Source organism: Sus scrofa, chromosome 14 (genome assembly GCF_000003025.6).
Source record: "Sus scrofa isolate TJ Tabasco breed Duroc chromosome 14, Sscrofa11.1, whole genome shotgun sequence".
In the NCBI taxonomy this organism is placed as follows: Eukaryota; Metazoa; Chordata; class Mammalia; order Artiodactyla; family Suidae; genus Sus; species Sus scrofa.
Genome location: NC_010456.5, coordinates 91,512,276 through 91,584,071, shown reverse-complemented (window position 1 = coordinate 91,584,071; position 71,796 = coordinate 91,512,276). Strand labels below are relative to the sequence as shown.

The 71,796-nt window shown below is 46.7% G+C and overlaps 1 protein-coding gene across 4 annotated transcripts; it reads right to left on the bottom strand.

The window, feature by feature from the left end:
- Positions 40,215–67,689, bottom strand: CXCL12 (C-X-C motif chemokine ligand 12). 4 transcript variants are annotated; one of them, NM_001009580.1, is given in 4 exon segments: positions 40,215–40,344; positions 60,929–61,015; positions 63,176–63,293; positions 67,510–67,620. In NM_001009580.1, coding segments are annotated over 4 exon segments (351 nt in total). In that variant the 5' UTR covers positions 67,571–67,620; the 3' UTR covers positions 40,215–40,259.

The window sequence follows — 71,796 nt, the reverse complement described above, 5'->3', positions numbered from 1 at the left end:
GAAATATGAGAAATGCAGGGACTGTTGTCTAGAAAGAACTGTTGACATGGTGGACAGAGAAAGGGGAAGAGTGGGTGGCCTGGAGTTGAGTGGCTGCTGTCCCCTTCAGAGGGGCTCTGAGCTCTCCCCTTGTCCCTCCTGGTCCACTTTACTCATTGATCGCAGCTGCCTGTGGCCTGCAGGCCTTTGCATTTGTGTCAGTGGTAGGAACTCATGGTCTCCTAGCTCAGGTGAACAAATTTCTTCTCCCTGGGCCCTGCCTACTTTATCGACTTATCTCTGGACCTGGTGACCAGCACCCTGACATGTGTTTTCACTCCAAATCCCACCACTTTAAAAAAAAATTTTTTTATTAAGGTATAATTGATTTACAATGTTGTGTCAATTTCTGCTGTCCAGCCAAGTGACTCAGTTATACATATATACACATTCTTTGTCAATACCAGCCAGTAGTCCAGGCAGCCGGCCCTCTGATCACCAGTAGGAGCGCCCTCTGCTGGCAGTGGCTTCTTGTGTCTGGGCCAGCAAGGTGGCTGCCTTCCTCTACAGGAACCTTGGGGAGGACACAAACCAATCTGATCATCCACCCCCTGCATGAATCCGAATTGCCTTGTACCAAACACGGAAAGTAACAGTTCAACCTCTTACTAAACACTTGCAGTGCTAGGGAGCACAGAGGAGTACATCTCACTGTTGTCAACTGCAACCAGCGGAAATATCTTCCTTATGTTAAGACACTATCCACCCTTTGTCATTTGGTCCACTAGCCATGACTCTGTCCTTTCAAGTCACCCTAAGCAAGGAGAGTCCTGTTTCTCAGGACAACCCTTCAGGAATTTGAGTCCAAACATCACCTAACCCCAGTTCTCTTCCTCTCTCTAAACCTTCCTCGGTCCTTCAGCCACTAAGCTGTGATGTAACTTTATTTGGATCCCTCTTTTCTGGACACAGTCCATTTCTCAAATCCCTCTCGCACTGTGGTGCCCAGAAGCCCACCTGACCCTGGAGGCAGGGTCTTACCAGGCACAAGATGATACATCACCTCCTGGGTCTGCTGACTGAAATTGGGAACATAGTGGAGGTCGCAGCAGTTAATGTGATGTAACCTTTGCACTTCTGATACACTTAATGTTTATGTTCAATTTTAATTCATTTTTAATATCTGCTATTAATTAATTCCATCCATTAATCTAACGAGCAAACATTTCATTCCTACTATGGGCCAGGGAGTTGCTATTACTGTTGTTTAATCTTGGTATCCTCACAATTTCTGTATCATCATTTGGGACGTGATTTGTGATTTTTTTAATATCCAATATATCTATAATGGCTTCCAAATCAATTTAGTGAGTTTGTCAGGCAACCTTTCTACCCTGGTGCCTCTGAACATCGCAATCCATCTTAATATTTATTTAAGGAGGCCACACAGCTCCTAGAGAGCTCCCTTGGGTCCACATCCCTCACTCTCCTTTGTGAAGTATTGTTCAATCCACTATCAAGGCTTTTATAATGGGCCCATGAGGATCTTGCCCTGTCATCTTCAGATTGATCAAAAAGCTTCTATATGTCACCTTGTCACACGCCTCAGAAACCCAGAGACACTGAGCACACCACATATCCCACCGTGCAGCAAGTAATTGCACTCGTGCTCCCCGCCCTGCTGTGGGTTCTGACATAACATCTCTTAAGGTGCCCCTCATAGTTTCCAAGCCTGTGGCTCAGCTCATCAGGCTGGGTGCCGAGGTGCGGCTGCTGCACACAGATGCATGCTCTGTTCTGGTTTAAGCACTGTTCTACACTATAGACTCAACTTGAGAGGGGGCACTTGGTTTCTCTCTGTGCTTAGCAGTGCCTTGTCCTGGCCGAAATGTCTCATAGGGCCTCCTCTGTGTCCCTAGGGAGGCTATTTTAGTCTATCAATAGATGATACGCTTAACAAAGGCTTCCTGATGTTACTCATGCATTGTCCTGCACTGATTTCACGCTATGATTCCTTCTTACACCTTTTGTTTTTACTACAAATAGCATCCGTCTCCTCAGGGTATTCCTGAATATGTTTGTTACGTATGTGGAATGTATGAGAAGGCTCTTATACAGATAGCTATTGTTTTATATTCATTTTATAATATATAGTATATATCTACTACACTATACTATGTTTTATACTATATACCAGACTATACTTATATTATGAGAATTATTTCTATGTTATATACTAATAGTACAATATATACATAAAAAGGAAGAACTTTCATTTCACTTTAAATAATAATAACTATATACAGAGTGTAAAATTCACAATTTGAAAATTGTGAATCACCAGATTGTACATCTGTAATTTATATACTATTGTACATCAACTATACTTCAATTAAAAAAATAGGCAAAAGTGATGTCTGAGGCATAGCACATGTCCTCAGGAGGTGGAGGAGTGTGTGTGGACCTGTGACTGGATGTCGGGGCTCCCCTCTAATGTGGCTCATGGTGTTGGGGATAACTTCCTCTCTCTGGGCCTCGGCTTTCTTGCTGATGTAATGAATGGCTGGGACTGGATGTTCTTAAACATCCCTCCCAACTCTTCTGCCATGTCCTGAGATGAGCACGCACAGTGTGGGCCTGTCATCTCCCAGATCTCTAACTTGATGCTGTGACTGCTATTACTGAGAATGATCACTGACACTCATTGATGAGGCATTTGGGACTTTGGAGCCAGCAATTTTCTTAATTCTTATAATAGACTTATGAGATAGCGACGCTGTTCTCATTCATAGATGAGAAAGACCGAAGTCGGGTATGCTAGAGTCATTTGCTCAAAGTGACTCACAATCCTGTGGCAGCTGGTGGGCCAGGTCAGCTTGAATCCATCATACCCTCCTGCCAGGGGCCATAGCATGTGGTTCTAACTGAGGGGACCCAGAATCTAGAACAGTGCAGCCCAATGTTCGGTATGGAAGCCACTAGCCACATGCGGCTACAGAGCACTGGAAATGTGGCCAGTTGAAATTCAGATGTGCTGTAAGTGTTGAGATGCACACTCACTAGCTTTTGTGTCAATATAAATATCACAATGATTTTTATATTGATTATATGTTGAAATAATATTTTGGATATATTGAGTTAAATTAGGTATGTTAGGAACATTAATTTCACTGGCTCCTTTTTTCACTGTTCTGGAGGTGGCTACTAGAAAACTGAAAGTAGCAAAAGTGGCTCACATATTTCTGTTGAACTGTGCTGATGGAGAACATGCTGCTAGAATCTGATCTCCATTTTCTTGTTTGGCTTTTTAAGACAAGGCAGGCAAAGAGGAAGAAATTCCCAGAGAAATATTTCCAAAAACAGAAAGGAGCATTATTCGTATCACTTAGTTTCTTCTATCCTTGGGCAGGGTTATTTCACAGGCTACATTTAAGAAACTTCTAGGAAAAAATACGCTGTTTTGTTAAGAACAAGAGGGAGAGGGAGGATGAAAGTCTTGAGTGAATGCTAGCAAAAATAAAAACTTTGATCCTTGGCCTTGCTCAGAGGGTTAAAGGACCTGGCATTGCCATGAGCTTCAGTGTAAGTTGCAGATGCAGCTTGGATCTGGTGTTGCTGTGGCTGTGGCTTAGGCCAGCTGCTGCAGCTCAGATTTGACCCCTAGCCTGGGAACTTCCATATGCCATAAGTGCAGCCCTAAAAAGATACCTACATGTATACATACAGTGAATAGTTTTAAAAAGCCACAGGCCTGTCTTCACAGTTATTTTGTGAACATGCATTGCTCTCAGTGAGGGAACATCATCAAACCTCTTCATAGAAGATGCTACATTTGGGTCCCCTCATGGATGATCAACCCAAAGAAAGTGTTTCATTCCAGAAAAGATGGAGCTCAAGAAAGATCTTGGTGAACTAATGGCTTGTGAATTCAACCCATTGGTGGGCTAAGTGGCATCTAGTCACCCTAAGACAACCTGGCTGGGAGGGAAGGATGAGGCAATGAACCCTGAGTCAGGTGCCCTGCATCATCTAGTGACAAAGACGAAGGGCTTCCACCTGCCTTTCCTTACAGCACATGGCCTCACTGCACACTGCAGTGGAAGCTGGGAGGTAAAGGGGCCATGGGCCCTTAAGGGTTGTAGTGAATGTTTCTTTCCTCCCTGGAGGTGTGCAGGGAAACAAGCCTCCATCCTTTCTTACTATGCTCTCCACAGTCCCAAAGAACATTGCCTGTTTTAGGGATCCTTCTTCTTACTTGATGTCCTATTGTTCATGGAAACATTTGTCACACGCACATTTCACCCAGAATATGAGAATCATAGATTGAGAGCACACCTTTAGCTTGTTTGGCCACTTGGCAGAGGGGAAATCTGACATACCTCTCTATTTTCTACCTGATTGCTCTTCATCATCAACATCATCACCTTCTGATGTGCACAGCACTCTAAAGTTACCATCCCTTCTTATCATCGGATAGTTACGTACTTGGTTAGAAAGTAAAAGTAGAGGCAATTTCCCCTCATGTTATTGAGAGGAAAATAAATGCTAAGGTGGACAAGGTGACTTTGTCAAACAAGAAATTGCTAAGTTTTCTGATATCTTTTCTAAACTATTTCAGCTTTACCAGGATGGATTATATTTGCCTGTTAGTCTGTTAAAAGCTAGGACATCATTATGCAGGTGTAAACATGTTATATAGACATAAAACAAAGCATTGTTATCTAGAACTTTGATGACTCCAGCATAGCTTCAAACAACTCCTGACGTATGTGGGGATTAGCAAATGAAACCAACTGGTAGTGGTTATCACATTTAAAAGACAATTGCAGAATTTAATAAAGGGCATCTATGAAAATCTCACAGTAACTTCATGCCTAATGGTAAAAAATAATGTTTTCCCTTTAAGAGCAGGAACAAGGCAAGGATGTTTGCACTTACTACTTCAATTGGACATTGTACTAGAAATTCTAGCAGGGGAGTAATTAGGTAAGAAGAGTCAATAAAAGTGATCCAAATGGGAATAATAAGAAAGCTGTCTCTGTTTGAAGATGCCATGACCTAGAATATAGAAAGTCCTAGGGATGCACTAAAAAGTCAATTAAGACTGCTAGAAATGAGTTTAGCAAAGTTTTGAGATACAAAATCAATAAACAAAAATCAATCATATCTCAATGTACCAGTAATGCAAAATCTGAAAATGAAATTAAATGATTCTATTTACAACAGAATCAAAAAATAACATATTTATGTATCAGTTTAACCAAAGAAATGCAAGGCTTTTAAGTTGAAAACTATGAGATATCATTGAAATAAATTAAGGAAGACCTAAATACCTGGAAAGACTTCCCATAGTCATGCACTGCAAGGTTAACATTGTTAGATGGAAATACTCCCTGTAATCTACAGATTAATGTCATTCCTATCAGAATCACAACTTCTGTTTTTTTGAAGAAGTGGACAAGATGATCCTCAAATTTATATGGAATTGCAGGAAGCTCTGAGTAGTTGAAAAAAATATTTAAAAAGTCAAACAAAAGTTGGAAGAATCACACTTCCTCATTTTATTTTATTATTTTATTTTTTTTAGGGCCACACCTGTGGTATATGGAAGTTCCTGGGCTAAGGGTCGAATTGAAGATGCAGATGCCAGCCTATTTCATGGCCATAGCAACGCAGGATCTGAACTGCATCCTCAAGCTGTGCTGCAGCTTGTGGCAATGCTGGATCTTAACCCACTGAGAGAGGCCAGGGATTGAACCCACATCCTCACAGATGGATACCATGTTGGGTTCTTAACCCACTGAGCAACAAAGGGAACCCCAACAATTCCCCATTTTAAAACTTAACGACAAAGCTATAGTATTCAAGACAGTGTGATACTGGCATAAGAACAGACAAAGAGATCAATGGACTAGAATTGAGAGTCTGTAAGTAAACCTTTACATTTACGGTCTGTTGGTGGCTCTCAAGGCCATTCAGTGGGGGAAAGCATGATCTTCTCAACAAATGGTGCTGGGACAACTGGATGTCCTCTTGCAAAAGAATAAAGTTGAACCCCTACCTCATACCATACAGAAAAATTAACTCAAATCCGTAGAGCCAGAAAATAGATTATCCTTTCCAAGGGTAAATGTGGTTGAGGCTAGGGATGGGAGTAACTGTTAATGGGTATGGGTTTTCTTTTGAGGGTGATGAAACGTTATGAAATTAGATAGTGATGATGGTTGCACAACCTTGTGAATATACTAAAAACCACTCAATTGTACACTTTAAAAGGGTGATTTTAAATCATTTTCTTGACTCTCATAGGTGTAGTTCTAGTTTCTCCCTAGGTTTTGGAAAATCTAAAGCAAAAGTATGAGTGACAATTGTGGATTGATCCCAAACCAGGCGCAACTTGAGGTCATCACTCCTATTCAAGCAGCCATTCTTTTTAGGATGGAAGTTTTGGGGCATCTGGCTGGCTGTATACAGTGGCTCTGCATGGCAGTGGTCACAGTTTCAGTTGTGCACCCAGGTGATTGTTAGCCAGCACCATCCTGCCTCCTGGCTGCTCCTGAAATTTGTACTAAATCCTGAGCATTTACATCAGCCTAGAAACATGAACTCCAGGTACTGTCCTGGCCTCCTGACTTCTGAGCATCTCTTCCAAATATCCTGGAATATAAAGTCAAGGACTTCCAGTGCTGGATGGATGGAGAATGGGAGGAGAAACAATAGGAATTAGAAAGGGCATGGGCTTCAGAATCAGAATCTCTTGGGATCCAGTCCTAGCTTCCCCAGCAGCCTACTGGGATGTTGGGTGAGCCAGTGAGTTCACTTGCCTATAAAATTGGAATAATATTACTATTGGTAGTACGTACCTTGGAAGAGTGTTGTGAGGATTTAAAAAAGAAAAAACATGTAGAAAGAGACTAGAACTGTACCCAGAACAAGACATTAATGTTGATAAGATTTTTAAAAAATGCTTACTTCTCCGAATGCTCAAAATCCTTGTGAAAAGAACAGTGTATAGAGGGATTGTGAACAGCTGTTTGCTTCTAGGAAATGTGTTGAGGGAAAAATAAGACATTGTTCCCATTTTTATGAACAGTTTTATTAATAGCAGGGGCAATCCCACCAAACCAATCCCTTTCATATCTCCTGACACTACCCAGATTTTATTATTAAATATTTATGAAGATTTACCATATTTGTTGATATGCTCATTTTAGAGATCAAATACATGAGATCTAATTCTATGTTTAGCAATTTAAAAGAATTTGACACGGTTTTACAGTAAAAGCCACTTTTACAATTCTAATTAATGATACAGTGAGACTGGACTTTTTACATGGCATTAACATTTTTTTAAAGCACATGGGGTTCTCTCTTATATGACTAATACACATTGTGCATTCATAATTAACACTTTAGTGAGCTGCAGTGTGAGAAATATTTTCCTGCAAGGCAGTATACTAGACCTAGTTTGCTCTGTGCCTTTAAGTAGCTGTGTGACTTCAGGCAAGCCTTAATGTACAGAACTTCAATTCCATCATTGTGAACCTAAGCATCTGAAAGAGTTCTGTGATGCCAATTATGGCTCCCAAATATTATAAGAATAAAAGCCACTAGTTCACACTATTGCAAGGATTTCAAATTACTGTGTTCTCATTGTCCTGAGACATGTTATTTTTCATCTCTATGATATACTTGTGTGTGTGTGTGTAATTTTATGAAAGAATTTGATCAGGAATATAATTCCAGAGTACCCTCATGCACAGATCTCTGGATTTGCTATCAAAAAGTCTTATTCTTCATTACTGGCTTCATGACATTTAGCAAATGATTTAGCCTTCCTGAGCGCATAATGCAAATGCTCTGTCTCCATCCTTTTGCATATCTCTGCTCCATTCCAGACTTCCTGTTTCTCCAAGACCAGGGAACCAAAGATTGTTCATCTTGACCTTTGCCACAACTGGAAAAGGCCAGCAAAACACATACTTGTTCTTTGGCGAAATAAAATTTCTCTTTCCTTTTTTTTTTTTTTTTTTGTCAAGTGCTTTTATTTTTTAACCAATCGATGTGCTCATATGGCTTTTCTTCTTCAACCTGCTGATATGCAGATGAGATTGACGACTTTTAAATGTTAAACCAGTCTTGCATACCTGGAATAAATCCAATTAATTGGTGGTTTATAACCCATTTTATGTGTTGCCAGAATTGCTTTGCTAATAGTTTGTTGAGGGTTTTTGCATCAAGATTCATGAGAGATATTAGTTTCCCAATTTTTTTGTACTGTCTTTCATCTCATAACTGTGTAATACTAACCTTGTAAAATGAGTGTTTTTTTAATGGAAGAGATTGTATAAAATTGATGTTAATTGCTTTAAATGTTTGGTAGAATTCTCCAGAGAATCTTTTTGAGCATGATGATGTCTTTGTTGGGAGCTTTTAAGTTGTGAATTCAATTTCTTCCACAAGTTATAGAACTATTTAGGTTGTGTGTTTTATCCTCATTGAGTTTTGCTAGCTTGTGGTTTTTGAAGACTAAGGTCAATTTCTTCTAAGTTATTGAATTTATGAGAGTAAAATTGTTCAAAGCATTTCCTTTTTATCCTTTTTAAAAAAGTTTCATTGAAATATAGTTAATTTACAAGGTGGCGATAATTTCTGCTGCACAAAAAAGTAACCCAGTCATACATATACACATATCCATTTTTTTTCAGATTCTTTTCCCACATAGATTATCACAGAATACTGGGTAGAGATCTCTGTTCTATATAGCAGGTACCCATTGGCTAATCATTCCACATACCTCAGTGTGCATATATGAATCCCAAATCCCCTGTCCACCCCTCCCACCCCCTCTTATCTTTTTTTTAATTTTTATTTTAAAAATTTTGTTAGAGTATAGTTGACCTGCAATGTTGAGCCAATTTCTGCTGTGCAGAAAAGTGATCCAATCTTACACATATATACATTCTTTTATTTATTTATTTTTATATACATTCTTTTAATATTATCATCTATAATGTTCTATCCCTAGAGATTGGGTATAGCTCCCTGTGCTATACAGTAGAACCTCATTGCTTATCCATTCTAAATGTATTAGTTTGCATCTACTAACCCCAAACTTCAAGTCCATCCCGTTCCCTCCTTTCCCCCTTGGCAACCAAAAGTCTGTTCTCTGTGTCTGTGAGTCTGTTTCTGTTTTGCAGATAAGTTCATTTGCCACATATATCATATGGTATTTGTCTTACTCTGACTTACTTTACTTAGTATGAGTTGCATCCATATGCATCCATATTGCTGCAAATGGCATTATTTCATTCTTTTTAATGGCTGGGTAGTATTCTATTGTAATATGTACCATATCTTCTTAATCCATTCATCTGGTGATGGACATTTAGATTGTTTCCATGTCCTGGCTATTGTGAATAGTGCTTCAATGAACATAGTATGGCGTTTCCTCAGAAATCTAAATACAGAATGATCATATGATCCAGCAATACCATTCCTGGGCATATAACCAGACACAGCTGTAATTCAAAAAGATACATGCCTCTCTGCTGCTTGTTTTGAGTTATTTGCTCTTTTTTTCCAGTTACCTGAGGTAGGGGCTTAAATTATTGACTTGAGACCTTTATACTTTTATAAACTAATAACTTAGAACTGTAAGTCTTCCTCTAAGCATAGTATTAACTGCATCATATACAGTTGGATGTGTTGTATTTTCATTTTGATTCAGTTGTGTATATTTTTTCTTTTGTGATTTATCTTTGCCCCATGGGTTATTTATAGCTGTTATTTAATTTCTAAGTTGTTGGAAATTTTCCTGTTGTATTTCTATTTTTAATTTCTAGTTTAATTTACATTATGGCCAGAAAACATGTTTGATATGATTCTAATTCTTTTCTAGTTCTTTTAAATTTATTGAGGTTTGTTTATCACTCAGGACATAATTCTATCTTAAATACTATAAAACTAGATTGTGATGATCATTGTACAACTATAAATGTAATAAATTCATTGAGTAATAATAAAAAAAGGATATAATTCTATCTTGGTGAATGGCCCATGGCTCCTTGAAAGGAATGTGCATTCTGCTGTTATTGAGCAGAATACTTATAAATGTCAGTGAAATACTGTTTGTTGACAGTCGTTTGGTTCTTATATGTCTTTTCTGATTTTCTGTCTTGTAATTCTATCAAGACAGAAAGGTGTTGAAGTCTCCAACTGTAATTGTGGGCTTGCCTATTCACCCCAAATCAGTTTTTACTTAATGTATTTTGGGGCTTGATGTTTGGTGCAAGCACATTTAAGATTATTGTGTCTTCTTAGTGGTGTATTTTTCTGTCATTATGTAATGTCCATTCTGTCTCCATTCTTTCCTCTGAAGTCTACTTTATCTGAATTTTAATACAGCTGTTCCTGCTTTCTTTTTTAATTCATGTTTTTATGGTATATCTCTAGACATCTTTTCAACCTACCTAGGTCATTGTATTTGTATATGTCTTGCAGAAAGTGAATTTTAGACCATATTATTAAATCTACTCTGTAAATTTCTTTTTATTGGTATTTAGATCATTTACATTTAATATTAAAAGCAATTATTATTATGACAGGACTTATGGCTGACATTTTGTTGTTTTCTTCTATTTCTTATTCCTTTATTTCTCTCTTCTTGCCTTCTTTTGGGTTACTTGAAGAATATTTTAGGATCCTGTCTTGATTTATTTGTAGTGACTTTCTTTTTTTAATTGAGTAGCTGCTATCAAAATGTCATGATTTTTTTTTCTTTTTCTGCTGCAGGAAAACCCTCATTTCAGGCACTTTGTGTGACCAAAGCAAAGCCACAGCACTCATGGCCCAGATTTCTTTGGGGTGGAGCACCCACAAAAGTACAGGACTTTTTCCCCTCTTCACTATGAGGAATCTATGATAGAACTTAGTATCTGCAGCAGTGGAGCCTCTGGATGAGAGTAATCACCAGGGCTAATCTTCCAGGGGCTGAGAAAGGGTTTCTCAAATTTATCATGAGAGGGAGACGTCAGAGGGGGAAGATAGAATTTCCCACAGCTTGCAGGATGGGGGCTCCAAATTTAATCCTATAAAGCTGTATACACTTCAGTTTGTATGTACCCCAAGCTAGTGAAAAATATTCAGAAATGCCAGTTCTGTCTCCTTCTTAGCCAGAAATAGCATCTAATTGAAACCTTCCCTGCATTGACATTTTGAATCCAGATTACCTGCCTTAGATGGTAGAGAAGAATGGAATGGAGACAACTTCTGCCACCCTACATACCACATGAGACGAGAGTGCATGGTCATAGTTCTGTGGTGAGCATTTTCCCTCAAGATGCTCGGGAGCTTACACACACTCAACCTCATTAGTCCTTGAGTTAAAGATCAAAGCCTTTACCTCTCTTGCAGGAGTGGGAAGATTAAAGAATGACATATGCTTGCTCAAAGTCACATGCTAAGCTAGTAGTAGAATTAGGAGTTAACTCCTTCCTTGGATATATGAGATATAGATAATTGACTATACCAGCTGATGTCTGCAATGATAATTATTTCTGACATTTAATTTATAACCAAACTGAGAATTCTGTGCTTTCAGAAGGGGCATGCAGTCTGATTCAGGAAGACCTGACTCAGTCATGGTTTATTTAGCATGGTATGTAATGATGTGTGTGATGTATAATGATTATAGCTCACCTCATCCTGAACCTTTGGAGACTTTCACTGAGAGCTTTATCCATTCACTGCTTCCTTCGTTCATTAAGCAATCCTTGTCAAATGCCACTAGAGACCAGGAATAGTCTCAAACCAGGAGCTACAAAGGTGAAAGGTGAAGACAGCAGCCAGGTAAACAAATAATTAGGTGCAGGGATATGTGCTATTGAGAAGGGAGCTATGAAAAAGCAAGAGATAAAAAAAAGTGAACTGAAGAAAACTTAGTGGCTGCCCTTTATTCAGAAATATGGCAGGTAGCCAAGAGGGCCAAAGCTATTTAATCAGAGAGTGTTCCAGAAGGAAGGGACAGCAAGTACAATGACATTGACTTGAGTGCTGATGCGTGTCCATGAAAGGCGAGGAATTCAGCATGGCTGGAGACCAGGAGGGCAAGTGTAGATTTACAGGAAACTAGACCCAGGGAGAAGCTGAGGCAAGATTATAAAAGGCCTTAAGTATCTGCCACTTCCCAAGCAGTGCACTGTGGTGGAAAAGGTACAGGCACTGGAGTCAGCCTCTAGCCTTGATAAGCTGCCTTGCTTATAGAATTCCTTGCTTCCCCTGCTCCCATGCATGCACACAGTTGTCCGAGGTGTCTGAGGCATTAGACAAAGAACCGATTTACAAAGCTATAAAAATACCAATGCAATGTCATCTAACAGATTGTTTATGTGTCTGGATTTAAAATCAGCCAAGTGGGGCTTGAAGCCACTTTGCTATAGTTATAGGATCTGGTGAAGCTTAAGAAATTGGCTAGGAACCAGGCCGTGCAGACTAATTGTTTGCCAGCATCTACTTCCAAGGTACCTGGAGCCATTGTCTTCAGCAGTCCGACTTTCCCCTGCTCCCTCACAGACATCTTGGGGGTGTTCGCTGGGGCACAGCTTGTGTTAGGAACACCGACACACAGATCCCAGGACAGGGTAACTGTGTCCACTGATGGCACAGGCTTTCACACACTTTTCCTAAACTCCTCCCTGGGAGAGAAGCACCTGGATCATTATCAGTCAAGATGCCTTTTCTCTTCTCCCTCTTCCTTTTCATTCCTTTTTATTTCCTCCAGAGGAGAAGATTTATTGAGTACAGTAGCCCAAAGTGGAAAATATCTAATCCTGTGTCTGTTAAACCAAAACCAATGGACTTACCACTCCGTTTAGAAAGCTGTCTACACCTACGCTGGGTAACCATGGTGTTGACAGTCCTGGGATGAACGAGGAAAATGTTACAGAGATTTAAAATGTGTGACTAAGTGACTCAATTCTTTGATGCTCCACTCTCAGAGGAGGGCTACTTGGAAAACTTGGATTTTTCTAGAGCTGAAGCCAGCAACTGCCAAGGGTGATCACAGTTTTCAGGTTTGTTTAAGGATAGCGATTCGATGTGCACACACAACTTTGTACACACCTCACACCTAAGAATACAGACATCATACAGACACACACACACACCGCACAATGTGTGCACTTAACTTCCAATGTCAAGGGGTCAGTACAAGTATTATCACTGGGTGCCTCCGACTTGAGAAGAGGAGCAAGAGGATCAACATCATAGCTGTTATGACCGTGTTTACTTATATGTTAAGTCAGGCACTCAGATAACTCATCCCCTCAGTAACCCTTTGAGGCAGACATTGTCCTCTTCATTCACAGGTAAGGAAACAAAAGCTCAGTGAGGTTAAGTTCCTGGCTCAAAGTCACACAGCAAATGACTGTTGGATTATCAAGTCCGTTCTCTATCACTTCAGCAGAGCAGACCATCCCCTACAGATACAGAGCACTGAATCAAAGAAAAATATGATGAAGCCCGATTTCCACAAAAAAGGCATAATTATCTTTTCTAGCTCCCATACCCATTAATTTATAAATCAATCCATCCATAAATTTACTGCTGCCTGCCGACACTGCTCATTTTGAGATGCCCATCCCAGCCAGAACCAAAGTTCTAAGAAGCAACTTCAGACCTAAGATTTTGTCTCATTTACATATCACATGCCAAAAAGGCAGAGGTAATTTTCCAAGTCAGGTAATCAAAAGAATAAGAAATCAGAGTTGTCTGGAAATGGCACCTCAGCTGTTTCAGAAGGGAAATCTCTTCTCACTTCTGAGTAGGCATATTAGTTTCCTAGGGCTGTTGTAACAAATTACCACAAACTGAGTGGCTTAATGCACAGAAAATTATACAGTTCGGGAAGATAGGGTCAGAGAGCAAAGTGTCAGCAGAGCCACATTGTCGCCAAAGCCTCCAGGAGAAGAGCCTTTCTTGCCTCTTTCAGCTCTGGAGTTGCAGTCAACCCCTAGTGAACCTTGGCTTTGTGGCAACATAATTTCTGCCTCTGTTTCCAGTGGCCTCCTTCTCTGTGTGGATTTCTGCATGTCTACTCCTTTTCTTATAAGGAACTCGTCATATTTAGAGCCCACTCTAAGCCAGGATAACTTCATCTTAACTGATTACACCTGCAAGGTTCTCATTTCTAAATAAGGTCATATCCTGAGCTTCCAGGTACACATGAATCTGGATACAGGGGGACACTAATCAACCCACTGTGGCAGAAAATAAATCAGAGAAAACTTACCTTGGCCTCTCATCTCCCCACTGGTTACCAACATAACTATCTACGAGTTTCCCAAATTTGTGCCTTGATGCCCACTTTTCTTACCCTGGACCTCTTGACCTAAGAAAAGTCTTGGTTGGAAAGTCCTCGGAATCACTCTAATGCCCCCCAATCTAAGCCCTTGGGCAAGTAATCTCCCTTCAGACCTGGACACCCAGGACAATGGACCCTTGCTTAGCTAGGGGAGGATATAAAGCAGCAGACAAGATGAGATCTGGAGCAGACTAATGTGGGGCTAATTTTCAGCTCTACTACTAGGTAATAAGATCTTAGGAAATAAATCTCAATTTCCTTATCTCTTGAATGGAGAATGCATAACACACAGGGTTATTGAGTAGATTAAATTAGGTAATAACTTAATGTCATTAATAATAGCTAGGGAGTTTCCGTCGTGGTGAAGTGGTTAACGAGTCTGACTAGGAACCATGAGGTTGCAGGTTGGATCCTTGGCCTTGCTCAGTCGGTTAAGGATCCGGCGTTGCCGTGAGGTGTGGTGTAGGTCGCAGACGCGGCTCGGATCTCGCGTTGCTGTGGCTCTGGCGTAGGCCGGTGGCTACAGCTCCGATTAGACCCCTAGCCTGGGAACCTCCATATGCCACGGGAGCGGCCCTAGAAAAGGCAAAAAGACAACAACAACAACGACAATAATAATAATAATAATAATAGTAGTAGTAGCAGTAAAGGGAAAGAACCACGAGACCCATGGAAGGCTACAGTGAGCTCTACTCCTTGGTCCACTGGGAGGAGTATGACTGGGATGACAGGAAATAGGAGTGCCCTCCCACATTCAAACTGCTCTAGAAATGGTAGGGTCTTCTACCCATGGGCCTAGAGACCTATTTTACCTGAATCGAGAGCTTGAATGTGTCACCCTCCATAAAAAAATATCATGCAGTAAAACCCTAAACCCTCAGCATTTCAGAATGTGAATTGAATTTGGAGATCGAGCCTTTAAATAGATAATTTATGATGAGCTGTCAGGGTAGTGTCCTTACAAGAAAAGTGATCTGACTACTGTCCTTATAAGGAGAAAATTTGGATACACACACTAAAATCACACCGTGGATGTGTGCGCACGGCAAGTAGGTGGCCATAACAAGCCAAGGAAAGAGGACACAGGAGAAACCAAACCTGCTGACACCTTGCTCTTGGACTTCTAGCCTCCAGAACAGTGAGAAAATAAATCTCTGTAGTTTAAGTGGCCTAGTTTGCAGTATTTCATTAGGGCAACCCTAGTAAACTAATAGAGTGGTGTTGCCTTAATAAAAAATAAATAGGTAAGATGAAAATTTCCTTTTTTTTTTTTTTTTTTTTGGCTGTGCCTGTGGCATATGGAAATTCCTGGGCCAGGCATCGAACCTGTGCCATGGCAGTGACCTCCTGAGCCACAGCAGCAACAATGCTGGATCATTAACCCGCTGAGCCACCAGGGAACTTTTTGTATTTCTATGTGTAACAAAAAACAAAGTCAGAAAATTAAAGTTAGACATACCATTTAGAGTAGTGCCAATACATGCCACATACAGATCTAGTAATAAATCCAATAAAAGATGTATAAGACCTCTATATGGAAATCTCTAAAACATAATTGACAGAAATTCATATAACATATAAATGAAGAGGTCAACTGTGTTCATGGATTAAAAAAAACCTCCACAGTATACAAAATTTTCTTTCTATTTTAAATTGACCTATAGATTTAAGACAATCCCTATAAAAATCCAGTAGGTTTTTTGGTGGAAATACACAAGCCAGAATGAAAGTTTATATGAAAATGAAAAAGGGCCAAGACTCACCTAAGTGGGAGGAATTACTCTGCTAAGCATCAAGTCTTACAAAGCTTCAGTAATTAAGAGTTTGTTATATCAGGAAAGAATAGACAGATAAATAGAAAAAGGGCTAAGATACAGACCCAATTAAATATGGGAAAATAATTTTTAAAATTTATTTTATTTTATTATATTGTCTTTTTAGGGCTGCGCCCACAGCATATGGAGATTCCCAGGCAAGGGGTTGAATCAGAGCTACAGCTGCCAGCCTATACCACAGCAACGCCAGATCCAAGCCACATCTGCAATCTACACCGTAGCTCACAGCAATGCTGGATCCTTAACCTACTGAGCGAGGCCAGGGATCAAACCTGCATCCTCATGGATGCTTGTCAGATTCGCTTCTGCAGAGCTGTAAAGGGAACTCCTAAATTTATTTTTTATTGAAATATAGTTGATTTACAATGTTATATTAGTTTCAGGTGTACAGCAAAGTGATTCAGCATATGTAATATTTATGTATTTATTGTATTAAATTTACATATTATTTTATTAAATATATAAAATAATTATAAAATAATATTATTGAATATTTATGTTATATGTTATAAAATATTCTGTTTCAGATTATTTTACATTATAGGTTATTATAAGATATTGAGTAATTCCTTGTGCTATAGAGTAGATCCTTGTTGGTTATCTATTTTATATATAGTGGTGCATATATTTTAATTCCAAAGTCCTGATTTATTCCCCCTTTCCTCTTTGGTAACCGTAAGTTTGTTCTCTGTCTGTGAGTCTCTTTCTGTTTTGTAAATAAGTTCATTTGTATCATTTTTTTTAAAGATTCCACATATGTGATATCATGATATTTGATATATAATTTATGATAAAGTGGAATTATAGAGTGATAGCAAAGAAGGCTTTTCCATGAAATGGTGCTAGCTCTGCCTCTCCTCTCACTAGATGAGGAGTCAGATGTAAGACCTTTTGTTGCTCTCCTATCCATCCATTCTTGACATGGCAGAGGCCTCAGTTCACACTTTTAAAACCAGACTTTTGAGTAAATACCAGGTTTTAGAAATCAGGAATTTTTTAAGAGGTGAGAGGAAGGAGCCTTCTAGGAGCAAAGATCTGGCCTAGCCACAGTCAGGAAAGAGAAGTTTGACAGAGTGGTGATGGGCCTTGTTGGATCACAGAGAGATTTCTCTCTTAGCCGGAATCTAAAATTCGTACACATAAATGAGTAGAAAATAAGGCCTGAAAGATAAGCAGGGTCCTTTTTTGGAGGTCTGAGAATTGATACTTCTGTCTGTTGAGAACACAAACCATGATCATTTTCAGAGCAAAGTAGAGGAAACACTGGGATTTATTTTACTATCAACGCTTATTGAGCTACCCAGGCTCCAGGATATAGGCATTGTCCTACTGCCTTACAGAGTCACTTGATCATAGGAAAGTGACAATGCCTGCCTCTACGGGTGCCATCTGCTTGCTATGCTTGGGGAGACCTAGATGCTGACAAAGTGTCCGCTGTCCCTAAGCCAAACTCCTGATGAATGTGCTTTGCTCTCTGCTCTCTCCCATCCCATTTTTGTTTTACCTTCTTTTATTTACTTTATATTTTTAGTGACTCACAGGCACAGGTTGCTAAGTACCCTCACAGCTTGATACTCCTAAGTGTTGTCAAGGTCCAGAGCAGTGAGTGGGTCACACAGACCCGCCCACACCATCCTCGGGACAGTCTGGGCTGTAGTGTGCACAGGGCCCTAAAGCCACTCACTCACTTTCTAGGGATGACCCTACAGAACCCCCCTGAGGACACAAGATAGCTCAATGCACAATGAAGTTCATAGCAGCCGTGTTTATAGGAAGCGATGGCTTAGATAAACTATGGCCCATCATTTGATGAAATGGTAAGCACGCTCTAAGATGCATTTTTTTTTCCTAAGGAACTTGAATAACGTAGAGAAAATGCTTCGTTGAAATAAGTGAGAAATCAACTATATTTACAACTCTATATAAATTATGACTCCAGCTTTGCTAACTATATGTGTAAATATATGCATCTATAAAAGACTGGAAGATGTATTTGCATGTTAATATGCTATGTGTCCAAGCTGTAGAAATTTAGAGAGTTTGTATTTTCCCCTTTATACTTATTTATATTTTCAAGGGTTCCTACAGTTTAACTCACATTCATTCCATAACCAAACACAACAGGTGTTGTTTAAGAAGAATAAAGTACTATATATAACAGCCATTTCTAGCATACTTTTTACTGTGCCTGGCACTCATCTGTTTTAAGTGAAGAACCAGAGAAAGAGAAAGGGGGAATAAAGGAAAACAAACAAACAAAGCCTGATGTTCTTCAGAAAGGAAAAGAACGTTTTCTCACGTGCTACACTGCGCGGGCGGATCACAGGCTGGGCTAGAGAGAAAGACATGCCTCCTGCTGCAGAAGCTGTGCAAAGATGCTCAGGGCCAAGTCAGTCCACACCCGGGAAGCGTTTCAAAGCTAGGGGCCATTTTGGTTTTCAGGGACCTGGTAGACACCCGGCTGGGACGCAAGCCTCTGGTTCCAGGTCCAGCCCCATGCCTGCATTTGGGTATCAGGGAGCCTTTCCTTAATCCTCCAACTCCCCTCTGTCCCTCCCACTCCCCACAAATGAAGACATCAAGACACTCTCTTGCTGTCTTGCAGCTGTGAGATTCTCCTGGATAACAGAGGTTCACATCCTTCCTTTATGCATGTGTGCCTTTCTCCAGACCCAGCTGTCCAAGACAGATGTTCTCATAGCCCAGGGTACAGTGCAGGTCCTCATGTCGTGGAGGCAAGAAAGCCAAAGATTAGAAAGGGTTAATCTGCTTTCTTCTTCTTGCTCTGCTATAAACAAACAACACTATTTGGAATAATAAACTGGGATAATTACTTTCAAGCCCCCTTCGATCTCCCAGCATCACCACCTGCTTGATCTCTTGGGGTGTAAGGTGATCCCCTAAGGCTCCAATCACTTTCACGTGCCCTCTGAGGAGTGCTGTCTCTCTTCTGAGCTTTGTTTTGTCTTTTCCTTCTCTGTTGCTTCATGGATTCTTTTGCAGAGACTATGTTCTGTACCTTTTGCAGTAATGTGTTTTAGGAGCAAAACATCTGTCCCATCTGGTCTATGTGGTCTCTGAAAGTGCACACAGTGTCAGCAGCAGTACCCAGATTCCACGGGCTCCACCCCACACCGAAGCCGTCATCAGGTTTCAGGCACAGGACAGAGGAGCTACCTCCTCTGTCCCTTTGCTGTCCATTTGGATTACTTAGAAGACAAGATTCAGCAATCCATCTGCTTTCCACTTTCCTGATAAGATGATGAGGAGATCAATGGAACTTCCCTGGGTAAGGGAGCTCTGAGATTTGCAGAGTCTTGTGCAGGGGTTAGCCAAGGTTATTATTAGCTAGAAGATGGTCATGACTCATAGGATGCAATTAGAGGCTGATTCCCTGCGAAACCTGGGGGCTCTGACCACAGCTGTGGTGAAATGAGGCAGCGGTGAGGCCAGTGGGACCGTGGAATAAAAGGACGGTGGGGGAGGCGAAGAGGGAAGAACTGGAGGGCAGGGCCCGGGTGAGGGATGAAGGTGACTGTGTGCAGGTGCACCTGATCTGCGCAGCACATTCCACCTTCCTGAGCTCCTGGCCTGGCACACACAGCGCCTGCCAGCCCTGGACAGGCTGAGGGGGGCCGTCCTGTAGGTGTGTGTGTTTGTAAACTCTTAGTTTCAGGGTTTCCATTTAAACTGTTTAGAGTAGAACATAAACTTTAGGAGGTAAACTGTAGCTGCAAGAGTGCTGCTGGGTATGAATTTCAGTGGGTCACGCCTAGCCTATGTCCTTGAGAAGGTCTTCTATTTCCCATGCCTCAGTTTCCTCATCTTTGTTGTCTTAGGGGCACCAGCATCACTGGGTTCTGGTCTGTTCAAATGTGTCAGTGCATGGGAGCCCTGTCACAGAGGGTCTGGCAGAGAAAACGTGCTAGCAATGCCTAGAATTTTAATTTAGATCTGTCCATGATCTGCAGCTATGGTCTGAGAGGCTTCAGTTCTCACATTTCTAAAATGAGTGCAGCCGCCTTCCCCTCACAGATGGGCACAGAGCAGGTGATCAAAAATCAGCCAGGAAATGCTAGAGACATTTCGTAGGCACTGTATCTGGCTACTGTAGATGCATGGAGAAGTCAGAGACCCCCATCTGCAGCAAGCCTCAGGCCAGCAGGGGGCTTCAAATGACACCCGTGGGGAAGCAAGATGTAAGACGGGACAGAGCAGGTGGGCCCAGACACCACCAGGCTCGGTGTTCAGGGGAATCTAGCTGCTCACCACAGATCTGCACCTGCCCCTGCCCAGCTCCACCCCTGCCCCTGTGTGATCTGCCCAGGCCACTGACCTTCTCTGGACCTCACTCCTCAGGCTCTGAGAAGACCAAAAACAACCTAAGCTTTCTTTTTAAAAAATGTTTTAAAATTTTTATTTTATTGAAGCATAGTTGATTTATAATGTTGTGTTAATTTCTGCTCTAACAGAAAAGTAATTCAGTTACACACACACACATATATATATATACATATTCTTTTTCATATTCTTTTCCATTATGGTTTATCACAGGGTGTTGAATATAGTTCCCTGTGTTATACAGAACAGCCTTGTTGTTTATCTATTCAATATATAATGGTTTCCATCTGCTAATCCCAAACTCCCAGTCCATTCCTTCCCCATGCCCCTCCCCCTTGGCAACCACTAGTCCATTCTCTATGCCTGAGTCTGTTTCTGTTTTGTAAGTAAGTTTATTTGTGTCATATTTTAGATTCCACATATAAGTAATATCATATGGTATTTGTCTTTCTCTGACTCACTTAGTATGATAATCTCTAGGTCCAGCCATGTTGCTGCAAATGGCATTATGTCATTCTTTTTTATGGCTGAGTAGTATTCCATTGTGTGTTTATATGTGTGTGTGTATATATATATATATATATATATATATTTTTTTTTTTTTTTACATTTTCTGTATCCTTTCATCTGTTGGTGGACATATAGGTTGTGTCCATGTCCTGGCTATTGTGAGTAGTGCTGCTATGAACATAGGGGTGCATGTGTCTTTTCCAGTTGCAGTTTTGGACGGACAGCTTTCTGACTTGCTCTAACCGACTAAGCATTGTCACCTTGGGGAGAAACTGGTGTGCTTTCCTGCACTCAAGCTTTTGGAGGGGATGAGACACATCCACAGCCAAATCTCCTCACACATAACTGAGAAGGCAGAGGACAGTGGGTGAGGGGGCCATGCAGAGAGGATAGAGAAACCTTCCCAGACAGCTCTGGTGGACAAATCTGGAATGGTTTTCTGCATTCACCTGAGCCTTTATCATGGGTCAGATATAAAAACTGCAAGTTAAAAGGCAGAAGGAGGAGAGGCACTCCAGGAAGAAGAAAGAAAGAATCAGGAACATACTCATGGAACATTTATGAATTCCTTTGCACATATTAACACCTGGTTATGCTCTATATGTGTATGCAAAGGTGAGTAAGCAAGGAGTTCCTCTTAAGCAGGCAGGGACACTCTGGAGAATAATGAGATGAAGGATGTGATCGAGGTGTGGGGAGCCCACCTGCAGACTTAGGGCTGGGGGGCAGACTGTTCTGGTCAGCTCAGTTTTAGCATCCACAGTCTCATGTTATACCAAGCCCCTCAATCCCCTTCAGACCAGGGCAATTACTCCTCTACTGAGGGCTTGGACCTTTGGGCCCAACTGTGTCCCACAGAAACCATATGTCAAGGTCCTAAGTCCCAGGACCTCAAAATGTGACCATATTTGGAAATAAAGTCTTTAATGAGGTAAGTTAGACGAGGTTATTAGGGCGGGCCCCCACTCAGCGTGACTGATGTCCTTACAGGGAACGGAGTTTCGGACAGAGACATGTATGTGATGGGGAAAGACTATGTAAAGATGCAGGGAAGAAGGAAGGTGGCATTCTGCCAACTGAGGAGAGAGGCCTGGAGCAGATCTTCCTCTCAGTGCCCTCAGAAGGAACCAACCCTGCTCACACCTTGATCTTGATCTTACCAGCCTCCAGAACTGGGAGAGAATAAGTACCTGTTACATCAGCCACCCAGACTGTAGATTTTTATCACAGCCACCTTGGCAGCTAACACACTGGGTAAGAAGTAACTTTAAAACAAGATGGGTCACTCATTCAAGGGGTAAAGCATGTTTGAAGACACACAAGTGAAAGTGACATTGTGTTTAATAAAATACCGAAATAGGTGGTTGGGCTGGAGGCATAAACAGGATTCCGGTAATTAAGGCCATATGTGCCAGACTGAGTTGCCTGGGAATCTTCCTCAATGACCAGGGGATGCTCCACCCGGGGAGGTGGAATCCGGAGACATCTGATCAGGTTGGAGTTTTAACCCATCCCTCTGCTGGGTGGAGCAGGAGATAAGTGGGTCTGCAGAGACCCAGCCACAGCTAATGGAACTGGTCAGGATCCCGCAGCCTTCACTTTCCCCTTCATCTCTCACTGACACATGCCTTGGGCATGTTCTCCCTGGCCAACAGCCCTCAGTTTCCCCAGAGGTAAACAGAACCACAGGGTGTCAGCTTCACCACCCATCTCCCCGGGAGGGTAAGAAGTTCACCCTGCAGAATTTAAGGGCGGACCCCAGCAGTCGACCTTCCTATCAGACACCCCCCCCCATCTTCCTAAAGAAGTGCAGGGGAGGAAGGGATGGTTCCAGCCCCTTCCACAGTCAGCCCACTGAGAGCTCATGGCCACCTCCGCCCAGGAGCCCTACCTCATCCCTGGTGAGAGATGCCACAGCCCTGAGCACACACCTGCTCTGTGGAACACAGCCGATGGATCACACAGGCAGGCTCAGGCCCCAGGGGAACTAACACAATCACAGATGCAAACAGAAGGGGAGGAGGAGGTCAGCAGTCCAGCTGCTCTGGGCCCAGCCTGGAAGCTGAGCAAACGCAGAGGGCATTTGCTAATGGAGAAAGCCCTCTGACCTTCATTCTTGGCTTAGAAAAGAAAACTTGTTGAGACAGGTGAGGAAAAAATGGTAACTTTGGAAAGAGGAAGCACAGAGATGTTACCTAAGATATTTTAAGGCCAGACGTGTCCAGATGGTGCCATATCCCACCTGGATGTGGGATCCTGGAAAGCAGTTCCCCTTTCTTAGTGCCTGTGGCCTCTGTGGAGACATTGATGAGACCCCTGGGCTGCGGGCTCACATCAGAACCAGGCTCACATCTCTCACATCAGAGACAAGGGAAGTGGTGCCTGTGCTGACTGCCTTTGCGTTTCTTCCATGAGAGAATTTGTCTACGTCTCAGTGCCCTTCAGGGTCCCTGCAAGAGCATAAATGAACCATCTGTCCATTAAAGTATCAATAAGCTGATAAAATCATCACATCCAATAAGATTGCCAAACTCTCTAAAACAAGTTGTTGACAATTCTGTTTAATTGATATGTTCACTAAAGTTCCTGTTGTGGCTTGGTAGGTTAAGGATCTGACGTTGTCTCTGTGAGGATGCAGGTTCGATCCCTGGCCTCACTCAGTGGGTTAAGGATCTGGCATTCCGAAAAGCTACAGTGTAGGTCACAGATGTGGCTTGGATCTGGTGTTGCTGTGGCTGTGGTATAGGCCTGCAGCTGTACCTCCAATTTGACCCCTAGCCCAGGAACTTCCATATGCCATGAGTGCGGCTGTAAAAAGAAAAAAAAAATTGATATGTTTACTGAATTGACTGTTTTGCCAATAAATCTGTAACTTGGTTGGCTTTCATTGAATTGGAAGGGAAGCTAGGAGCAGCCTAGAAGAGACGTGATGTCTGCAACACTACAGTGGGGAATCAGGCCTGGAGATGGAAGAGACAGAGAGGCACCAGGAGTGGATGTGGCCAGGGAGTTGACAGGGGTGATGGGGATGGGGGAGGAAGGAGTGAGAGCATTAATTCTGCTGCACCTCTCAGAGGGTGCAGAGCCTTGACTGTTATCAAATAGCAAAGAATAATCTTCCCATCCTTTTCCTCATTTGATCCTCACACAATCTTGTGAAGCAAGGCAAGTCTTTTAGTTCTTTTTGCAGATGAGTAGATAAGCCTGGTGGTGTGGTTTTCCAAGGTCAAAGTTAATGCTTTACAAAACATAGAGCTCAAACCCAATTCTTTAGGCCGAGATCCATGTTCTTGTCTCACAGATGAACTCCCAGTAAAGAATAGACAGACCCAGAAGATGGACCATTATGTTCTCAGTGCTTTGCACACAGTAGGTGCAGAGAAAATGTCTTTCATGAATGAATAATGATGGTGACAACAAGGATGATAATGATTTAAATATTTTCAGCCATATGTGGGATGTTGTATTATTAAACTCATTCTGCAAAGGTGGTTTAGAAAAAGCAGTGGGCTTCAGGTGGAGCCAAGAGACCTTGTAATGAGGCATGAAGTGAAAAACGCTGGACCAAGTAATGCTTTCCCCCAGGCAAAGCACAGAGAGTAGCTGGACTGTGTAACAGGAAACAGCGTCTGTAATCCAACCCCTGAGTCCTCAGTTTATACTTGGATTCCTGGGCCACATGGTTCAAACAGGTAAAGAAACTCTACATGGTACAACTCTGCCTGTTGGCCGTTTATCCTTATAGGGGATGCTGTGAGGAAGGTCACAGTCCTTACCAGTGTCCAAGTCCCAGGGCTTTGCCTGCCCCGGTGCCTCGCCCATCACTTCTGCCCCAACCTCCCCTCCTCCTGCACGTGTCCAATTGAGTGTGACCTCTTTTCTGGAGATGAGTGTCTGCTCTCTCTTTTCAGCCTGCCCAACATACCAGAAGCAGGGAGATCTGCTTTAAGAGAATATCAGATCACAGCATTCTCTTGCTCAAAAGTGCTGAGAGATTCCCCCATACCTAGAAGCAGAGGGTCTCAAACCCCAGCCTACCTCAGACATTGCTGGGCTTCATCCCCAGAATTTTTCCTTTAGTAGGTCTGGGGTGCACCTGAGAATTTGTATTTCTGGTAAGTCAGGTGCGGCTGGCACTGCCCATGCTGCTGGTCCAGGGACTCACACTTTGAGAAGCACAACTTTAAATGAAGGTCCAGGGGTCTTGATCTGGCATGCAAACCCTTTTGTCATCAGGTGGAAGTCCCTGTGGCCTGCATCTTCTTCCAGGAAATACTTTTGGCACATTCAACTGTTAATAATTATGGCTGCCATGTGTGTTCCTACCTCTGCATATCTGCTCATCCTGTGTCTCCTCCAGGAGCGCCTGTACCCTCCATCTTTCCCCACTTGCCCCCACCTTCTCTGCATATCCATGTATTACACAGATCCTTCCCCCTCTGCTCCAATCCACCTGCTTCAGGAAGTCTTTCCTTATCTCTCTGAGCAGGACACATTCATTCCTTCTTTGCTCTTTGAATATATTATCAACTCCTTCTGGTGTTTATCAATTTCAGCCTCAATTCCTGGTCCTATATATCTCTGTTTCAGGTGCCCTGCCATGATGTGGGCTCACACAGGGGCAGGATCCAGCACATGGGCTTAATGCAGAGGCTTTGGACTCTGGCCGAGCTGGTTTCAAGTCTCCTCTCTGCTGCTTCCTAGCTGCATGAACTACCACACAGGCTCACCTCAGCCTCTCTAGATCTTGGTTTCCTCACCTGTAAAAGGAGAGGAATAAATACTGCCTGCAATGATTTGTAGCCATGTCTGAAAGTACATTGATCCTCCTCCCCTTGACGGTTGTCTGACCTTAGTGATGCTTATGTCAGATAGAAGGCAGTGGAAGTGATGCTATGTGATTCTGAAGTGAGGTCACAAGAGGCCAGACAGCATCTGCCTGGTTCTCTTGGTCTGCTCTCTCTCATCATCCAGTCACCCTCCATGAAGAACTCAATCCAGCTATTCCAGCTGATGGTCCCAGCTGAGTTTCCAGTGACATTATCAACAGCCAGACCCATGAGTGAGTGAGCATCAGGTGGCTTCTGCCCTCCTTGCCACCTGAGACACGTCCATTGAGAGCTGCCAAGACCTAGAACCACAAGGGTGAATGATGAAATGATTGTTCTTGTTCACGCCACTAGATGTGAGGGTGATTGGTTCAGCAACAATAGATAACTACTTTATGTGCTTATTTGAAAAGTTAAGTGAGACAATGAAAGAGTTTTGAGTACAACCTCATACAGTAAGGACATTGAGAGGAGGCACGCCATGCAGCATGAGCTCAGCCATTCCATCAACCTAACCCATGTTAAAATTTTAGGGTTTGCCTATATGCCCCTCTTCCAAGTTGGCTACTCGGTCACACAGATTAGATCCATGGTCCACATCCACAGGTAGCTCCCTAAACTCAGAACAAGGCAGCATTTCTCCTGATGGTTGGTCCTACCTGAGACCTAAGGCAAATGTGACTTTGACTGTCTCCTCTCATTTCCAGTAGAGAAATGCATTCCAAGGATGCAATGATGCTGGGGCTCTTGGCACAGACACAGTCTTCGATCTGTTCTTCACCTGGCTCCCTAGATAATTATCGGGAACTCTGTGTTTGATCCTAGTTCTCATAGGGCCATTGTGGATTTTATAGTGTTCAGGCTGTAAAACATGGGCCCACATCCCTTGACACTCTTCTTGTTGAGAGGTGGGCTATACCTCCTCCTCCTGAATCTGGGCTTACCCAATGAGGCATGGGATAGTGATGATCTGTGACTTCTGGGGCTCAGCCAGAAGAGGCCTGGATACTTGTCCCTCTCAAGCCTCTATGGGCTAGGATTCTCTAGAGAAACAAAACTCATAAACAGAACTAATAATGTGTTTTAAGGAATTGTCTTACATGATTGTGGAGGCTGGCAAATCCAAAATCTACAGGTAGGTAGACTGGCAGGCCGAAGTCTCTGGGAAGAATTTATGTTGTGGTTTTGATTTCCAAGGAAGTCTGGAGGCAGAATTCCCTCTTCTTTCGGAAAGGTTAGATGTTTTCTCCATAGTGTGAAGGGTAATCTGCTTTATTCAAAGTCTACTTATTTAAAAGTTAATCTCGGGAGTTCCCGTCGTGGTGCAGTGGTTAATGAATCCGACTAGGAACCATGAGGTTGCGGGTTCGGTCCCTGCCCTTGTTCAGTGGGTTAACCATCTGGCGTTGCTGTGAGCTGTGGTGTAGGTTGCAGACACAGCTTGGATCCCGTGTTGCTGTGGCTCTGGTGTAGGCCGGTGGCTACAGCTCTGATTCGACCCCTAGCCTGGGAACCTCCATATGCCGCAGGAGCGGCCCAAAGAAAAAGCAAAAAAAAAAAAAAAAAAAGTTAATCTCACCAAAAACAGAAACAAAAAACCTTTCACAGTGACATATAGACAAGTGTTTGATCAAATAAATGGGTACCATGGCCTAGTCAAGTTGACACATCACTGGCCCTTTCTCCTGGAATCCAGCTGCCAAGAAAGGCTACATGGAAAGGCAAGGCTTTCACACTGTGGTCACAGTGAACCCTAACTCAGGTGCCAGATGATGAATGAAGACCCTTACATTTGAATCCAGTTCAGCCCTCAGCTGTTAGCATTGCTCCTGGCTATTCAGTTCTTTGCAGATGAGGCCCCTAAGTGCATGGAGGGGAGAAAAGTCACCCCCTTCTCCCCTCAGCACAGTCAAATGGTGGTGAAGCAGTTTTATGCCACTGTGTTTGGGATGGCTTGATAGACAGTAATACCTAACTCAAATATAACATCTTTAGGAGAAATATTCCTATGTAGCCCTCTGATGCTGCTGAGAGAGGATTTTGCTGGTATAGCTGAAAGCCTATAGCTCCCCAAACAGTCTTCATTAAACCAAAGCATAAGACTTCTCACCTCCTCCTGTCTCATCTTTCTTTGTTTTCCTTCCCCAGAAATACAGGCTTTCTGAACCCTCCCCAAGACATCTCAATTTTAAAGCATTAACTCCCCAGCTCCCTTCATTTTGTCTTCTTACATTCCACTGAAACCTCAACAAGGTCTATAAGCTGGATCAGTTTAAAGCTTAAAAACAAATCCAATTATGTATAGGCTCTGGAATTTTTATTTGATAAATTACTTAGCTGAGGATACATCAGGGGTTACTCTATTAATAAAAAGAAAAAAAATCATAATTACTGGAGTTAGCGAGTGATTCTTTCCATCCACAAAGGCTCTCTTGTGAATTTCATGGTTAGCCTTGAGCTGGCTGGGAGCCACCTGTGATGAAGGACACTGGGAACATACACAAAAAATAAAATGGCTTTGGAGGGAAATGCATTTCTTTAGGAAGGAAAGATAAAAGAAGAGGCTATTTGTTTCCTGGTCTCCATTGCACAGATGGGTGTAAAGAGCCCTGCTCACTTGTGTTGAGGGGAGGGCACGAGGGGGAGAGGGAAAAGGAGAGGAAGAATCTGGCTGCAAAAGGTCTCCAAGGTTTACCCATTCTCTTTAAACTCTTCTGAGGAAGAATGTTTGGAAAACTGTCACTAGAACTTTGGTGTCCTTCTAACATATGAAAATATCCACATGGGGTATAAATGAGTGACAGTCAAGCTGAGAAAGGCAAGGACTGTCAAATAGATTCGACAAAGGGGAATCCTTAATTCCCCCTTTCCCCTGGGGTCGGAGTATGGGAATCTCAGAGCCCTGATTTCTAGTCCAAATTCAGCTCTTGGTACCATTTCTTAAAAAGCACCTAAAAAAACTTGAACAGCACAGAAGAAATCCATGGTACTAGTGAAAGCATTAAATGACAGGTCCTGGACTTCCTGTTGTGGCTTAGCGGGTTAAAAACCCAGCATAGCGTCTTTGAGGATGCAGGTTCAACTCTTGGCCTCATTCTGTGGGTTAAGAATCTGGTTTTGGAGTTCCCGTCGTGGTGCAGTGGTTAACGAATCCGACTAGGAACCATGAGGTTGCGGGTTCAGTCCCTGCCCTTGCTCAGTGGGTTAATGATCCGGCGTTGCCGTGAGCTGTGGTGTAGGTTGCAGACGCGGCTCGGATCCCGCGTTGCTGTGGCTCTGGCGTAGGCTGGTGGCTACAGCTCCGATTAGACCCCTAGCCTGGGAACCTCCATATGCCGCGGGTACGGCCCAAGAAATAGCAACAACAACAACAAAAAGACAAAAGACAAAAAAAAAAAGAATCTAGTTTTGCTACAGGCTGCAGTGTAGGTTGTGGATGTGGCTCAGTGGTGTGGCTGACAGCTGCAGCTTTGATTCGACCCCTAGCCTGGGAGCTTCCATATGCCATGGGTATGTCTCTTAAAAGAAAATAAATAATTAACTAACTAACCAAATAAATAAATAAATAACAGGTCCTAAGGGAAAGAAGGGGACAGAATGCAGTTGTCCTCAACAAAACCTGTTGCCCAGATCTCTCTTACCCCCTGAAGACTAGAGGAAGAAGGGTGAGCTGCTGGAAGGGCATCTGAGACACTGGCCCACTGTGTGAGGAAGTTCTGGTCAAGACTTTGAGTGCATGCTGCTGAGAGGAACTTCAGATGCCTTGGGTGAGAGAACCATGATCCAAAATTAACTTACCAACCTGAGATGTGTACAAAATTGAAAAATTGAGTAAAATGAAAGTTGAAAGAGAAAAATCTTTGATTTTGAACATGCCTTCCAAACCCTGTTGCAGAAGAAAAGACAAATGAGAGCTTGAAAGCCTTAGACCTCCAGCAGCTGTGCATCTTAGCGCTGCCTCCACGTACCTGGACACCTTGGGGCGAGTGCATGAGCCACAGTGTGCATGCACACTTCTCCTCTGCGCTGCTCAGGGACCAGCCCTTTTACCCCACATTTTGTCAACTGGTCTGAAAGGGCAGAGTCCCAGTGGCAGAGGACAGGGCAGCCATGGGCCCACAGGCAGTTAAGGATACCTCCATGTAGGGCGCGAGCCACACGTGCACTGAGGCGTGGGAGCTGCCCAGACCTAGCTTCCCAACCTGAACTGCTGGCTCTCATTTCTTAGTCAAACTAGCATAGCTTCAGGGCATAACTTTTCCTGCATTAAACTTACTATGCATTCCTCCAAAGTGGGACTGGGAGACCTCAAGCTAACACAGATTCCTCTGAATTTCCTGCACATTGTTAGTTGTTCCTGGGGCTCTTTTGGGGAACAATCCCATGACTTGTGGGGGGTGGGGAGGGAGATACTCTGAATGGTTAAAAAAAAAATACATGTCCTATACATCAGAAAAATAATCAATCTGTTCTTATAGTCAGGTTTATACCAACAGCTCACCTTACCTAAAAAGTGGCTTCATAACACAGGGTCACCTGGCACTGGACAGAACACAGGACGTGCTTTTGAATTTCAATAAAATGGGGAAAAAGAAAACTTGGATTTCAGGGACATAAAGGAAATGACAGAAATCTGCCTGTGAAATCTTATTTATTGTATTGCATGTTGAACCCCACAAGTACTTTTAATGACCTGGAGTCGTGAATCCAGAGCTTAACAATACCAAAATTACTCAACTGGGAATGAAGTTACTACAGTGCATATTTGAAGAGCAGTTACTTATTTCTGCTCTAAAATGCTTATGAAAGGGTTTGGATGTACTGACCTCCCAGGGCTCAGGCTGGCAAGATGGAGTTCCCTGGAGACAACAACTCTTTGAGGAACTTTGAGAGTGAGCTCAGAGTAACAACTTCCCTTTTAGACTTGGTGCCAGGGAGAAGGAAGGCAGCAGGAACAGCTGGGCTTCTGCAGTTTGACCACTAGGGGGTGGTATTCTTTCTGCCCTGAGGCACCCCCGTGCTGCCTGCCAAGATGTACTTGTCCAGGAGGCTAAGTCAGCACAAGACTAGACACTGGATACACAGGAGAGTCACATGGAAGGACCTCCCAAAGGAGGTTTCACGGGTTACATGATCTAGGCCCTCACCAATGAATAGGATCTGAATATGACCCTTTGGGCAAGGGAAAGAGCAAAGGTGAGCCTGTGGGAAAGGAGCTCAGAGGAGCCAAACTGGAAGATCTCCAGGGGACATCTGCCCAGAAAGGGGGTGGGGTGCAGACCGGGAAAATGCTAGGATGTACTATCATGTTCTCTAGCTTTGGGGAGCAGTTAATAGTGTTTAAGTAAGAGCCCAAGAGAATAATGCAGTCATCAGCTGTGGAGTCACTATATACTCTCTCTGCTTCACGCTGGTGAGCAGTGCCGCCTCTAAGCTCAATTTTCTTTTCTTTTTTTTTTTTTAATGTATGTATGTATTTATTTTTAAAATTGAAATAGGTGACCTACAATAATATCTTAGTTGCAGGTGTATTACACAATGATTTGACATTTGCATATGTTATGAAATGATCACCACAATAAGTCTAGTTACCATCTGTCCCCATACCAAGTTACAATATTATTGACCATATTTCTTAAGCTGTATAATACATCCCCATTTATAGTTTGTTCTATAACTGGAGGTTTGCACCTCTTAATTCCCTTTACCTATTTTATGCCACTATTCTCCCATCTGGCAGCTGCCCCTTTGCTCCCTGTATCTATGAGTCTGTGTTTTGTTTTGTTTTGTTCGTTCATTTCGTTTTGCTTTTAGATTCCACGTATAAGTGAAGTCCTGTGGTATATGTCTTTCTCTGTCTGACCTATTTCACTTAGCACAGTATCCTCTAAGTCCATCCATGTTGTCACAAATGGTACTATTTCATTTCTTATGGGTGAATAATATTTCCAGGTAGATAGATAGATAGATACCACGTCTTTTCTAACTCTTTGTTTATTGATGGATAGTTAGGATGCTTCTATATGTTGACTATTATAAATAATGCTGCAGTGAGTATTAGAGTTCACTCATCTTTTCAAATTAGTGTTTTTGTCTTCTTTGAGTAAATATGCAAAAGTGAAATTGCTGGATCATAAGGCAATTCTATTTTTAGTTTTTTGAAGAAAACTCCATACTATCTGCCATAGTATCTGTACCAATTGACAATCCCACCAATGTTGTACGAGGGTTTCCATTTTCCTCTTGTGCATAGGGATAGGGGGAGAGACAAGGGTACCTGCCTAACGTGGTGACTGATGAGAAAGTTAGCCCATGTATGTGAGATGCTTAGCACAGGGCCAGGCACACAGTGGGATAATAATGTGCATGTCAAAGAACATTAAAGCTTGGCTTGAGAAAGATTTAACTGGCAAAATGCATTGGAGTGGAGAAAAACTGAAGAGAGAGACAAATCAAGATGCTACCACATAGTACAGTTCAAAGAAGAAGACCTGAGTGAGGGCACAGAGAGGGAACAGGGAGGAAGCCAGGGGTGGGGCGCATGGGACTTCACCATGGAATGATTTCCATTTGGGTAGATGGCGGTGTCTTTCATCAATATAGTCACTCAGTGAACAGCCATCGAGCATCTACCTGGTCATGAAAGTCACGAGCAAAGCTAGTCAGTCATGTGTGGGGAGATGGAGGATACTGCAGAAACCAAAATATTGCTTCTCCAAAGCAATTCTCCTATTTCTTATTGTTGATGTATTTCTTCTATCTCTGTCCATCACTTGATGCTCCAAAGCCAGATTTTAGTAAGTTTGAGGGTATCAGGCTGGAGGTGGTAATAGGAAATGTGAATCTGAATTTTGGAAGTGAAATGAGGACAGAGTGGAGAGTGGGTTACATGGAATGATTGCAGTAGACGAGCTCTGTGAGGGGGACAGTGTCGGGAGGTGGGAGAAGAGGGCTTGAGAGACCTGTGGAGGATGGAGCTAAGCCCCTTTATCTCTTCTCCATCTTCACATGCAGCTCCCCCAGGGCATAGCTTACTGCCTGTCCATCCCACAGCTGGTGGCTTGGCAGCTCCAGTGGACTGCGCTGGACCTAACACCCTGTTTCAGGAGCTCTAAACAACCAGCCCACCATGGCCCACACACGTTTCCCTGCTGGGCAGCCGCCAAGTAATTTTCTCAATTATTTTAAGTAAATACTTATTTTTTAAATAAAACACACCTGTTTAAATGGATGTATTCCCTGGCCTATCGGTTGACTTAGAGTATCTGTTAGTAGCCATGTTCAGAATCATATAGGACTCAGATACCAACTAGAATTGTGCATCTTCCCTTCCCACCACCTCTCCACCCCTCTCAGACTATAGGGACCTTTACAGAAGGGGTATGTCTTACACTTACTTCCAGCTGGAAAGGACAAAAGAGAACCAGACTCAGAACAAGAAAAAAGACATACAGGACCATGGTAGCCACGAAGGTTCAGTAAATCCCCAGCTTTCTCTTTCAGGCCCAGCCCCCAGAAGGAATGCCTTTCTATGCATTTTCTATTTTCGCCTCTCTGCATTTGAGGCCACATCTCCCAGGAGGCATCCCTGGGCCCAGCTTGGTAAAAAGGTCCTCAGTTCCCAGCGAACAGGGAACAGGGAGGGGAGAGAAGATTCTGCAAAACAGAGCCTCTGTACTGTTAGGAAATGATGCTAGGAGGTCCAAAAACAGGAGCATTCACTGCAGAGGTTCAGGGAGCTCTTCACAGGCACTCAGGACCCTGGTCAGGGCCAAGGACCAAAGGCCTCATTGGCCCAGGTACAGAGGCCACAAGGGATGGAAACATTCAGAGCTTTTGGGAAGCAGGACGTGAGCATCACAGAGAGCCCACGAGGAAGGCCTGTGCTCCTTGGAGGTAGTCACTTAAGAGCAGATCTTCTAAATTCATCACTGGATCAGGAGAAATTTGACAGCCACCATGGCCTCATTCAGCAGGTGTTTTTCCAATTCCCTCCTTACAGAGCCCCCAATCTCTACAGATTGTAGTGGAGACCCATTCTGCTAAGGATACAGCAGTGAACAAAGCATATATTCAGGTAGAGAGGGCAGAGGGGAAAGAATATACATAGAGTAGGATGTCAGAGAGGGACAAGCTAGGAAGAAAAGTAAGTTGGGACCAGAAGGTGAATGTTTGCTCTGTTCTCCACATTGTAGGTAAAATCCTCCTGGGTTTCTGAGACCAGTGAAGCCCTTTGTCCCCTTAGCCATGGTCTTGATTGGGAGGGTGCCCAGATCAGACAGGTACCCTCCCACCATGGCTTGAAGGCAGCTGGGGGACTGGTGCTACAGAACCCTGGGCCCAGCTGTTCCTGAGACTCTACCTACTTGCTTTGGTCCCAGCTTCACAGGTCAGTGCATTCCCTGTTCCAGATGATTTATTTCATTTCAACAGCAAATCTCCAAGCAGGAGGTGGTGCAGCCTGAGAAGCTGTACCTATGAGGGGAGGAAAGAACCAGGGAATGTGGCACTGAACTGATGTACTGAGTGACACATGATTCTGGACTCAGACACTGACTGGCCATGCAGACCCTGGCTGTGTCGGGGAGCAGAGGGGGACCAGGTATGGGGAGAAGAATCGCAATTTGGATGTGTTCAGTTGAGCAGCTTGTGGGGTATCCAAGTGTGGGGGGCAGGTGAGCTGAGTTAAATATGGCTTGAAGCCAAACTGCCTGGATTTGAATCTCCCCTCCTCAACTGTTCAGCTGTGTGACATTGGGCAAGTTTATTAACCTCTCTGTGCTTCTGTATTAGAGTCTCCAGAAAAACAGAGCTGACACGATGCATATAGAGAAAGAGACAGAGAGAGAGAGAGATTTATTTTAAGGCACTGGCTCACATGATTGGGGATGGCAAGTTCAAACTTTACAAGGCAGCCAGCTGCCTGGAAATTCCCCCAGGAGTTGATGTTATAGTCTCAAGTCCTAAGGCAGTCTAAGTCCTGAGGTAAAACGCCTTCCTCTTCAGAGTACCTCAATCTTTTCTCTTTAAGTCCTTCAACTAATTAGATGAGGCCCACCACATTATGGACAGGAATTCATTCTATGCTCTGCACTGATTTAAATGTTAATACCTGCCAGAAAATACCTTCATGACAACCATCTAGATTAGTGTTTGACCAAGGAACTGGGTGCCACAGTCTGGTCCAGTTACACATAAAAATAACCATTGCAGCTTTCCTTTCCTTATCTGTGAGAAGGTAATAATAGTACCTCCTTGCTATAGCTGTGGGAGAATGAAAGGGCTATTCTCTGTCCCATGCTGAGATAAGTGCTGGCATGTCTACGTCAGGTAAGCAAGCATCAGTGGCTTTGTCTGCTCCAGCGTCCAAGTGGAGATGCCAAGGAAGTCTTGAATGTACTGGTCTGAAAGCAGTGCAGACACTGATGTGGAGTCCTTAGGGTGGTCCCGGGAGCTGGGTGGGTAGAAGAAGATCCTTCAGTGCACAGGGCAGGCTTGTTTCCCTGGCCACACCTTTTATGAACCTTGCATCCATCACTTCAAGTTCCCCATCATTCCCCAGCACCAGGTTTTTCCTCCCTCACTCCCCGTGCTACTCTCTCATAAGGGTCAAATGCCAGGCCCTGCGGGCTTTTCCCAGCATGGCCTGGGCGGTTGCGCAGGTTGGGAACTGCACTTATCCTACTCCTGTGGCATGCTTTACAGCATCCCCAACATCCTCAAAGTCAAGGATGTGCCCTATGCCTGTTCTGAGGCAGCATCAAGTAGTGGTGATGAGCCAAGGCTTGGGAATCGGCAGGTACTAGTTGGTATCTGAGTCCTTTGAATGGACTCAATGTCATGGAGGCTTATGTTCCCCATCTGTAAAATGGGAATAATGCACATGGAACAGGACTATAGGAGGATTAAAGGACAAAGATGTGTAAAACAAGGCATGAATAATTGTGGCTTGTTGTCACCTCTGTAGCTCCTATGCACAGCATGGTCCGCATGTAGCTTGCCTTCTTTGTGAAGTTGAATGATTTGGTCTTAAAGACCTGAGAGATACATCTTTGGAAAGGATGGGAAGCCTGTCAGACCTCCCCTCTGTGCAGTGGGTTTTCTTGGGCCCACTGGGCTTGTGACCCTACCCACCAGTCTGCCCAGATGTGCCACCTAAGGTAGATGCCTGTCACCTGGAGAGGACTTTGCTGTCTGATTTCTCTCTAGGCAAGCTCTGTTTACAGCTAATTTGCCCTTGCCTTGTGCCTTCTGAGTTTTTGACAACAACCTTGAGAACTCTCATTCTCCCTATTTTACACATGAAGAAACTGAAGGCCAAGAGACTGAAGGACTTCCTGAAGGTCATGGAGCTGGCCACTGGTGGTGTGGTCTCACCCCCAGAAAGCTGCCACAGTGCCTTTTCACTTGGAGAACACAAAGGCTGCCAGAATCAAGTAGGAATCAAGTTTTTTTTTTTTAATTATAAATTCGTTCTCACACACATCTAGAGGCTGAAAAGATGAAATCCAAGTGTTAGCAGGGCTGTGTTCCCCCGACACCTCTAGGGGAGAGCCTGTCCCTGCCCCTTCCAGCCCTGGGAGCCCCAGGCATTGTTTGGCTTATGGAGACACCGCTCCAATCTCTCTGTCCTCGCTCATGCGTTCTCCCCATGTCTCTGTCTTTGCAGAGGGTTCTCTGCTTCTTGTAAGGACACCAGTCATCTGGGTTGGAGCCTCCCTAATGACTTCATCCTAACAGATCAACCCTGGCACAGGCACAGCAAAGAGCCCCTAGCTGGTCTCTGTGTTCTGAGGGCCCAGCCAGCCAGAGGGCAATGAGGGGCAGGGTGCTGCAGTGGTGGGTGCCAGGAGGACCCTGTGTGTTCTTGGGAAATAAGGCCATGACAGCCTACCAGGCCCTGCTGCCTTCCCGGGAGGAGAGCACATACTAGAAAACAGTCTTTTGCTGAGCCCCATTTCTTGAAGGAGAGTGCTTCTGGCTTGGGTAATTGCGAGCAGGGGATCCACAGACGTTCTAACCTATGAAACTTCATACGCTCATCCCTTCAGAGTACCCTAGCTTTGAAAAGTTCCATTTTTTTTTTTGGTTGGCTTTACTTTAGAGAAAGTAGGTGATCAGTCAGCTCTTCCTTTGCTTCTTCCCCTGCATCTCACCCTCTCCTTCCCTTTCCTCCTCTTTTTTCTTCCCATTTCCTCTTCTTTTCTCCTGTATTCCTAGCCCTCCCTCCCTCCCCTCTCTTTGTCCCCCTCCCCCTCTCCCCCTCCCCTCTGCAGGGTGATGGAGTCAGGAAGGAGGAAAGGGTCCACGCTTTTCCAATTTGTTTTCCTGCACCAGAGCTGTGGCTTCAAACCAACAGAGAAACTGTTTGGGAGAAAGAGACCTCTGAGGATTCGGCACTTATCAAAGGCCCATCAACGTCTGGGCAGTGGACTTCCTGTTTATACAGCTCTCCTTCTCCGGGAGGCTCAGCTGAGTCTGGCCAGCTGTGGCCTGGGCAAGCCGCCTAGCTCCAAAGCCCAGCATCACACCCGTTGGTGTTGGGCCCAGGCCCCTGGAAACTCACAGTGTCCATCCCTGTTGCCCAATGCTCCCCACACCTGAACATCTGTGATTTCTGAACACCCACTTCTTTTATGTCCATCTCCCTCCATGGGGGCTTCTGGGGGCAGGGCTCAGGAGCAGGGCTGGGGCATTTTCTGCCTCTGTTTCCCTGTGTCCACTGTTTCCCAGGCAGGACTTTCTGGGCTACTCCTGTGTCTCTAAACTGGAAGGCACCTGGGCCTCATTCTCCTGTCCTCACATGTGTGTTAAACTTCTACTATGTTCTCTGCACTCTTTAGGGCTGTGGTGACACAGATAGATATGGATGAGGCTCTCTGCTCTTACACACTCACGTTCACAGAGAAATGATGAGGGAGAAAGTATCAAATGATAAATGGGGTGGGGGCCATTAGGGTGCAGAGGTGGAACTGAGGGGAGCAGATGGTCTGCCTAGAGTGACCAGAAGAGGCTTCTGTGGGGGGATTTAAGTCGAGGGTGAAGGGGGCCAGCATGGGAAGATGTAAGGGATTGTGCTCCAGGCAAAGGGAACCCTCAGTGCAAATGCCCTGGTCCTGATGAGGTAGCAAGCGGAGCTTGATCAAGGGGCAGAGAAACAATGAGGGAGACTGGATGGCAGGGAACAGGTGACTGGGTGCTTTTGATGAGCACTGGAAGGTAAGCAGAGGCAGAGCTCCTTGGGCCCTATGGGCTCAGAAAGATGCTGTGATTTTGTTATAAAGGCTCAGAAAAAAACCATTGGAGAATTTCACATGAGGAGAAGAGTGTGAACCAATTTATATTTTAAAGATCAATCTGGGAGTTCTCATTGTGGCTCAGTAGTAATGAACCCAACTAGTATCCATGGGGACGTGGGTTCGATTCCTGGCCTTGCTCTGTGGGTTACGAATCTGGTGTTGCCATGAGCTGTGGTGTGGGTTACAGACGTGGCTTGGATCCTGTGTTGCTGTAGCTGTGGTATAGGCCAGCAGCTACAGGTCCAATTCGACCCCTAGCTTGGGAACTTCCATATGCCACAGGTGTAGCCCTAAAAAGACCAGGAAAAAAAAAGGTCTGGCTAGTAGCAGCTCTTGGATACCCAGTGGAAGGTCTGGTGCCGTAGGGAACCCCAATGTTGGACACGTGTCCAGCAGCTGGGTCTGGAGGCTGTGCGATGGACACCAGAAACTGAGCCCTGAGCCACACGGATACTACACATGTGATCTATGTGATCCTCCCAGAGACCTGAACCATAGATGAGCAGAGAGAGAGAGTGGCTCCGGAGGGACAGAAACAAGAGTGTGGCACAGTCCATGGGGACCAGCTGTCCTTTAAGTGCCATCCTGAAAGCCTCCCTTATCAGCCGTTGCACCCCGCACACTGAGTTTAGACAAGGAAATGGCTACAGTATCTCAGGCCATGGGCAGAGTGGTTAGATGGACAGCTAAGGATGGGTGCATTTAGAGGGGAGTTGTCCTGTGTCCATGTAGGGACCCAGTGGGGGCACTGAGCATGACTCTCATTCGAACAAAGACTCTTCCCAATCAGCAAATATTTAAGATGGTAGGCAACCCCAACAACCATACTGAGCCAGTCACAGGGCCCCCCGCTGACTGACAGCAAGATGCTCAGCCTAAACCAACCACCCAGCCTGGGACCCTTGCTGGAGGGAGGTGTCTTCCTCAGACATCAAGTGGTAACACCTCAGTGCATGACGTGACCTTTGAGTAGCTACACATCCCCAGACTGCAGATTTTTTGCCAACTGTGACAAAGCCCTCGGTAGGAGGGCTTGCCACCCCAGTGCAGAGCAAGCTGGGCCTCAGGTGGTTTGGACTGTACAGCTGAGGATGGACAGAATAGGGGTTGAAGACCTTGAAGGAGCCCAGGCCAGTCTGGGACCAAAAATACCCTCTTGCCACATTTGTCATGTGAAAAAGGTACTAGAAGTGGGAATATCATCATCTACCTACTGTACTCACAATTGCTTAAGATATGGAACAGCCTTCATAATAATTACCTGGGAATTATCTCCAGGTTTTGAAGCCGGGTGCTGCTTATGCTAAACATTAAAAATCTATTCTCTCATTTCGTTCTCCCTGCAGCTGATACTCTGCCAATGACAAGGTTAGGGTTCAAAGAGGTTAAGTGACTTCTCTGAGGTCACACAGACTAAGCCTGATCTGGAGCGCAGGTCTAACTAACTCCAAAGCCTGGGCTGGGAGCCTCTGAACTTGATTTAGACCATGAAATTAATGCAAACTCATTATAACATTCTCACTCCAGAGCGTGAATTGAATCATTTTCAGCGGATCCTTTCGGCATCATCATAACTCACTGAGTTGAAGTCTTCCCTGGGGTATTTTAGGGACAGATCAGGGAACCAGGCCAGCTCTGTCCCCTTTGGGGTTGAAACTTGGGCCCAGGGTGAACCCCGTGCAACATGCTGAATGCTGCCTTGCCTTGCTTTTTCTCTTTGCTGTTTACTTTTACTAAAAGTCACATGAGCTTGTTATAAAAAATGCAAACATCATGCTTTTTCTCTTTGCTGTTACTTTTACTGAAAGTAACATGGGTTTGCAATAGAAAATGCAAACATCATGGGAAAATAGAATCTGAAAATGTGAGCGTGTCACAGTCAGGGCCCCAGCAGAGAAGAGATGGCACACTCCGGTTAGGGTCATTTCCGAAGAGTTTAATAAAGGGACTCCTCACAAACGTGCAGACAGAACACAGAGGCACCTCCCTTGGAGAAGGGAGCAGGGAGGGAGCATTCACCAGATACAAAGTCAGGGAGCAGCCCTGGACAGAGTGCTAACCTTCCCTCAGCAGAAGGTTCCAGGAAATAAACATCCCGCCGTCCTCAGCTCCTGCTGGTGATGCCGACAGTAGTGCTGGCCAGGCTGCTTCCCAGGGCAGAGGTCAGGCCCGAGAGAGTGGGACTGGGTCTGGAGGGTGACAGAAGACATTCCACACAGTCCCCCAGAGTCCCATCCCATCAAGTAACCTCTGCTGGTGGCGATGTCTTTAAACACCGTCTTAGGATCGGAGTCCCCAGGACACTTACTAATCCTGGGTTTTTCCTCCCAACTGAAGCTCCTGCAGCCTGCTGCCCTCAAGTTCTGCAGGAAACTGAGTGAGTAGAGTGAGGTCTGCCACATACACTCAGAGAACCCCATTGATTGAATGTTAAGATTAATTAACAGAAGTGTTAAGGAGGAGTAAAAGGAGGCAGTGACACGGAGGCTGGGTCCACAGCGATGGCTGAGAAGCAGAGGGAGACGATGCCCAGGGCTGGGAGCAGCAGATGAGCAGGACACCCACCCCCACAAGGCTCAGGGACAAGTCCCCCCTCCTCCACTGCTAGACACCCCTCCCACCTCCATGTGCCACTCTCTCTCCACGTGCATGGAAAGCTCCCTGTGCAGGCTGGCGGGGCGGCGGCAAGGGCAGGTGTAATGAGGCGTGGCGGTCCAGAGGGCTGCAGGAAGCTAGTAGAGAGTTTGAGTTTGAATTAGTTTTTCAACAATCCCTACAGCTTTGTCCCAGGTCCAGAGCATAGGCTCGCTGTCGTCCTGTGGCCTGGATCTGCAGCTTCATATCCTCCTGGCCCTGTGAGAAATGCACCCCTTAGGGGCCACCTGCTATCAGAAATTCTGGGGATGCAGCCAAGAAGACTGTGTCCTAAGAAACACCAAGGCAATTCCGATCATCTCTCGAATTTGAGCGCCTCTGGTCCAGGGCAGTGATTTCCACCTTGAGGTTACCTGCAGAGCCAGAAAAAGTACTACTGCCTGGATCCCATCCCCAGACTCTGATTTCGCTGCTCACAGCCTGGGAATCATTGTCCTTGTGGCTCGGGCTGAGCTCCTGACCTGGGCCTTCCCCCAGGAGGTCTCTGCTGCCTCTAGATCTGCTTTTCATATCCCTTTGCTTTCCTGCATTTCTTTCACTAAGTCGTTTTTGATTTGTCTTCTCTTTTTTTTTCATCTACTCCCTGAAAATGGGTTAGGGTGATAATCTTCTGTCTAAACATTTACTGACCAAAAAAAAAATTTGCTTAAACAAGAAAGATACTTGCAAGCAAATCATCTGTCTAGGGGTTTTTGTACAAGTATGTTAAAAATAGTATATTCCATTTTTTCTAATGCTTCAGTCTGTAGTCTTGGGGACTTAGAGTGTTCCACAGTAAACTTGCTGAGCTAAATTGGAGCTCCCGTCATGGCTCAGTGCTTAATGAATCCGACTAGGAACCATGAGGTTGCAGGTTCGATCCCTGGCCTCTTTCAGTGGGTTAAGGATCCAGCATTGCCATGAGCTGTGGTGCAGTTCACAGATGTGGCCCAGATCCTGCGTTGCTGTGGTTGTGGCTAAAGCTCTGGTTAGACCCCTAGCCTGGGAACTTTCATATGCTGTGGGTGCGGCCCTAGAAAAAACAAAAAAATTAAAAAATAAACTAAATTATTTTTGAAGCAAAATGAATACTATACTTTATGTTAATATATTAACCTATGTTGCAAATGTAACTGCATGAAAGTGTTTAGAGAAATATTAGCTTGCCACGTTATTAGAATTATGCTAGTTTGACCAATGCAAACTCCTCAGGGCATTGTAAGCAACAGCAATGAGGTACTGCTTTGTAAATGGTTAACAGGTGACAGTTTTACTGCCTTCCTTCTTGGGAGAGTAGGAAGTTAGCCTTTGGCTAAAGAGAAGGTAAACAAACTTGGACTTGGCCCTGTGAGGGGAGAAGACTTCCAGAGAGACAAGGTTGCCAGCTGCCCTTGGAGGGCATCCTAGCGGGGACGGCTGGGCTATGGTGTGAGAGTGCCTGGTGGAGCTGGCACAGAGGGGGAGAGGAGGACAGACCACAGACACAGACATATGTGACCAAGGAAATGGATGTGATGCAGAGATCTGTGGGGTTTGGGGGAAATTGGGTGGAGCAGAAGTGGTTATCCGAGAGGCATCTTGGTGGAGGGGAGGGTCCAGCTGAAGAATACATAGAGCCATGGGGTGGAAGGTCTGGGAGGAGGCCTCGAGCAAAAGAAACATGCATTTGAGGACCCTGGACAAGGCAGGAGTGAGATGTGTGATTGAGGATGGAGAGGGTTAGTGGGGATGGATAGGGAGTTGTGGGAAGTTCTCAGAAGGTTTCAAGTGAAGGAGTGGTAAGATCCAGGCAGAGTACTTTTTTTTTTTTTTTTTGTAAATAGCTGGACCCACAGCATGTGGAAGTTCCAAGGCTAGGGACTGAATCCAAGCCACAGCCTCAACCTGCGCCAAAGGCTGCAGCAACACTAGACCCTTAACCCACTATGCTAGAGCCGGGGATCAAACCTGTGCCTCCACAGTGACTGGAACAGCTGCAGTCAGATTCTTAACCCACTGTACCACAGTGGGAACTCCCAGGAAGAGCATTTTTATTTAGTGCCTACAATGAGTTCACATTTTATTGAGGACGCATGGGAACCCCAAAGCAAGGTGAAGCTGCTCTTTCTGCTCCAGAATCCAACACGTTGCTACCTTTGAGATACTTGCCACTCTTCAGGGAGGAAAGACATTGAATCCAAAATCCTAAAGCATTCAAGACCATTACAAAGGCTTTCCTCACATCGTTTAAAATTAAATGTCTAATATTATTTTATAAATTGTTTTCCTTTCATCCATTACAACTTTTGTGTGTGTGGTTTTTTTTCGTTCAGACTCTTCTTAAATCTCTGCACGTCTTTCTGCATCATGTATGATCTCCACTCGTCACAGTCAGGGACTCAAGTAGCCTCTTTGCTCCCTTTCTGGATGCTGGGCAGTGCAAAGGTCAGAGAACCTGTCTTCCCCGGCCCTACACTTTCCGGACATGCCCAGAGTCACAAATCAGGCTGGAGTTGCTGCCAAAGGCTGGCCGCAGCTCCCTGACTCGTGCAGTTTGGGTTGGCTGGGTCCCTGAGATGGGCTTTCACATAAGCGTCCTCAGTTCCTGCCACAATTCCCAAGCCCAAACCTGCTGAAGATGCCCTTTTCTGTCTTGTTTTGTTTCACTTTGATGCGAGTGGTGTGAGCAAGAGAACAAAAACAATGGGGAAGATGCATTTCATAGCTGGAAACCTCACAGCCTTGTCCCCCTTTGGTCTGGTTCCTATAAAACAGCCCACAGTGTGCACTGGGAGAAGAGGAGATGCAAGCTGTTTCCCAGCTGCCTTGGGCATTTCTTTGTATCCTTCTAAGCCACCTCTGTGTGGGGACCAGGTTGGGGGGAGTGGCTGAGGTTGAGGGGTCCCAGTGGAGGGCTCTGTCTTATTTTACTTGAAAACTGTTTTTGATTGTTTTATTTATTTATTTATTTATTTTGGATAGGAGGCCATCTGGCTGCTCTGAGAAGGAGTCCATCTTTGTCACACTGGCAAGAGGTGGTGCTGGGGTCCCCTGGCAGGACAGCTGGTGAAATAAAATGTCTGAAGCTGGAATAGTTGGGGATAAAGGGCTAAAATTGGGCATTTGAACTCCAGAGAACATATATGTTCAGGGCGGTGGCAATCCGTGGTTTGTGAGCCCTCAGCCAAATTAAGAAATGGTAAAATCCAGATGAAAGTTTTTCTGTTCACAGGTAAAGGAGCAAATGTGATTTTTAGAGGTGCCCTGTGTGCTGAAAACTCACAGGGATGGGAGGCTCCTGGGTCCGGCCCAGAGCTTGGGTGTCCCAACCCTGCAGGTCAGGGAGCTGCAGCCCATGGCAATGACATAACCTCCCGTGTTCATTAAAATATTCTGTTCACATGTAATTAAATTTCTTGCAATAAGTGCGTGGTGGCCCCATTGTGAAGGCTTAGGAGCTGGACTTTTCCATGGAATTGGGCAGAACTGGTGACTCTTGAGGGTAGACCCAGGGAACAGGGCCTAAAGCCCGGGATGAGTGGGAAATCTTAGAGGAGGGCTGAGCTAGGAGTGAGGGGGCCCTGAGGATGGGTCTGAGACTACACACAGAGAGCTGCCTGGGGATGGGAAAGGGAAAGGAAGTAATGGGCTGAGCCCCAGGTGGGTGTACTGTGGACCTGTGAACCCTAAGGTCAAGGACAGAGACTAAGCCCACAAATTGGGAGCAATTCCTAAATCCTGGCTTCATGAGAATGTCCTGCCCTGGATACTTCAGAAAACCCGGGTCACCCCAGCAAGGATGCACTGGGAGACAGGCCTGGGGAAAAAGCCCAAATAAGGGGGCTTCCACCCTTTATTCAAGCCTGGCCTCTGGCAAAGGAACAACCTCAGCAGAGACAGTTGAGGGGACAGTGGTCACCAAGAGCATCTGGGACTTCACCAAGATAGAGATTTGATTCTAGATGGAGGAGAAGGAGGCAGCCATGAGAAACAACAGAGCCTCATATTTGCAGGGTTTGAGGGGCAAAGTCAGGGAGGGAAACCCCAATTCAATACCACACCCCCTGGCACCTTAGCCTCAAAGCTCCCATCACTAGCCATCAAACCCATACTACTCAAAGAATGGGATGGATCTGGTCCGTGTCTGCCTCTGCTTCTGGGTGGCCCTGAGCAAGTCGCTCCCTTTCTCCTGGGTGTGTCAGGCGGATGAAGTCATAGATCTGGAGCAACCAGTCCTGATTCTGGCACATAATCAGCATGTGGGGAGACTTAGCGGATATCGTTCTTGTCATTATTATACCTGTTACTCTTTATCAGCCTCTGCTCTGGCATCTGAATGGCATCACTGACACCCTTGGTTGCCCAGGGGACTATGTCCTATCCTACAGTTTCCCTCTTTGGGAATCTTAAAGTTCAAGGCTGCCCCTTTCTGGGACTCAGGCTTCAGGCACTAGCTCGTTGTGGCTTCCTGGGTGCAGACCAGGCTGGGACAAGTCAGCAGGGGCTGCATGAGCTCCACACCTTTGGAACTGAAAAGGCCCAATGGTGGGGATTTGGCTCCCACCCTCCTGCCACCTGAGAGCATGGGCCTTGGCAACTGCTGGGAAAGTATTTTGTGGGTTAGTTATGATTTTGTTATTCTAGAAAAGCCTACAGTTATTTAGGAAAGAAAAATAAAGTAGCTATTTGCTGTAGACTGTAATTGTAAATGTATTCTGATTTTAGAAACATAAGAATTTTTGTTAGGCTTTTATGAAACCAATCAAATCTAGCCAGAATTTGCTCAGCATTTCTTCTAAATAGACTTGCATTTAAGGTCCGGACACACCCTTGGGCCCCACAAGGGAGAACCAGATCTGAAGCCCAATAGCCACTGCCCACCACCTCTGCCTGGGGTGCTGTTTTGCAAACTGCAAGGATGGGTCATCTAGGGCCTGGGAGCCAAACATCCTAGGATCAGATCTGGCCTCCCTGTGTCCTGGGTCTGACATGTCAAGGTTCCGTGACCATCTTATACCTCAGTGCCAATGGCCCTCACACGGGAATGAGCTGGTCTCTCTTGGGACTGTGGGGCAGACTAGAAGCCTGTGCTTAGAAAGTATTGCAGCGGGCCTGGCAAGTACAGTCTGCTTGAGAAGTGTCAGCAGGATGGAAAGCGCCTGACCAAGGTGTTTGTTTGTCTCCACTGGGAACTCTGTCCTGTCCTCTTAAGGAAATGCACAGTGAATGCATTAGCCTACAGCTCCCCTTGGCCTCCTGAGCAGGGGGCGGCCACACCCCTAGCTGGGCAGGTGATCTGTCAGGGGAAGAACTGGAAGGAGCTGGTCTCTGGGCAGCCTGGTTCCCAGGTGTGGAGGCCCAGGCATGGCACTGGGGGTTCCCACAGTGGCTGGAAGGACAGCCACCCCCCAAAGCTCAGGAATGTCCAGAATGGTTGCTTCCTCATGGCCTACAAGCCCATGTGACCTGAGCTGATATTTCCACATTGAGAAAAATGCCTGGGAAGAGGCTGGGACAAGGTGAGAGCCCGTGGCTGCATCTGGGGCCTTCCAGAATGACCAAGACTGGTCATGCCTTCCCTTGAGCAACCTCCATACCTGCAGTGCAGAGCTTGGTACCCAGTCCTCACCACCACTGACCCTTCCTTAGCTCTCGGCTCCTCGCCTTACCTCCTCCCCAGAGGATCGGCCATCCCTCCCAGGTATGGCTACCAGCATCTGTTTTGGCCAAGCCAGCACCACCCAGGCACAATGAGGACTCCACCTGGGCAAGGCAGCAGGAGAGGCATGGGGAACCCTAGATGTGAGGCAGGGAGTCCCCAGGGCTCTGGAGTTTGGAATCCCTCCAGTCTGCCACTTCCCACTTATGTCCATTTGTGGAAGGACAAAGCCTTGGTTTCCTGTAGCTGATCCCTGCTGATTGTTCTTTTCTGCTTGCTATTACTGGAATCATGTTCCTCCAGGGCCCTGGCTATGTCCTAAGGTCTGGCCAGCCATCCACTGCCCCAAGTTAGGCCTGTGAAGAAACACCAGCAGAGGAGATCTCATCCTGCGCTGGCTGTGGCCATCTTTCCCCCCATTCCCCACCTCCCCCGGCTGCAGAGCCCAGCCTTACTGGGCCCCAGCCCAGCACTGACCACTTCTGTGTCTGCAGAGGGAGTGCACGCGGGTCCCCACAGAGGGAAGGAACACTCAAGAGGAGGCACATCTGGGGAAAGGGATGATTCTTTGATTTAGACTCAAAGGGAAAGAACTGCGATAGTTTTTCACACCGTAGGGACTCTGGGGAAGAGTCAATGACAGGGGATTCCAGAGAAGTGACATGTGTGTGACCACGGATGTATGGACATCAGAGTGAGATGAAGTTGGGTCCAAATAATGAGTGACCAGTGTACCCTCGGGTGCACAACTGAATGCACAACCTTGTGAGGTGAGCATTGCTAGCTTTATTTTAGAGATGAGCAAAGAAAGGGTCAGATGTGTTACCATCCTGTTGATTTATCAGGCAGTCATTCAAATAATATTTCTTTAGTACCTTCTATGTATCAGCCACAAAGAATAATTAATTGGTGAAACAGACCAAGCCCCTCTCTTCCTATGTGGTATTAACCCCTGTGGGGAGGCATTCAGCAAGCAAGTAAATAGGGCAGGCGGTGCTGTGAGGGGAACATGCAAGATAAAGTGGCCGCTGGGGCGTGTGTCAGCGAGGGGCTGCTGCACAGGATGTCTGCCAACGCTTTTCTGAAAAGGTAATGGTGATCAGAGATGGAAGGAAGGGAGGAGAAACCATGTGGTTTATAGGCAGAGACCACCAAGTGCAAAAGTCCTCTGCCAGGGGCAGTCCTGGCCTGGTCCAGGGAGAGGAGGCGGGTTTGGCTGGAGTAGAGAGGGGTAAAGTCGAAGAGAGGACAGGGGCCCGTAGGTGTAAAATTCTATTGGCCATTGGAAGGTCTGAGTAGGAGTGACATTGGCAGACACTGTGACAGGCCACACTTGCTGCTGTTGAGAGGTCACTGTAGGGCATGATGGCCACCAGCTAGGGGGATAGTGTAGGGGTTCAAGTAGGATACAGATGTGGCTTGGATCAAGGTGGTAACATGCGAGCTGACTGGGTTCTGGACATAGTTTGGTGGTAACTAATTGGGTTTGTTAATGGCTTAGCTGAAGGTTGTAAGATAATACAGTAAGTCCAAGATAACTGAAGACTTTGGCCTGAACAATTGGAAGGAATGGAGTTATTTGCAGATTTGGGGATGAGAAGGTTGGAGGAAAGTGGGAATTAGGAGTTTCATTTTTCATATGGTAAATTTCATAGGAGGAGCTGAATTTATAAGGTGGGAGTCCAAGAAAGAGGTTGCTGAATTCCCTAGCCTTGACATGGTGTTCAAGGCCATCGAGAGAGTGAGTGGGTTCACCTGGTCTTAAGAAGAGCATCTGAAGACTGAGTCCCAGGGTGTTTTTGTCTAGGTGATGTCTGGAGGATGAGGGGGAAACAGCAAAGAGACACGAGCAGGCATGAAGCCGAAGAGATAGTCAGGAGTGGTCTCCTGAGAGCCAGCCAGAAAATGGTGATCTGTGATGTCCAGTTATGCTCAGAGACTGAGGAAGCAGAGAAGTGATAACTGACCATTTGGTTTCCCAACAGGGCTCTGTGGTCCCCTGGACAAAGAGCAGCTCTAGTGCAGTGAGTGCAAGGGTCAAAGTTCTACTTGGAGTGGGTTCAGGAAGGAATTGACGGAGCATAGGCAAGGAGGTACTCGTGGGAAATAAGGCAACTCTTCTGAGGACTTTTATGTGATGAGAAACAAATACTGCAGAAGCTGTAGGGGGACATAGGGGTAGAACATACAGCATAGAGGCTGCTTTTACTTTTGCTTGGCTTTTCTCTCCATGGGAGCTATTAGAGCATGTTGGCATGTTGTTGGAGACAGTGAAAGATTTATGGTGCAGGAGACAGGGAGGTCACGAGAGATGTCCTTTTGCAGCTAAGAGGACCTGGGCTCCACTTCCAGGTGAAAGTGGTGACAGTGAGTATAGAGGGCACAGGCTGTGGATCAGAGGGGAAGCTCAAGGAAATTCCCTCCTTTACTTCTTCCTTTTATTCTAACATGAAAGCCAGACCATCAGCTGAGAGTGCAGAGGGAGAGGGGGATGAAGATTGAAAGAGAGAAGAAAGTGTGGTATAAGCATGGAGGAGAAGGAGGAGCAAATGGGATGGGGTAAGTGAACCAGCATCCCTGCTGCTCTAAGGACTCACTTCTGCTAAGTAACAGGAATTTAGAGAGACCAGGCAGTGGGGATATATTTTTTTCTCTGAGCTCCATTCAGCCACAGAGGTGTAGGCAGGCGCGGTGTGGACTGAGTTAGATTTAACTGGGGAAGGGTCATGCAGCAATTCACAGCCACTTGCTTTCACTCCAAAATCTAGAGCTCCTCCCATGCAGCCCAGTCCCTAAGCACACCTTGCCACTCTACCCGCTTCCGTCTGAGTCTACACTCTGCTTTGTTTCTGTTTGTTTCATGGGCCAAGAGGTAATTGTAACTAATTTGCTCTAAAATGAGTGTTAACTCGTAAAAATGTAGCAGTGCAAACTCCCTGGAATTTGAGGTTAGCTCCAGTCCCAGGTAAGACTGGAGGGCTTGGGTGTGGCTTGCCCTGGAGGCTGCCGCTAGGGTCTGTTGATGCTCTGCAACTTGGGGACATCAGCTCACACATCAAATGTTTGTTAACCACCCACTATGATGAGGATTCTTCAAAGCACAGAGAACAAAGCTCCTCCATCCCAAACACACATCACAGAGCCTACAGGGGTTGCCTGAGGATGGACTGCTCTCAAGAATCCATTGTCCACTTTGTTCTTCTCATTGGATACACAGCCTATGGGTGGACCTCAGTCTCCCCTCCACAGAGCTGGGGCTGGGCTGGAGCTCTCTGCAGGCTGACGTTATGTTGGGCAGGTTGGTTTGGTGCTGGTGAGTGCCTTCAGGGAGGGAGAGTATCTAGGTCCTAAATAGAATCTGGGTACAGAGGCTTAGGGGATGCCTCTGGGTCTTTAATAACCTTTTTTTTTTTTTTTCGCTTTTTAGGGCCACACTCACAGCACATGAACGTTCCCAGGTTAGGGAGCTCCAGCTGCCAGTGGCGGCCTAGGCTACAGCCACAGCAATGCAGAATCTGAGCCACGTCTACAACTATACATAGTAATGATGGATCCATAATTCACTGAGCAGGGCCAGGGACTGATTGACCCCACATCCTCATGGATACTAGTCAGATTCATCTCCGCTGTGCCACAATGGGAACTCCTCATCAACATTAATAGAGTAGCAGGTACAGGCCTGAATGCCCTTTCCTTGGAGTTCAAGCTGACTTCAGGGAGAAGGCTCAGACAAGACCCTGAGGAGTTTGGAGAAGGATTAGGGTGTTCCTTATGCAAGTGCCAGCTGAAGGACAGAGCCTCAAGGCTCCCTGCCTACCTTGCCCACTTGACATAATTGCTTCTAGTGATGGTAATTTGGGTGTAATTAGCAGAAATCCTCATTCTAGCTCTCAAGGGGGATTTATTTGGAACACATGGAACCCAAGGGCAGGGAGTGTGGCTGGACCTCCCCAGCCACATCTCACCTCCATCTAGAGCCACCTGCTCTCTCACCCCCCTTCTCCCTTTGAACCTGTTACATCCAGCTGTAGCTCCCTCTGCTTCTCTGTCTCCAGCTACCTACACTCCTGAGAACAAGGTTCTCAGTTTTAGGCACAGAGAAAGCCAAAGAACCTCATGAGGTCTGAATCACAGCTCTGCACTCCTGGGACAGAAGACTGGACCAGGCAACCCAGGTTAGGTGTCCAACCACCCAATTGCTATGCAAAAGGCACCCCTTCATCATGCTTCCCAGCTGTGGAAACCCCATCCTCATGGGGGCCCAGCCCTTTCCAGCTACTTTTGTAGTTTGTGCCCTACACAAGGGTGCAGCAAGGGAAGCGAGGGGACTGGAATCCAGCTCTCTCTGCCCTCATGCCGAGCTCCCCATGGGAGCTGCGCCTCTGCCCTGGCAGAATAAGCTCCCATTTCTAACTCACAGTGGGATGCCCCATGGCCCACAATGGCAGTCTCCCTGGATCAGCAGATCCCCCCAAATAATCTACTTCTCTCAGGTCGCAGCTTCAGCACTTGTTTTCAGGGCCTTGATGGTGCTTTAAGCTTCCCTAACCCCTGGCTATACCCTGACCTACCCACACCACACTTTACCAAGAGGCTCACTTAACCACAAATCAGGCTCCCCAGACTGCAGGCTCAGTGAAATCAAGGGACAGGCGGGCTTGCTCACCACAGTAGGTGTACCACCCAGTCCCCAGCCTGGCGTGGCAGGTGTTAGTGGCTGGCTGAATGAGGGCCATCCGCTGTGTAAAGCACGGTAGGCCATAGACTTTTTTTTTTTTAATGCAGTGTCATTTGGAAAAGTCAACATCCTTCTGGAAAATTAACCAGGTTGTGAGTCCTGGTGGTAGGATAGTGGTGGACTGTTCTGGAACTTAGCACTGCATGGGCATCAGGGCACCTATAAGATCCAACCCTCAGGCTTCTCCCCATCTGTCAGTGAAGAGGGAGAAGGTAAACTCTTAAGGTCACTTGTAGCTCCAGCTGGTATCAGAGCTTTGCAGAGGGGCTAAGCAGAGGCAGGTAAGATCTTACTCTAGTGCTGTGCTGCTGACCACAGGAAACAGCAGAGGGAGGGAGGAAGCGAAATGGCTTCCACACACGCTCTACCCCAGCCAAACCTCGCAACTCTCAGTGATACTAAGCTCCAGTGTTTATATGGGAGCCTGCGACTCAGACGTGTCTGAAATCACAGAGTGAGCAGAGATAAGACCAGGATTCAAGCACTGGTCTGCCAGTCCTCACTCCCACGCCTGTCCCAGGACACCACAATGCTTCTTGTGGTGGCCTCCCCAACCCTTCTTCTTCCAGCCCATCTGCAACTTAGTAACCACATGGCAGCCACCCAATAAATAAGCTGATGGTACTGAGCACATAAGCGACATGCGCATGTCTAGGCCAATGGGCAAGAGGGTCTGGAAGACAGAACAGTCTGGACTCGAGCATTTGGGTCTTTCGTGCTGGCCTCTCCTTTCCAGCGGGGTTGGCTGTGGATGAGAGAATGGGGTAGAAAGTGAAGGGTGACCTCTATGAGGTCAGTATCCTGTCCAGAGGGCTCAGCTCCTATTCCCAGGGTCCAGGGCAGTGCTGGCTGAATCAGCCACAGGACAGAAAATACAAAGGGTGCTGAGTCCTTGGCCATGCCTTCTGCTAAGCTGGAGAAGTACAGAGTGGAGGGTTCCTTCCACAGAGCTGACAGGTAAACACCCAGGCCCTTGGGCAAAACCACCCCTCTGGAGTAGAAGGCTGACTTGCCTTTAAGAAGGGATTCCATCAGAACTAAGGACATTCAGAGAAAAGGAAGTACCTTTCCCTCTGCTAAGGATGCAGGCCAGGAGAGGCAGTTATGCCCCCAGAATTCTGGCCTTCGATGAGTGTGATTACAAAGGCCTGTTTTCCACTAACTGTTGCAGCTAGGATTATATAAACCCTCTGTGCTGGATTTGAGGAAGAAAAACCAAGGATGGAGAGTTCCAAATGGTAACACTAATTTCAAACCGTTGGCGCTACGTTTGAATACATGTCTTTATTAGGAAAATTATAAGTGCATATACATCTTTTTCATTGATATGACTTCAAAGTAGAAATTGTTTCTCAAAAGGAGTTGTTACTTGTTAAAAAAAAAAAAAAAGCACACTGCATACAGGAAGCTGCCTTCTCCTGGACCATTTTCACATTATGTGGGAGATGCAATTTAAACAATACAAAATACAGTATTTCTCACATTTAACACTGAACCCATCACTGCTCAGAGACTGAGAGTCCAGCGAGGTTGCAGAATAACAAGTTTTGTGTGGGAATTTTCAACTTGGCAATGTCAGTGATCTCCTTAGGGAACTTGAAGGTTTCTAGGGAACATGTCCCCAGGCTGGGGCTCCCTTGGAATGGGGCAGGTGAGATGTGTAGAGGGATCAGGACCCCCCACACTTCTCTTCCAGCTACAAAAGGCTCCACCACCTGGGAAAGGCAATGCACTGGCAGTCAAATATCCCATGGTGCTAATGCCAGGCAATAGTCAAAGGGAGAGGTCAAAAAGGAGCCAATGAAAAGGCTTGGCAGTTCTTGGACTTCACAGAGGAGGGACTGCAACCTTTTGCTACTCAGGCCCTCTGCTCAAAGCTGACCCTCCTTCCTCTGGAGGACAGGCAGATAAGCAAAGGGCCTCTTCCTGAGCCTCCTCGCTGGGGTCTCAGCACCTGGCCGGAGCGGGACAAAGAACAGTGCAAACAACACGAGGCACAGATTCAGACTCAGTCTGGAGTCTTCCCTGCCTGGGTCCTGATGCAAAGGCTGGTGGTGGAGGACCACCCTAGGGGCTACAGGTAGCTCAAGGGAAGGTCAGGTAGAGGCAGCACTGGACCAGGAGGAAGAGCTGGGTGACCCCTAATCAAAATCTTGCACTGCACTTGTATTTTGAAAGCAAAGGGAGATCAGGAGAGCCTTTTCCTTTGCAAATGGACTATTTAAATGCATATTTACTTTAGCTGGTCAGTCTCCACTAGAAGCAGATTGCTAGTAGAGGAATTGTCACACAAATCATTTTCACTGCAGTTTCTCCTTTTATCTATTTTTCCCCCTAGGGGGAGAAACAGAAATTATTCTTTCCTTAATTATGGTCAAGATTTAGGGCCCTGTGAATTTACTGGAGAAAGAGGTTGAATGGCTCTGGTTCATGGGTTCCAGAGGAAGATGCTTTCAAATTTTCCTTGAGATTTTAAAATATCTTCATTACTTGGAAAATGACCCTTCCACTGAAAATTCCATCATTTCATGGATAATTCAGGAGCTCTGTAGTGACAGGTTAATTTCAAAAGAGGGTTTTGCGACCAGTTCTGTATCTCTTATAACTAATAAATGTCCCTCCATAGTCTTTTTTTTTTTTTTTTCAATATAACAAAGCTGGTTTGAGGATGTGAGTTTGTGGTTGATGGATTTGCCGTCTGCCATGAAGATCCAATTTAAAGGAATATTTATGGAAATGCTTAACACATGTTACTGATAACCCAAAGGTTATTAAATCTAAGAACACCTACAATTTCAGATCATTTTACTAGAATATACTTTCTGCATGTTACTTAGTTATCCTAGTATATTTTACTAGAATATACTTTCTGCATGTCAATGGATATATTTTCCTGTTTTGCCCTTCTTTTTCTTTTTTTGTTTTCCTACTTTCTTAATTTAAAAAAAATTACCGGAATCTTAACCAGAGGGGAAAAGTATTAATAAGACCAAATGAAAAGCAAAAGAAGCAAAAACCCCTCCAGTGCCGACCTTTTCAGAAAGTAAAAATTTTAAACTGGAAAGCCACTGTTCTCAGGAAAGGGAAAACACCCTAAATGTCAGGATTTAATTTTAAGCTACTTTCCCAACCAGTGCATCCTTTTCTAAAAGGAATGCCTGTTCGACATCCTGGAAGCACAGAATGATAGTGCCATTGTGGAAGGTGAGAGGCCATGGGATTGTCAAGTGGTGAAAAAGGTGAGGTTAGATTTTAATTGGGAATGAATCTTCACATCCAGGATTGATTCTTTTATGGATCGGGCTTTCAACCCCCCCCCCAAAAAAAAGTAGAAAATTCTTTACTTGATATTCCCCAAACAGTGCTGACACCAGGAAAACAAAACTCTCTGTAATTCTGTGATACCAATAATTATAGAAGTCTTGAGGGACTGCATCCTCGGAGGTCCATACTGCTGCAAACTGAATTCCCTTGGGCTCTGTTGATTCCCCCATGGCTTTGTGACCAAGGTTCCATGCCAAAGGATCACAGCTCTAATCAGAAACCTGGTCAAAGGCACTGGGGGTGGGGGCATCTCCTCCTTCTCAGCCTTTGCATCTCAGGAACTGACAGCGCATGCACCAAGGACATTGATTTTGAACAAAAACAAAGGATTGGACAACGGACAATATTTCAAACAAGACACAGATGTGCACAGTGTTTTCAGGACTGGGTAACACGAGACATTTTGATTTGCTTCTTGGTGCCCAGTTTAAAGTAAAGCTTTGGTCTTGAGAGAGTCCTTTTCCGGGATCATGGAGACAGTCTTGGATACACATGACGATGGATGAGAGAGAGAATGATGGGAAGGACGTGATGGGATGCAGAGGAGAGCTCAGGACGAGGGCTGCATCTCACTCTACCCTAGCCTCACACTTCTGCCTGCCTCAGTTCAGGGGGGCCCTGCCTTGTTCACCAGAGAGGCTGACCCTAGCTCTCACCCTCGGAAAGGGTGAAGCTCCTGCCTGGCCCCCTGGAACCTATCCCCCTCCCACCCCTTGCACAGGGCAGCCTCCACTAGGGTCTGCCCATGCTGACTGGTGCTGACACCTCCCAGTGGCTCTCCACCCTAGACATGGTGATGCGGGCAAGGCTCCATCAATCTGGAGTTCTGGGGTCCCAGCCTGCACAGCTCAGACAGACACAAAACTCAGGAACCTCTGGCCAGATGAAGGGTTCCGTGCGAAAGATATTATAACAAAGCAAGTAAAATAATGGCCTTAGTCTATGTTCCTATCTGTCGCCAGTGACACTGGATAATCAAACTAAATGAGAAATAAACACCATATATTTGGCTACATAATCAAATGATGAAAGTAAGGCAAAATGTGCAAGACAAGGCCTTTGGCAATGTATTTGGCCCTGCCTGGGTGCAAGGGGCAGCTCTAGGCCCTTCCTAACACTGGTTTCAGACCTGGGCTCCTACTGTAAGGTTTCCTCAGGCGTCTGACCCAACCTGCGCCTCTCACATCTTGAACCTCCTGTTAACAAGAACAGAGGGAGACACCATTAAGGCGGTTCCCGCACGGGCCAGGGGCACGCCTGATTTCCAGATCGCAGTGGTGCATCCCCCTTCCGAAGCCCTGAGGAGGTGGACGGAGTGAAAGAGACAGCATGGCTGAAGCAAAGGATGGATGGGAGGCGGGAAGGGGAGAGGGAGGTGGCCGCAGCAAGCACAGGGTGGGCGGACGAACGAGAGCACGGATGGCGTGGCACAGCGGTCACACGACAGGATGAGGCACAATGCCTTGGCCCAGCAGAGATAATGAGGCCAGGACTCACATGGGCCCAGCCCCGGGACTTGTGGGTGGCGTGCACAGTGGTCCCGGAGTTGGGCACCCTGGAAGGGCAGCACTGGGACCACGCATGGGCACCTCAGCAGGCACGTGAACGCTGTTTAGTTATTTTCAACTCACAACCGAACTTCAGTCCCGCTCTCCAGCTCTTCCACGGTGACCTTGTCTTCAGCAGGGCTGAGGCTGTGCCTGCTAGTCAGATACAGTGAGGCCCCAGGGCCAATGGAGTCATGTAAAGACAAACAGGGCCTTGCCTATGTTTCTTAACGTGAGGCCAACTCTCTTGAGTCCCCACAGCAGCCTGCGCTCTGCCAGGATGGAGAGTGGGGGTGATGCTGCCTCCCTGAGCAGTGCAGAAAGCAGTTTGTCACCTCAGGGAAGCAATAGCTTGACCCACGGTTGTTACAGGGCAAATAGCTCTTCCAGCACAGATCTGTCACCCTCTTTGGCACAGAGCTGTACTATTCCTTCAGTGCAGAAGAGACAGGGAGCTCGGGGCCACAGGCCTGATCCTCTGCAGGTGCTTTTGTAAGAATAGTGCTACCCGGCCATGGTCCCGCAGACCAGAGAGGCTGTTGGCTTCCACAGAAAGGAATGAAGCCCTAGGCAGCCCAGCAACCAGCTAGAGGCCTTCAGAGGCACCAAGGGCAGGATGAGGTAGGTGGGCAGCCAGGCACCTGGGAGCAGGCTGCCATCCCTGGGCTGGTGGGAGGGGCACAGGCCTGGGGAGTTAGGCAGATAAAGGGGATGACAATGGGACGTAGAAAGTCTTTGGCTACAGTGGCCTAGGGGGGCACTTCTCCAATTCCCTAGGCTGTGATTACAGAGGAGTGTATTAAAGCATGAGGAGGACACAGAGATCCGTGACCCAGGCAAGGACTCTGCGATTTCTTCTCCTGAAATCCATCTGCTCCATCCTCCACCCATGTCATCTTTCTAGATCCATGTACTGAAATTATAACATCAGGGGGTCTGAGGTGCAGGTGAGTGTGTGTGTCCATGTGTGACAGGGGAGGGGAAGAAGAGTAGTTATTCGAGGTGTCCCTTTTCAAAGCACCACTGAAATCAGGGCCTTGCTCTCCCACATGGTCCCCCTCCTTCCTGTCCAAATTAGAGATGCTTGGCAAGTACTCTCAGCCGTAAATCTGTGTATGTATGTGTGTTGGGGGGCTGTGAGGGCTGAGGCAGCTGTGTCCCAGAAGCTAATCACACTGCGTCAGGCAGAAGGGGGGTGGGGACAGGCTGAGTCCCCAGAGCTGCAGGCCCTTCACACAGCATCTCTGCATCAGAGACCCCTAGGACCATTTAAAGAATCTACAAAGTGAATTGCCCTGCAGAGAGGTTCCCTGAGAAGCATTTCCACGGCCGCTCTCTGGGAATGCAGAGCTGCCACCTGCTCCCCCCATGTGGTCTGCAGAAGCCCACCTGTGCTCAGAGGTGGAGCTGCTCACACAGCCCTCAGGCCTGGGGAGGGGATGGCTGGAGAAGTCCTAGCATGGGAGGCAGAGTGGTGGAGGGCCAGGCAACAGGCACTTGGGGAAAGGTGTCAGTTATCACCTGCAAAGGGCATGGCCACAGCCAGCCCTGCCCTGCAAAAGGCAGTGCTGGGCAGCACTGGCAGTGGCAAATGAGAGGGTAGAAGGACATGCCCCTGAGATTGGCTGAGACTCCTGCCCCTGGGCTAGCAGACTGCTCGGTGCATAGGCCTGGCAGCCACACACTCACCTCAGATGGGAGTGCAGATTCTAAGTGTGTGGAGCTGTATGAGCTCTTTGTGGTCACGGGCCTTCCCAGAAAGGGAGGGAAGGGCAGGGTGAGAGGCTCAGCAGCCCAGGGTGATGCTGCAAAGAGACCTGGACCACATTAGATGGATCCCCAGGCTATTCTGGAGCCCCAGGCTGTTCTGGATAGAGTCCTGAGCACACAAGCTCCATGTCAAACACCTCAACCCCAATCTCTGCACAACTACTTTCTTAATTAGCAGATCAGAAAGGGCCCTGAAAACCACATAGACACAGGAGCCAGTGTGGCCCCAGGAGAGGCAAAGCACTGCTCCCCCGTGAAGTCTGCAAGCCCGCCCCGGGGGCAGGGGGGGTTCTGCCCTGGAGGAGGGTTAGAGCAAATTTACAAAGCGCCGGGAGAGACAAGAGCAGAGTGCACTGTGGTCCATCTCGAGGTGGCAGATAACTAGTTTTTCCTTTTCTGAGCAGCCTTTCTCTTCTTCTGTCGCTTCTTTTTTCCTATCTTTTCTTTTTTCCCCACTTTTTCTTCTCTGCGCCCCCTTAGATAAAATTAGTAGAACCATTAATACTGTTGAAATAAACAAGAGTCTGTCTCAGTCTGCACAAGATTTAAAACTGGCCCGTGTATTTGTTTCACCCTGTCTTTAGTCTCAGGCCTGGAGGCCCCTGAGCAAAGCACTGTCACTACTTCATTAAAATAAATGAGACATTTCCCCCCATAACAAAAAATTTTAGACAGGCTTCCAGAACATGGATACCCGTGAACTGGTTAGAGCAGCTGCCAGTGTGCCAACTTGACCCTGGTTCCTGCCATTGCCTGAGGCTTCTAGCAGAGACAAGGACCTCATATCTAAAAGGGTGTGAAGGCACGCCCAGGGCCAGGCTGGACCCGGTCTTCTATCTCATCCCAACCTACTCTCCTAGGGCTTTTCTCCATCTCAGCGCAGAGCTGAACTCTGCTTTTATCTTAAAAATCTCTGCACTTCAAATCGAATAAATGCTTTGGAGGTTGGAGGCCCAAGGTTCCGGCGGCCATCCAGGAGAAGAGAAAGAAGGGAGTAGATCCCACCTTCTCCTTTCTGGATGCCCGTGGACACCCCTGGGAATGACTGGGATTGTTCTGGAGAGCAACGGAGAGAGCTGGTTAGCAGAATTTTATTAGAGCAATTTTATTAGAGCAATTGGCTCTTGACTGTCACATTAAAATGATTCAAGCTGAATGGTATTTAATGATTCATGGGGTAAGGCCACCTGTTCCTGAGAAAGCTTGATATTAACCATGGGCTGGAATTATGGGATTTTTACATGGGAAAATGTGAAAGTTGGATATTATGAGAGTTGAGTCTCTGGAGATTACATGGGGATGTTAGGAGAACCAAGGAGGAGGAAGGGGAAGAGGAATTAGTGAGTCAAATATTATTCTTCAGAAAACTAGCACCACTGCTTCCATTGGATTAAAAAAAAAACAACACAAAAGCTTGAGTGGCAGATCTAATCTGCTCCTGAGCAAGGCCCAGGAGCTGTCACTCGCACCTGAATTTGGCAGAAGGGATGCAAGGCACCTGACCAGCAGGCCAGCTTATCTTCGTACATTCCAGAAATGTGTGTGAGCCCCAGGTCTGACAACTAATGGATTTTTATCTCGGGTAAATAAATTCCCACATACAGTAGGAGGCTTATACCATGAAACAATTAGCATTTTATTGCTAGTGCATATAATGTCACATTTGATACAATTTTAGTACAAGTGAAAAAATACACTGTGGCTAACATTAAAAAGCTGCAATCACACTGATATGTTATATATATTTCTTTACAAATTGCCAGTAGTTTACGATAATAGAGAAATGTAACCTACTGACATTCATATGGCTCCACTTCAAAGATATGAATTGTTTGACTATAAATATATTCTGAAATACATTTGTTTACTAAAGAAACATTAAAAAACTGTGCACGAAAATATATATAAAAAAATGCCTTGCAAAAAGTTACAAATACCACCAGGCCCATCTGTGGATCACATTTATGCATGGGAATTTCATCTTGCCAGCATTTCTGATTGGAACCTGAAACCGTGTTGTGGCTTCAGGAGGAGGGGTTAGTGGCAGGAGGCTCATTTATTCATCTGTTTTTTCACTTCTGATTTCAGAAACCTCAGAGTGTAGAGAACCTCCGTGGCATACATAGGCTTCAGAGGCAATCACAGTAACCAAATTCCTCAAAGTGAGCTCTCAGATTGAAAAATTGCATTTGATTCTGCAAAGACTGTCTTTCATGGAAAGGCGGAGATGTGATCTCATACCCCCAAGAGAGGGCCAGCCCCATTCTGGAGGAGGCCTGAGAAGGATCTCACAGAGGGCCTGCGGGGGAGGGGTGGGCAACGGGAAGAGGGCGCCTCAGGGTGGGAGCCCTGCGTTCACCCTCCCCCTACCGGGTGCATACAGAAACGGAGAGGCAGAAGCAAGATGAAAGCATGCTCTGAGAGGCAGGGAGAGGCTGGGAAGGACCCGGAGAGGGTCTCTGAGCACAGTCCCCAGTGATGGCAGTTCTACAGGGAGCCTGCCCATCCAATCACTGAGCTTGGAAGAGGAGGTGAAGGTCATGGCCATTCCCTAGCACTGGTCAGTACCTGCGCTGTCAATTCAGGAGGGGCGCCCCCTGCAAGGGCCGCCCACAGCCTTCCTCCCAACCTCAGTCTCTGGAGGAAGGATGTTTTTCTGAGCTCCCTGCTTGGCCATCACCTGACTGTGCTCAGACTCCCCAGGGGAGAGGAGGAGAATCTCCAAAACAAACCAAATACAGATCTTGAAGTAATCATCAATTTCAAAAAGGATAATGAGAATGATGATGATTGTGATGATCATGAGGGAACTGACTGGTAGGAGATGCTGTTGCGATGATACAATTTCTTAGAAAAACCCCAGTTATAAAACAGCCAATGTGAAGGGTATGAGGCATGGATGAATACACACTGTGACACTGTACCATATGCTATAAATGCAGTTGTCTACATGCTGGGCAAGCCTCACGCCCATCCCCAGTCAATGTGCTGCCCCCCAGGCACACCCAGACCTCACCATTCAGGCCTTCCTCCCCCACACCTGTGCCCTTTCATCTCTCATACTGGTTTAGCTTTCCTCAAGTGGGTCTAGTGGAAAGTCCTTTTTTGGTGGTTGTGCTTACTTGTTTAAAGCTTTCTCCAGGTATTCCTGAATCCACTTCAATTTTGGGTCAATGCACACTTGTCTATTGTTGCTCTTCAGCCGTGCCCTGCAAAACAGAAGAGGCCACAGTGTGCAGCTGAACGGAAGGGAGCACGGCTATGGCCTGACCATCTGCTCATCCAACACCCGGGTTGGGACCCTGCTGGAGCTGGGTGCCCCGCTTGGCAGGCTCAGGTTCAGAAGGAACCCCAGGTGTGCTGGGGAGATGATGCAGGCTGTGCTGCCAGTTTTGCCCCAGAGACCCAGAGATACTGGGAAGTGACAAAAGTGTATAAGGGGTCCATGGAGAATTCACAGAGGGAAACTTTGTGATGGCTTTTGAAGGATAAGTAGGAGCTGGACAAGTCAAGGGGGAGGAAAAAGCAAGAACAAATATGCCAAAGGGGGTCACAGCTGTTGTGGAGGAATTTGGAAGACAGAACTCTCCAGAAGTCTGTGGCCAGATGTAAGGGACAAGGAAGTGGGCCCTGATCTGCAATTATATTTATTTATGGGAACTTGTGGAGACTTTCAACTGGAGGGTGACAGAAGCAGATTTTTATTTCGATGGGTCATCTTGACAGTACATGACAAACAGACTTAGAAGTCAGCCTGGAAGGAGGAGACCTACAGAAAGATATGGTGCTAGTCTGGGGGATGGGGAAAAGGGCGAGGGCAGTGGGGGCAGGGACAGTGCAGGGGCCAGTGGGGCAGGGAAGAGGGAGAGAAATAGTGTAGGTAGTTTGCCAGCAAACAGTTTCCAGAGAGATTTTTGTAAGTTCACTGAATGATCATGGTCTCATGTTTTCTGATAGTTCCTACTGCACTTTCCTCCTGCTTCTCATCTCCACTCAGCCACCCTCCCTGAAACCTCCTGGAGGAGAACCTAGATTTCTCTCTGGATCCCTCTGGGTCCCAGGTAATCTCAAGCAGCCTGAGGACACCATTGCCCAGCCACTCAGGGTCTGTGAGGACAACTGCAGCCAGTACGGTGGCAGGGGGACACCCACGGGACTCTTCACACAGCCTGCCTGTTAAGCCAATGAGCTGTACAGAGAGGCATGGCTGGAAGCAAGGTGGATGGAGGTCCAAGTCTGGGTACCACTGTTTGTTAATGCTGTGTCTGCCCAGACAGATCTGGGACAGACCTGAGCTAGTGGGCTTCAACCTCAAGGTGGATTCTCTGGGCAAGGGAGCTAATCAGCAAAGGAGGCTGATGCTAGTTGACTTAAACACCTCTCAAAGGAGAGAGTATTTTATTATAAGTAAAAAAATTGAAAAAAAAGCATTCATCTTCTTGTGCCCTAAAACATATTGTAAATGACAAACACATTTAAGGCAGCCAAGGCTAGGAAAAAGACAAAGAAAATCAAACCTAAAACCAGTTGGTGTAGGGTAGAAAGCTGTCAGGTAGCTTTTGTTCCAACTGCTCTGTCCCCATCCTGCTGGGCCTTTTCAGGAGATGAGCTCTGCCTACGAGACCCTGAGTCTTACCTCCCCAGCATCTAGACACATGACTGAGCTCGCGGCCAGCAAGCATGGGGACACTGTGCAGGCACTGGATGGCAATGGATGGCCAAGTGTGGCTCCTTCCTGCCTGTGGCCCAGCCTCTTGCACTCAGGAGAGATCTCTGTGTCTCATGTATGTGTGATTTTGGTGTGTCTCATTTCCCACATGAATGCCACTGACACCAGCAAAACTAAACATTTGTGTGCTGTGTTTTAGAAAATGCAGTTAAGTGAGATGTTAACCTTGAGTTTCATGAAGGTTTAATGATGACTTCAACTGAATTTGGGTCTTACGAGTTTGTGCTGATGAGGGATTAAATTAGGGCCCCAAAGCCCCGAAATTGGCAGGATGGACAGAACTGCTACTAGCAAAGAGCTGGCTAATTTGCTATATTTCAGCAAGAAGAAATTCTGGTGGAGCCCATGTTTCTCCAGTCTAAGGGCACATCCGAATGTGCTCCCAGCTCTTGCACGAAAAGGAAGAAGCTTGGAAAAAAGAGACAAGGGCCTGTGTGAGCACAGGACTGAAGGTTAGGGCACCAAGGATGAGTGGCTTTTGAAACCCCTGCCTGGTGGTAATGTCAGCTGCCTCTAATTAAGTCAAGTTCAGGCCCAGACACTTGGCACATGTCATTTCTCTAGCTGGAACAAATCTGCAGGTTAGACATCCCCATGCCCGTTAGATGTAACAGCCCGGGAGGATGATGTTCAGACTTACACGATCTGAAGGGCACAGTTCGGAGTGTTGAGGATCTTGAGATGCTTGATGTTGGCTCTGGCAACGTGGCTCTCAAAGAATCGGCAAGGGCATCTGTAGCTCAGGCTGACCGGTTTCTCTAGAAGAGGTTAACAAGAACCAGGCATCAGCTTATTATTATCCTGCCACGCCGTGCAGATACAAGTGGGTCTGGGTCTGCAGCCAAGGGGTCAGAGGGTGGAATGATGGTAGGAGGGGGAGCAGTGGGAGGAGTCATGGGTGCATCCTGGCCAAGACCTTTTCCTTGTGCAGCACAGTGAGTTCTGAGTGGGCTCAGGCTCAGCTTCTACAGGGCAAGAGGTCAGAAGGACCTCAGGAGAGCTGGGCCCTGGGAGGGAAGGGAAGTTAATATAAGAGCACCCCCCTGCTCAGGTGTCTCAAGATAAAGGGGCTTTTTTTTGTTTTGTTGTTGGCTGAGCCTATGGATGTGGAAGTTCTCAGGCCAGGGATCAAACCAGCACCACAGCAGTGACAATGCTGGAACATTAACCCACTAAGAGAAAATCACAGCAAAGAACTGTTTCAGTCCAAGGTGCTGAGGTTCCTAGTTCTTTTTAAATTAAACTCTCCCAGGGCCAACTGAGAAAGACTCCCCATTGGGGACTGGGGAAATGGGAGGAGGTGCAGGGCTGGGTTGCTAGGCTTGCTCTCTCCCTGCCCTCCCCCCTCCCCAGGAGCCAGGTCAGCTCCCCAGGGAATGCTGGGAATGCTGCCCTCCCCCACCTGCAGTCTCCTCTCCTCACATTTACCTTAAGCCCAGGCTACCACAAAAGAATCCCTCCTTGGCTTCCTACCTGGGAATCCCCAGAGGGCAGGCGAGGGCCCACCTTCTTTCGCCCTGCACTTCCAGAGCAGGGGGCAGATGTGGTTCCAAGGCCTGTACAGAGATGCTACAGCCTCCCTCCTGGGTCGGATTACAGCTTTGTTTGCCAATTCACCAATTTGCAAAATGCCATAATTGACACTCATTAGTGTAAATTAGCAAAGGGCTCCTGAGGAACCCACAGCTCACTCCGTAGGTCTAGAGTTGCAACCCCTGAGGGGTGTATGTGTGTGTGTGTGTGTGTGTGTGTGTGTGTGTGTGTGTGTGTGTGTGTGTGTGTGTGTGTGTGTGTGTGTATACATACGCATGCGCATTCTCTGCAGATTTTTATCCAAGCCTTACTTAATACCCCAAATTATTTGAATTTGTGGATCCTTTCATCAGGGATTAAATGTATGTCTGAGAATATTTAGTCCAGAGGGTTTTTGTTTGTTTGTTTGTTTTAAATTTGCCTGTTTACAGAGCTCCCAGTGGTTCTGAAGTTCTGTACTTTGGGGCGAAAGAAACAAAGAAGCAGAAGGAATCTGTGAGTGAGGGACTTAATTTTCTTTTCTACAGACTGAATTCAGTTGAGGGGTGTCATGGCCTTGGGTACAGCAGGTCTATTTAGCCATCAAGTCAGGGGGAAAGCAGACTACATGGCCCCTCAGGACCAACCTGGACTCCCTAAAAACTAGGAAGGAGAAAGCCTGGCTTCAAGGTGCTCAGGGACTCATGACCCTGGAGAGCCTGGTGCAGCCTTCATCTTTACACCTGGGCTGAGTCCAGAAAGTTTCTGCCGGGCCTGGCTTTTAGCAGCTGCTGCACTGGGTCCCTGCAGGGGAAGCCAGTACTGCCCTGTAACCAGATCACCTGCGAAAAGGGACTCAGAGCTGGGGGCTGGGCAGCCTGGGTTAAGGAAGAGGAGAAATCTCCCCTCTCAGTGTCCTGTCTCTAGGCTTCCCCGGGAATTCTCAGGGGTCCTTCCAAGCTGAGCAGGACTGGAACATGCAGCCCGGTGGTGAGGCAGGACTGGTCCTAACCCCAGAGCAGCAAGCTGGAAGGTGCATGTCCCAACAGCTGCTGAGGGCAGTGCTGTGGTGGGTGGGGGCTCCTCCTCTCTGGAGTCTCTGAGAAGCTTTTCTGACTCCATTAACCAAGCAGCGGAGATCAGGCCAGAAATCAGAGCCCATTCTGAGCTCAAAACACAAGCTTTCTCTCTTTCTCTTCTCCCCTCTCCACCCCCTGGGATTATCCATTTCCTTCAAAGGCAATTTTTATTCCTGCTCCCAGGACCCAGTTGCTTGCCTGTCAAGTGGAGAATTTCAACAGGTTTTTTTAAAGGGACAGAGCCCAAGTGTTCTTACCAAGAGAGCTAGGTGCTGTGTCCAACTGGTGCCCTTCCTGCCAGCTTTTTGCCAATGTTTCTCACTTTTCCAACTGTTTTGGATATAACTCTGTGTATAGGCAAGAGGCTTGACTGGCCCAGATGTTACCCAGGGTCTGGGTGAACTTGGCTTCTGGTGAGTGTGGCTTCTGCTGAAGTTGGCTCTGGAACAGTCCTTCCACTCTAATGCAGAGACAGAAGCCCCCAAGCCAGAGCCAGCCCCTCCAACTAGGCCTGGGATTCTACCCCACCCCACCCCACCATGGGTTTAACCCCTGGAAGCCCAGGGCATCCAAGGAACCAGCTACTTGGTGGAAGGGAGGGCAGGAGCCAGAGCCATAGCCAGGACAAGGGAACTCAGCATGAGCACACAGGCTCCAGCTGGTTCCAAAATGCATTTTGGTTTATGCAGGCAAAGAGAGCCAGACCACCTCGGAGCCCAGGACCCAGACCTGACCACCCAGCTGCCAAGAGGGCAACAAAGACAAGCAAGCAACCAACCCTTCCCGTTGTCAGGAGGAGTCTGTGAATGTGGTCCCCACTCCTTCTGTGCTCCCCCCAGGTCAGCTGTGCCCAGGACTCAAGGTCCTAGGTCCCTGCATTCCAGTCATTTCTGTAGTTCCCCAGGGATGGGGGCAGCTAGAGGAAGCACCATTTCCTCTGACAGCAGGAGGATGCAGCTCCCCTCTCCCCAAACCACTCAATTGTTAACACCTAAGCCAGAGTGTTCCCCATGATTTGAGGTGGGGAAGCAATGTAAAGACACAGGCTAGGTCAACTTTTTCGGCTTACAGAAAAATTCTAAATTGCCTTTGGTGCTGGTGGTCCCTTGGCAACACTGATCAGCAACATGCTATACTTTTAAAAAACAATTCCCAGGTGGTCAGCCACCAGCCACCTATAATGAAGCGGAGGTTTTCAGGCCCAACCTAGCCTACTGCTCCAGGAGCTCCAGCCCTAGACAGACCTTAGCTGCATGGAGCACTCAGTGTCCTTGAACCCTTTTGCAGGATTTGTTGGAAACATCCAGCCAAGAACACTCAGCATGGCCTACCCATGCTGACATGGTTTTGTTTTGTGTGTTCAGAGGCAACAGTTTATTTTGGTTTGCAGCAGTGGTATCCTGTAACAGGACAGTGAGATTTCTCTTAAGCCTCAAAAGGAAAAAAAAAGCTCTCTCCCTCTCGCTGTGAAACGGGACACCACCTTTCCCAGTGGCCTAAGGCCTTGGCGATGAAATTTTAGGGCAGCATTCACTCCGAGGTAGAGCACTTGCTTGGCTGGTGACAAAGGCGCCAGTTTGCAGGTGTGTTTGGGGGGTGGGTAGGCGCACGCATGACCCGGATGGTCCCCGGGCCCCTCCTGGCTGACCCCAGGAAGAGGCAGGGAAGGTAGTGCCTGGATATGCGCCCAGGTTCTCCGCGTCGCTACGGACCACGGAGCTGTACAGAAGCGCAGCCAGGCGGGTGGCGCAAACCCGACAGCTGCTCAGAACGCCCGCCCGCGAAGCCTCGTTTATGTGGGTGCGTGGAAAGGACGCCACGCAGCTGCACCCGATCGCATCGCCGCCACAAGCACGTCGCGATTGAAAAGCGCTCTCTCCAACACAAACCGCGGATCGCATCCCCAGTCCGGTGCATAGCGGGGCCTCTGAGCCCGTTGGATCTGGAAACCGAGCTGGGCGCGGGAAGCCACGAACTGGGAGGTGGGCGGTCAAGGGGAGGTGGGCCAAAACGCGAAGCTGGAGACTCTGCTCCCCAACTTCCCCCTCCAGCGCGGGCTCCAAACGCGCCCTGGGCGCACTGGCACCAAGTTATACTGCCAGACCTCGCTCTACAGCTTGCCGCAGATCTGGCGGCTGCTTCCAGATTCCGGGACCCGAGCCCGGCTGAAGGGCGCGAAGTTTCAGCGCCGAGGGTGCTACGACGCGGCTTTTGAACCCCGCATGCCGAGGGAGTGCGCCCCGAGAAGTGGGCCACCTCAACTTCCCCGATGCACAGCGGCGCGAATTAGGTTCGCGCGGGACTGCGCGGGTACAGACAGGGAAGCCGCGGCCCGGCATGGAGTCCCACGCCTGCCCACGCTTCGATCGCCGAGGCCACTCACCATCGCTGAGGCAGAGCGCGGTCAGCACGAGGGCCAGCACGGCGAGGACCTTGACACCCATGGCAGGAGTAGGCGGCGAGCGGACGGAGGCCTGACACACTGGGGACACTGCAGCGGAGAGTGAAAGTGCGGCCGCAGGAGGCGCGCGCCGGGCACTTTAGAGGCGAGAGAGGGGCGGGGCGGGGCGGGGCGCGCGGCGAGGGGCGGGTCTGGAGCAGAATCCTAGTTGTGGCCAGGGGCTCTGACCAGCGTCCCCTCCCACAGGGGCGCTCGCCCTGTCCTCTCCTTCCCCCCCTTCCTCCTGCCCAGAGATGCTCCAGAGACTGTGGTGCGCTCCAGCCTTTGACCTTCTTAGTTGTGCTGGGCCCTGTTCTGTAAGCCTGACCTGCTCCGAGGAAGCTGGCCACTCAGTGAGGCTGGGCTGCAGGGCTAGTTATTGTTCCCATTATGCAGATGGAGAGATTAAGTCCCATAGACAGGAACTGGAGGACAACCAAGGAAAAACAAACAGGTTGGTCCTAGGGCTGAGGGCCAGCTGAACCAGCGTCAACCTGAGGTAGCTAAAATTGTCCTATTTTGGAGGTATAGGACCTACCTATAAGTGATCATCCGCCTCCACTCGCTGCTCAGTGGCCAGAAAAGCTGGGACAAAGTGGCCAGACTGGTCTTTGCAATCAGAGCAACTCTGATTCTGAGCCAAAGCTATCACTTATTAGCTGAGCCTCAGTTTCCGCAATTGTAAAATTGAAGCTCTGAAATAGAATGCTGTGTAGTGGAAAGAAAACAAAGGCAGTTGCCCAGGAGCCTCTTAGTAATGGTGAATTGACTTAAATCTGTATCTTGCGGAGTTCCCATCGTGGCGCAGTGGTTAACAAATCCGACTAGGAACCATGAGGTTGCGGGTTCGGTCCCTGCCCTTGTTCAGTGGGTTAACGATCAGGCGTTGCCGTGAACTGTGGTGTAGGTTGCAGACGCGGCTCGGATCCCGCGTTGCTGTGGCTCTGGCGTAGGCCGGTGGCTACATCTCTGATTAGACCCCTAGCCTGGGAACCTCCATATGCTGCGAGATCGGCCCAAGAAACAGCAAAAAGACAAAAAAAAATCTGTATCTTGCTCTCAAATGTGAGGTGGGCTAAACCCCGTTCCCACCCCTCGGCATGGAACTAGAATTGACCTGAGACTCCCCTCCCAACCATCACGAAGTGCTCAACATCAAGTCAGATACATAGTAGGCAAAAAAATGCAATGCAGTATTTTTTTCATCTCCCCAGTGGATGCCCTGCAGGACCTAAAGTAATGAGAGCACTCCTCTCTCCCCCTCATGCCAGGGATGGTGCTCCTGGAGCTGGCTTTTCTGGTCCAGAGGACTACAGCCACAGGGTCATCCCTTGGCAGTGTCTAGTCCTCCTGGCAGCCGCCCCGCCCCAACCTGGACAGCTGAGGTGACCCAGCAGAGCACAGGATTGCAAGCAGAGCACAAGGATTGCACCTGGGAGTTCCAGACCTGAAAAGAGCGCCCTTTTGGGCTTCACTAGTGATCATAATCACAGGCCTCTCAGGCCACCTCCCTCTGTTGTTTCCCTCCTAGCCTGACAGTGAAGTGGTTTCTGTCCCCACAGCCATCCAAGGAGCACTCCGTAGGGACAGGTCTCTGGAGTTCCAGAGCTTTGGCTTTTAGGGGAGTGGACAGTGTACCTAGCCTGGGCTCAGCTTGAAAGGGGGCAGGGGCAATTAGCAGGAAGCTGCAAGAGCGCTGGGATTCCAGCGGTGGGGCTGGGTATCCTCTGTGTGTCTGTGTATCCAAATGACTTTTGCACCCAAGTAGATGTGCTGTGAAGCTGCATTCATTCAGTACTTGGGAACTGGGTGTAGAACTGAGAATCCCACTGTCTTGGTCCCTGCCCTTAAAGAACTAGCAGTCCAGTGGCTGAGATAGTTCTCGGGATCCCCAGCCTCCACCTCCTTTCTGGTTAGAGCTGGGGCCAGTCATCTCCAAGCTCCTGGGCCCTAACTGGCTTCAGACAAGATAGAGCACGGCGGCTGAGCTTGGGCGCCCTCTGGTGGCAAAATCTCTCAGTTCCCCTCTTCCTCCCATCCCTCCCGCAAGCTCTTGAGGTCAGAGTGGACAAGGCTCGCCCCAGATCCCTGTGTAGATGCGAGATGCTATCAGGTTCAGTCATAAATCCAGTGGCCAGCACATAAACGCACACCGAGGCTGGAGCTCAGTGAGAGCCGCGCGGAGCCTCGCTTCAAGTCCAGCAAAAGCCAAAGTCAAAGCCTCTAGTTTGTTTCCTTTTTGTCACAAAATTGGTTGCTGCTCTGGCAGCCTGAGGTACCCTGTGGGCTGGAGAGAAACCAGGGCCTCCTGCCTGGCCATGCCGCAGGACAGACATCAGTGTGGGCCCTTCAGTGCCCACCGCTTCTTCCATTAATTCAGTAAAATACTTATTGAGCCCCTGTTCGTGCCAGACTTGGGATACATATTTAAAATACTTCAGTAAAGGAAGCAAAAACAGACAAACAAATGAAACAACCCAAACCCCTGTCCTCCTGGAAGTTACATCCTGGCGGCTGGGAGAAAAGAAGAGGGCAGGCATTAAACATAAGTAATTAAACACATAATCTATAGAAGTTCTTTAAGTGCTGTGGGAAAATGGGCCAGAGGGAAGAGGAGCAAGTTAGGATTTTAAAGAGGGAAGGCAAGAATCTGCAAAATGTCCACAGTTTGTCAAGCTATTTAAATGTACACCTCTGTACAGGTCAACTCTCACCACAGGGGCACCTCCCAAATTCAAGGCAACAGGGTCCACCGCCCTTTCTCCTCTGTTGTTTTCTTATGCCACTATCTCTGCTTAAGAGGCTCCACCTTTCTTTCTCTACCAGGAAACTCGGTTCTCCATCCAGTCCCAGAGCAATGCCACCTTCCATGTGAGATCTTACAGATCTCTTCCACACTCGGTGCTCAGACCTGCTGCTCCTCAAGGACACCTTAGGAGTTCAAGGTGACAGGGAGGCAGGGGTTAAAGATGGGTGTATCTCTAAGCCTTGATTATGTGCTATGGTCTCTAGACCCTAGTTCCCAGTCCAGATGCCCAGCCATGGCCCTTTGCCCAGCTGGGGCTGTTTACACCTTCAGGGTTCAGTGGCTAGCCTTTGGAGAAGGACCTTAGTACAGGGTTGAATGTTTGTACCCAATTATTGTTTTCTGGTATGAAACCAACAAGATGAGTTTAGGTGGTACTCTGAAAACATAGTTTTAGAAAAATGTAGATGTAATATATTTCTTTTTTAAAGTGATAAGAAAAAGCAGACATTTCAGATATTCCTCAGGATTGACGTCATCTTTAAGATACATGATTTAAGTTTTTTTAAAAAAGTAGGTTTAAAGAGCAGAGCATGTCATAGTATAGGTGGTTGGGAATATAGCAAAAATTCAGACAGTAATACAAAAAGACTTGAAGTTTAAAAATACTGCCTAAATAACGAATTTTGTTTGTTTGTTTTTTGCTTTTTAGGGCTGAACCCTCAGCATATGGAAGTTCCCAGGCTAAGTGTTGAATCAGAGCTGCAGCTGGCTGCTTACATCACAGCTCACAGCAACGCCAGATCCTTAACCCACTGAGCAAGGCCAGGGATTGAATCCATGTCCTCATGAATACTAGTCGGGTTCATTACCACTGAGCCGAGACAGGAACTCCCAAGAACATTTTTTTTTTTTTTACTTGATACTACCCTCTGCTCTACCACCTTTTTTATTTTTATTTTTTATTTTTTTAATTTTTTGCTTTTTAGGCCTGAACCCGAAGCATGTGCAGGTTCCCAGGATACAGGGCAAATTGGAGCTGCAGCTTCTGGCCTGTGCCACAGCTACAGCAACGCAGGATCTGAGCTGCATCTGCGACCTACACCACAGCTCATGGCAACACCAGATCCTTAACCCACTGAGTGAGGCCAGGGATGGAACCCGAAACCTCTTGGTTACTAGTCATTTCTGCTACACCACAAGGGGAACTCCACCTTTTTAAAAACAAACCATTTGGTCTCAAAATGATAAAATAGAATCATATGAGACGGGTATGGCATCTTCACTCTTGCCATCCAAGTGAGGCCAGAGAATGAAGACTCCCCTGAGAGGGCTCAGGTCTTAGAAAGAGGGCAGGGATATGTGTGGTCCCTCCCCCACACCCATGCCCCCCCACCAGTCATGAGTCTTCCTTCACACAGCTCTGACTGGGCCTGGAGGGGCACAGCCAGGAGACAGCTGCTCTGCCGTACCCCACCCACCCC

Coding starts and splice junctions, on each gene's coding strand:
- CXCL12 (XM_021072178.1), bottom strand. CDS start 67,570: ATGGGTGTCAAGGTCCTCGCCGTGCTGGCCCTCGTGCTGACCGCGCTC. Junction 61,016..63,175: donor AACTGTGCCCTTCAGATCGT/GTAAGTCTGAAC, acceptor TCTGTTTTGCAG/GGCACGGCTGAAGAGCAACA. Junction 40,888..60,928: donor CTGGAGAAAGCTTTAAACAA/GTAAGCACAACC, acceptor ACTCTCTACTAG/CTTCCTGCAGCCCTCTGGAC.